Below are 70015 nucleotides of genomic sequence, written 5' to 3'. Positions count from 1 at the left end.
TCCAGAGTAGACGGACACCAGCCCAGCTGGCTCAGTCTGAAGTGTGCACACAAACTGTCCTGCTGACAGGTTGATGGGAGAGAAACCTCCAGCTGGGGACAGTGACAAGTGCCTGTGAGAGAAAACAATTTTCCCCAGCACAGCTGGATTTGGTCGAGGATGTTTCTCTATGAGCAAGTGGGTTTGAATAGCAATTCATCAGATACATGAACCTCTGCAACCTTCTCTGTGGCGGGGGATTGGGAACAGAGGAGGTGCTGATGGGAGGAATTCTAGAAAGAGCTGAGCTCTGTGGAGTAGGAAATTTTCACTCTGTATTTCAGGTTAAGCCAGAGATCCCCAAGCTTTCAGCTCAGAAGCACTGCAGCCCCATGGCGGCACGGACATGCATGCTTCGAGTGCCCTGGGCTCAGGTGTGCAGGTGACACAACCTGCCACACTCACAGCCGTGATGCTCTCCATCCAAGGGGGACACTTGCATTTTGATCTCTGCTGGCCACATTTTCCAAGCACGAGATGGACGAGGGTAGCCACACTCACGGCCCGTTTCCGAGGCGGCAGGAAGCGGAGCACATCAGTGGTCCTGCTTGTGAGGGTAGCCGAAGCCCCTCGGTGTGAGCTGTCCTAGGAGAGGCAGGAGTTTGTGTGCGGTGGGAGCAGGCTGGGAGCACGTACGGAGCCAGGTTTTCACATCAGAGATACCCTGCGTACAAACCAATGCATGGGACAAGGGCTCAGCTTTATGTTTCACACTCTCTGGTGAGTGCCTTTACCCATTTAACTCAATGCCTGCATCTGTAAGAGACCAACTTTACGGCAAAACTGCCCACCAGCGCCCAGCGGAGCTGGGTACCACCCTCAGCGTTTCCAATCTTGCCAACAGGAGAATACGGGAGAGGCCAAAAGGGACTTTAAAGTACTCTCAGGCCTTCATGCACTGAAATGTTTTTCCCCTTTGCAGATCATCTGGAAAAGCTCTGGTGGCAGCAAACCCTCCGGTCTGCACATTCTCCCCATGTGTGTGCTGACCCGATGGATGAGCTGCAATGCCTCAAGCTGACGGCGCTTCCCACCCAAAAGAGGTGGAAAAGAGGCTCCCAAAGAGGCAGAAAGCCTCAACTCCCCACTCTCAGGCGCCACGTGCTCCTCGCCGCGGAGCCGATATCCACGCATCCCATGGGACGTTCTGCATCCGGGCAATGGAGCAGCTGTGGTAGCCGGTGGCCGGTGGCCCCATCACTGGGAATCGCAGCACTGTTGTCTGCCACGTTTCGCACCACTGCAGCAGTGACTCCGAACGCAGGAGGATCCAACCCCGGCGCAATCAGGCTTCCAAAGGCATACGCTATTTTGTTTTGCTAACACTGTTAAAAGACAGGGCAGCTCCAATTTTCCCGGAGCTGTTCAGTTCTAACATGGCACCACGGGGAAGGGCTGTACAGAAAACCACATTTGACAGTGAAAGCATTTTGCTGGAGCGCAGCATGAGAAAAACAAATTACTATGGCATAAACGAGCAAATCCATCATCAGAGGGAAGAGGAGGAGAGAATTGGTTTAAGGATCCACGTACGAGACTGTGACAGTAATCATATAATGGCCCTTTAAATGTCAAGGGGGATGAACATGGTTTAACAGCAACAGAAATGCTGCCAAGCTGGGTGACGTGTAACAAAGCAGACAGATGGCTAGATCTACCTATTATCTGCTCTCTGGAAAAAAAAGGAGGGAGATAATTCAGGTTTATACTTGATCTAGTGTGTAAATCTCAGAGAGGTAATGTTTTATCAAAAAGGAAAAAAAAAAAAGAATTAGTTTGTTTTCAGAGCTGTCCCTGCCATCAGCCAGACGGCACAGGTTCAGCTGTACAAATGAGATACATTACATTTAAAGCTGGCTGCAGCCCTCGCAGTGTTACACCGAGGAAAAATGAAAGCACGGGGGTGTGTGGCAGCCCATCGCTCGGTGCCGGGTGGCTGCGCGGGCCCGTGGCTCTTTTCAGCGGAGACAGAGAGACAAAAGAGGGTGTGTGAGGGGAGAGGGACACGGCAAAAGCGTGCAGCAGGTTTGCAGCATCTGTTGTGAAATGCTTTTGCTTTCAGGCTCTGCACACGCATGCCCCCGTGCCGCCCTGATGCACTGCCCCAGAGGGAAGGGGGTGTCCGTCCGGAGCGGGGTGTCCATCCGGAGCAGGGTGTCCGGCTGCTTCCCGCACCTCCCTGCCAGGCTGCTGTTAAACAAGGTTGGGAAGGTCTCAGAGCCCCTCTAACTCAGCTGGAAAAGCCCATCTCTTCTGTGAGGGTGCCCAGGGTGCCTGTGCAGCCTGGATGGCTCATCCAGACCTGCGAGGAGCCTCGTGTGGCCACTGCATGCGAGGTCCCAGGGTCCAGCCTCCGGCAGACTGGCTGCAGGGCTCTTCCCCCATGCGCTGGGCACCTTCTGGCACCATTAAAGGATTTCACTGCGATCATAATAAAAAAAACCCACTGAGCATCACCACATCCAACATTAAACCAGCAACACATGAAAACCTGGGCTATGTTGGGAGAGGGGAATAGCCCTCGGCTTGTGACCTCTGGTCGAGGGGCAGAAGGAAAAGGGCTTTGTACCGTGAAAAGCACAGAAGCAGGTTTTGCAAAGTGAGCTCCTCAAATCTGTGGGTATTTATGTTTTCATTCATCCCTTCACATCCCAATTCTGTGTGCAAAATGGGGATCATGACCTCCGATTTCATAGGGACTGGAAAGATGTTCCTCGATATTCATAAAACACTCCGCCTGTATATTTACAAGCACCAGAAGAAAAAATGACAAGAAAATGAACAGTTTAGTATTCAGAGCAGGCTCTGAGCAGCGCACAGGCGGCACGGCACGGGCTGTGCACCGACTAATGGGAAACCTGAGTATTGAATTACCGGCTCAGCCGGCGGGCCGATCTGCCCTCGCACGGCGTGGGGACAGACTGGTGGGACAATGACTTGTCACCGCGACATTCAAGCCCCTTGCTTGAATGCTCCGGCATGGAGAGGCCACGCTAAGGTTTTAGAGGCAACCAGCGGCGCGGTGCTTGGCTTTACAAACTCGTCTTCCTGTCCGGGTTTTGCATGTTTTAGATCTGTATGCGTATTTTATAAAAGGTGCGCTAAAATGTTATTGCAGAAATAAAACTAAGCGTTTATTCATGTTTAATGAGCCATCAGGAAAAAACCTACAGCATGTGTGTTGTAGTGTTTTTCTTCTGTTGGGCTATTTACGCCGGAATGTCTTGGAGGGAAATTTGTGATTAAATTACATGAGTGAGATACCTTTATTCATGCTGAAAAGCCTCTCTCGCTTCGCCAGCAGCGGAGCTGTCAGAGCCACTGAAGTGAAGCACAATTCAACCTAAACAGGCAGCCTCGAAAACCACGAACAGAACATTAGATCTAAATACTGATTTACTCTGGATGAAGGCTGGCGCGGTTTCAGCTCCGGCCAAGAGCAGCTCCGAACCCTCCGCCTGCAGAAACTGCCTTTTTGGGGGATATAAAACCAAACCCTGCGCCGCCCCGCAGCGCGGGCTGTTCCCCGAGCTGGACGGGGTCATGTTTGCTGTCTCCCCCGAGAGGCCGCCCCCAGTGCTCGGCTCTCGTCCGGCAGTTTCATGGAGAAGCCCGAGCAGTGCCTGCGAGGCCCGTCCCCCCTCCGCAGACCCGGGGGGCCGGCGGGGCCAGGCCCGGCGCGGCCCGTGCGGCACCGGCGCTGGGGTGGGGGGGGGGAGCCGGGAGCGCGGAGCGCCACCGCGAACGGCAGCGGCCAAGGCCCAGCGCCCCGGGCTGCCACGGCCCTGCCCCCGGGGCACTCGCCACCCGGCTCCCCGGCCCCGCGGCCTGCAACGCCGCCCTCGGGCCTGGCTCGGGCCCCGCCGGTTGCCATAGCGACGCCGGCCGGGCCGCCCCGGGCCGTGGCTGGCCCTTTAAGGCAGCGCTCGGAGGCCCGCGGGAGGCCGGAAGTGCTCCGCGAGGCGCTCTGGCCTTCGCTCCGTTTCGGTGGACTTCCGGCCCCTCTGCTTCCGGCCGCGCGGCGCCTCGTGGGGGGCGGCCGGGCCGGGGGGTGCATCGGGGGCTGCGGGTACCGGGGCGTGTACTGGGGGCTGGGATATGGGGCTGGGGTAATGGGGGGTGTAGTGGGGGCTGGGGGGCAGTGGGGGCTGGGGGCACCGGGCCGTGTATTGGGGGCTGGGATATGGGGCTGGGGTAATGGGGGGTGTAGTGGGGGCTGGGGGGCAGTGGGGGCTGGGGGCACCGGGCCGTGTATTGGGGGCTGGGATATGGGGCTGGGGTATTGGGGGGAGTAGTGGGGGCTGAGGGGCAGCGGGGTGTGGGGGGCGGTGGGGGCTGGGAGGGCGGGCCGTGTATTGGGGGTTGGGATATGGGGCTGAGGTAATGGGGGGTGTAGTGGGGGCTGGGGGGCAGTGGGGTGTGGGGGGCAGTGGGGGCTGGGGGCACCGGGGCGTGTATTGGGGGCTGGGATATGGGGCTGGGGTAATGGGGGGTGTAGTGCGGGCTGAGGGGCAGTGGGGGCTGGGGGGGGCGGGCGGGGCGTGTATTGGGGGCTGGGATATGGGGCTGCGGGGCAGCGGTGTATGGGGGGCAGTGGGGGCTGGGATATGAGGCTGGGGTAATGGGGGGGAGTAGTGGGGGCTGAGGGGCAGCGGGGTGTGGGGGCTGGGGGTCACGGGGCGTGTAGTGGGGACTGGGATATGGGGCTGGGGTAATGGGGGGTGTAGTGGGGGCTGGGATATGGGGCTGGGGTAATGGGGGGTGTAGTGGGGGCTGAGGGGCAGCGGGGTGTGGGGGGGGCTGGGGGTACCGGGGCGTGTATTGGGGGTTGGGATATGGGGCTGGGGTAATGGGGGGTGTAGTAGGGGCTGAGGGGCAGCGGGGTGTGGGGGGCTGGGGGGGCGGGGCATGTATTGGGGGCTGGGATATGGGGCTGGGGTAATGGGGGGTGTAGTGGGGGCTGAGAGGCAGCGGGGTGTGGGGGGCAGTGGGGGCTGGGGGCACTGGGGCGTGTAGTGGGGGCTGGGATATGGGGCTGGTGTAATGGGGGGTGTAGTGGGGGCTGAGGGGTACCGGGAGCTGGGAGTACCGGGACGTGTACTGGGGGCTGGGATATGGGGCTGGGGTAATGGGGGGGAAGTAGTGGGGGCTGAGGGGCAGCGGGGTTTGGGGGGCGGTGGGGGCTGGAGGGGCGGGCCGTGTATTGGGGGCTGGGATATGGGGCTGCGGGGCAGTGGGGTGTGGGGGGCAGTGGGGACTGGGGGTATTGGGGCGTGTATTGGGGGCTGGGATATGGGGCTCAGGTAATGGGGGGTGTAGTAGGGGCTGAGGGGCAGCGGGATATGGGGCGCAGTGGGGCTGGGGGACGGTGTGGGAGGTGGGGGGCAATGCGGGGGCTGGGGGGCAGTGTGGGGGGGCGGCGGGAGGGCTGGGGGGCTGTGCAGGGGCCAAACCCGACCCAGGGTTCCTCCTTGGGGCCCGCACTGGGGGTTTGGGTGCGGGGCGGTGGGGTGGGCAGTGCCGCGGTGGGGGGGGTGCGGGGGGAGCTGAGTTGGGCCCAGGAGGTGGAACGGGCGGCCCGAGGGGGTGTTTCCCTGGGAGCTTTCCCAGCGCTCGGTGCCTGGCAGGGTTTCCTCAGCCCCACAGGAGCCGCGGCCCCGAGTGGTGATGGCGAGTGGTGACGGTGGGGGGTTACGTTGGCCCTCAGCGCTTCCATCTGCGAGGTGAGCGAGAAGCGGGTGAGCCCCGGGGGCACGAGGGGTCTGCGGGCGCTGCAGCGAGCGCAGGGCTGGGGAAGGGCTGCTGGGTGGTTCCAGCCAGCCTCACCCGCGCCCGAGATCAGCTCCCAGGCGGGCTCCCTGCAGGGGTTCGGCCTGTGCAGTACCAGGTGTGAGCATCCATGCAGCGTTTTGATGGTCATGTATGATACTGCATACAACAGGTTCCCCCCCCAAGGCAAGCAAAACCAGCTTTTAGATTAGTTTCTTTAACATACACTGAGTCTTTTTTTTTTTAAAACCATCTAGCAAAATTAAATTGAGACTGCCCTTCCTTTGCAGGCAAGTTTCACAGGTATGGAAAGCAGAACTTAGCTATGTTGCTCATACATTTTTTCACCTGATTTATCACTAGATATTTGAATTCCAGAACTTGGTTCCCCATGTAGTAGGGAATACTGATAAAGGGATTTCTTTACGTGAGAAAATTGTAAGGCTTTGTTGGAAGTTGTGTACTTTGCTCTCTTGTTACACCTGTGATTTTTCTTTCCTGTTGGGTTTTTCTCCTACAGCTGGGGAGTTCAGCTGGGGTCACAGCTCAGGCGAGCACGTGCTCTCGCAAGCGTGGGAAGGGGAGCGGGGAAGGCCTGTGCTGTGAACCTGGCACCAAAGTCATCCTGGCTTCTGACAAAAATTCTTTGCCAAAAAAAAAGTGCTTTTCCTGCTTGTGGTTGGTGTCGGTTGGGTGATCTGGCTCACAGCGAGGTCACCCCAGATGGTTGCTCCTGTACAACTTGAGGAGCTGTCAGACAGTGGGAGGAAGAAGGTGCTCCTTAAACCAGCTTTGCCATCAGACTGTGTTTTGCACGTGACTCCAGCTGATCTGCTGGTGATTGGTGAGCTCTCTCAGTGCAGTTTGGGAGAAAATGGATTAATATTTCATTGCTGCTGAAATGGGAGACCCTCCCTGCCCCCAGTCCCAGCAAAATGCTTCCTTTGCTCACCTTGCCCTGGCACTGGGATTTGTCAGGCCCATCTGTGAGCTGATTTAACCCAATAAAGGAGCAAAAACAAGCTGAGGAGAGAAAGATAAGTAACTTTCTAGCACATTAATGAAGTTACGGGAAAGCTAACAGTATCAAAGGTTGGGAGTGAGAGGAAGGACTGCCTAGTTCAGGGGAGGGCAAACCAACTTTTCTGCCCCCCTTTCCTCCCCACCGCATTGGCTTTGTTCTGCGAGCGGGCTCTGCTGCACTGTAGAGACCGGAGTGTGCCCAGTGGCCATGCAGAAGCTGCTGGATGCTGTATTTCCAATCAAATCTTAAAAACGGGGGCACTGCACACCAGCAGCACCTGAGCTAGAAGGACACGATTGCTGTGTCTGTCTTGGGAGCTCTAATATGCTGTTGCTCTGTCCAGTTTCATGCCGTTTTAACCAGATGCGTGAACTGTCCCTGCTAATTTTAGTGGAGTGTTAATTTGGGAGTCTGATGGTGTAACAAGCTCACTGTTAATTTTTTGTGTTGCACCTGCTTGTCCTTCAGGTGGTGAATTTTTTTCCACTGTACCTCTTACCCAGCTGATTCTGCTAGGGTAACCATGACAGTATGAAGTATATTTTTGAAGAAATGCTGTTCATACTCTGCCTCCTCAGCAGAAATGAAGCAGCGTCTCTGGCTCAGGGTCTTCTGGTGCCAGACCCGAGTGCTCCGTCCCTGTGACACAACACTCTGATCCAGTACAAGCTCACTTTGCCGGCCGCAATATGCCCAGACCAGTCTAGGAGGTTAACGCTGTGCTGGCAGGCTTTCTGCTGGCCACACGCTCTGCTGTCAGTGTGAACCAGCATAAGCTCTGGGCTGTGCGTTACAGCTGTTTCAGTAGAAATGCAGCCACGTTCCCATGCCTGGTGTGATCAGGCGTGTGCTTGGGTTGATCTGGAAGCCTTCTTTTGGCATGACACTGCAGGCTTGAGAGTAGCTTCCCCCCAGCTGGAAAGGAGATGGTGCCAAAAGGGGTGCTTTGCATTGGTGTGCTGTTAGAAGTTTTCATGGTGGAAATGCTATCGGGAAGGATTTTAAGGAGAGCTGGGGGTGGGATGCTGCTTCTCTTAGATGCTTCAGCTGATCCAGAGAAGATGGGTCTGTGTGGGGCAGTGGTCTCTAGCTTTAGCTGGATTTCTGGCTAACAGCCTGAGCAGGTAGTGTCTCCTGCGCTGAGTGAAGCTCCACACTGTGTTCACCAGATGCAAAGTCGCATGCTTTGACTTTGCAACGTTGCACTGACCGGGGCAGAGCTGTCTGACAGTCTTGGGCTGCAGGTAGAAGACGTTTCACTTGTGTGCTGTTGCAGACTGACATCTTTGATCACATCATTCAAACAAGCATTTCCCTTTCCTTGCACTAATGTCACTCTTTCCTGGGTTACAAATTGGTATTTTCGGCCGCATGGGCTGTCAGAATAAAGCATATGGAGCCCTAGATAGGGTGATTGCTATTTAAAACTTGCCAGGTTTCTAATAAAAGGAGCGAAAGTTGGATATAAGAAAAGCATCTTCTAAGCTTGAAGAATCTTAATTTTAAAGAAAAAGTTATTTGTCTGACTGAGGATTTTCCTGTCAACTAACTTCTAAATAATAAAGCATTTTCGTATTTCAATTAACATGTAATGTTACCATTTGCAGGAGGGCCCTGGATCACAAGCTCTTTGTGACAGCCTTGTGGGGTCTGACTACCTGGCGCGCATGCTGAGCAGCTCTGATGCCTCTGTGCCCAGCTTTCTCTGCGGCGTGCTTGCTGCCGCTGAATGTCCTGGTCGTTTCTTTTCAGGTGGCGGGACCAGAAGATTGTTCTGCAGGACGGTGAGAGTGCTGCCCTTGCAATTTGGTTATACCTGTGTGGTTTTTCTAGGTTACAGAAAGTAGTTTTGCCTAACTAGACGGTAAACATGAATAAAATCCGGTTCTCAAAGTTTACTTTCTTCCTTTCTTCATATTTAGTACTTGTTATTGTGCATGAACAAAGTAGAAAGATGTCTAATGTGCTGCAAGTGTGCATACAGGCAAGCAGGCATATAAAACTACTTCTTCACTGACACCTCTGGCTTGTGCCTGGGGCAGTCACACACTGGAGATGTGTGGTGCTTTGGGGATCTGTAGGGGTAATTCGATTATCTTGAGTTTAGCAGTGCTGAAGGATTTGAGAGCATCTCGGGTGCGCCAAGCTCCCGTCTCCGCTAGAGGGTGTGAAGCTCCACAGAATGGCTGAATTTCACTGAAACTGGAAAACCAGGAGACTTCCTTCCTTTAATCGGATGAGCAGGCAGCGAGGCCGTGGTGGGATTGCGTTCCCGTTGAAGATGCCCGTGCTGGCAGCAGCCCAGGTTGCTTGTGCATTATACAACCCTCAGCCGGGCCCGCCGTGCAGTCCATGTGATGACGCTCGGCCCTGGCCAGTGGAATTACTTGTAAGCAATGTGCATGTGTGCCCGGGGAGAGGCAGCTCTGCTGAAGCCTTCACATAGTTGGTGACCACCTCCAGTGCTGGTACCTGGAAGAGGTTGCTTGGAGGGTTAACTTGCACATGCCAAGTTCCCTTTCCTTCCATCTGGGGAGTAAAATGTACCCTTGCTAACAGCAAGTAGTAACTTTTCACTTGCTTTGCAAAGAGCCTGGCTGCTAGAGTTCCTTTCACAGGTAGGGGGAATTTCCACTCGATCTGCAACACTCCAAAGCCAAGCCTGCGTCCAGCGTGCTGTGAAATGCAGTGAACCTAGTGCTGGTTGCTGGGTTAATACAGGCTGTGTCTGTATTCCCTCTGCTTAGTGCTAATAGGAAGTGCTGCAGAAGCTGCTCAGCTAATGGTGGCCACGCTGGCTCCTCGGCTGAGTACAGGTTTTCTTCCTTGCTAAATTTTGCCCCCAAGTTTCACATTGAGAATGAATTCCAGAGCAGTACTGAACCCGGCCCCGCGCCTGAGCAACGCTGGCTTTGCTCTAGCACTCACAGTTCTTGAGAAGGCATATCCAAAGAAGAGATGGGCATCTTTGTGAGTACGTGATTGCCATGGCTTGAGATGCAAGGGAGCCTATGATCCTCTCTGGCTGCTGTTACCGGGTGGGATCTGTGGACATTTTGGAGCTTGATCTTTACATCCGAGAGGGGAGCAGTTCTTGGCTGAAGGATGGTGTCTGCCGGTTACTTCTCCTGCCACAGCTGGTTGGGTGTCGGCGTGGAGGCTGGCTGGAAAGCAATGGGGAGGCAGCTGAAATGGGGTGGTGCTGAGGAGTGTTGAGTGCTGAGGGTGGGGAGGCGAGGTGGTGCCTGTGGGAAGGGCAGTCCTGCAACGGCTTTTCTGCCTTTGCTTTGTTTTCCAGGAAACTTTGCATCTTTTTGACCTTGTGTCTTCTGCAAAAATAATGTCAAGGTTCTCTTTGAAGGTTTTAATTCGGAATGGGTCAGCAAGGAGCTGGTCACCGTTTGCCTTTAAAAAAAATGTGCTTTTCCCCAGCTTCTCCTGGGGGATGCTGTGTCTTGCTACAGTCATGCACATGACTGCCAAGCGTGTTCCCCAGCCCATCGCGGCGCCTCTCCCCCGGGGTCTCCCTGCGAGAACAGTCCAGCAGCTGAAGTCATTAGTCACACTAGAAGCACTGTTACAGTAAGAGCCTTTTGGGGCTGACGGGTACGGGCAGGACGCAGCCTCTGCCAGCTGGGCGTGCTGAGGTCTCTGCTTCACCAACACGCAAAGTGGATTAGAGACTGTAAACACTTCATTTGAGGAAAGCACCACCGGCCTGGGAGAAGCAGGTCAGTTGGATATTCGGGGCTGTGTAACTTGCAAATCATGCTTAAGGATCTTGTTTATCAGCTGAAGTGACTCAAATTGCATTGTAAAAGTGGCTTGTGCCTGTCTGCAGCAGGGTGATGCATCCCCTGTCCCTGCTTGCCCCCTCCGGAGCCTCTCGTGGCCCCTGGAAGATGGGTGTGCCCAGGTTTACTTACCAGTCACCCATTTGGTTTTCCTACAACTTGAAGCTGCTGTGAGCATCTTAAATAGCAACTGAGAATTTATTGCCAAGACCAAGAGTGTAGGCAAACACCTTAGCCAGTCAGTGTTGGTATCACATGGATATGTGTTGAAGCCTGTGCTGTTTTACTAGTTTTGCCCACTAATTGGGCAAAATTAATCCCTATTGTGGTTAGCTCCAGGCTCGCCCAGAAGGGAAATTGTTTTTAACCCTGTGGTCAACAAGGTGCTTGTGCCCCTCTCCCTTGCTGCTTTCTCTTGCCCGTGTGAAGGTGGGCAATGTCAAACAGCTTGTCTTTTCCGAGGATTTCACGTCACGTGTCCCCAGCAGGTTGGTGCTGGGCAATGCGAGGGAGGCTGCGAGCCCTATGTGAGTGGCAAAGGGACCCAGGAGAGGTGCTGGTGGGGATGGTGGTTTGCACCCAAACACAGTCCTCAGGTGGTGTCACCAGGCCCCTGAAGCAGTCCTTTCCCCAGCTCTCCAAGCACATGCCATTTATTTTTCTTCCCCGGCTGTGAAGGAGGTTGTGTGTGAAGTGCTTTGGCCGCCACTGTGGCTCCGTGTTTTTGCAAACACAACCCCACCATGGAAGTATGACTAATTGTTTGGAGGAGCTTCGTCCGCCGTTTGTGCCTTGTGTGCTGTGATAAGGTCAAGCCATGCACTTGTTTGTGCCGTTTGCAAGCCACTCCTTCCTGAGCGGGTAAGAATAGCTCATCTCACAAGTACACGAGTCTCCAGAGCAATGAGTTATCTGCTTGGACGCGCTCCTCGCGCTGACAGCGAGCTGAGAGGAAGCGTGCTTTGTTGGAGCAAGGCCTTTGCTTGCTGGAGGGAACATTGCTCTTTGGCAGGTCACAGTCCTGGTGGCCCTCCAAGCACTGCTTTACCCTGCCCTGGGGCAGCGTGGTGCCTTCCCTCCCCACGTGGCCCCTGGGTCTCTGCAGCTTCTGATCCGTCTCCGGCTCTGTCAGCCTCCTTGAAAACAGCTCCATGGATGGGAGCCACTCTAATGCTTTGCATAGGTGAGTGGGCTGCTCAGCTGCAGCATCCGACCTGTTCTTCCAGCCCCAGGCAGCTCAGCTCCCCTCTGCTCTTCCCTTATGCTCCTGGGTCCCTGTTTCCCAGCGCATGGGATTGCTCCGCTGGGTTTCACCCTGCGCCCTAATGCAGTTCCTCCGGCCGCTCTGGGTACGCAGGGGATGGGAGCTGCTCCAGCAGCCCAGCACTGCAGGGAGCGAGCTGCAGTGCTTACTCTGCCCAGCTCAGGCTGGCTCTTCTTACTCCTCGCAGGGAGCTGATGCAGCTCACAGCAGAAAAGCATTTTATTGTTGCTGGATTAAGGAGCTAGGCTGGCCCACAGAAGGTCCTGGCGGGCGCTGGGTGAGCCGGACCTCTGCCTTTTGGCAGCATCAAGCCCTTACGTCAGCTCTGCAGGTCGGGGAGCTACAGCCTTGCTGGCTTTGCTTGTCCTAGCCTGCTGCCTGTGCGCAGCTTTCTCGATTCCTCCATTTCTGACTGGTGAGGTCATGCTCTGCACCTCCCGTGGCTTTTTGTAAAAAATTCCACCCATTGTGTTTTTGTGGGGGAGATTGGGATCCGTCCTCAGCTCTCCTGCAGTGTAAACCCAGGGCACCTAGCAGAGGCACTGCTTGCAATCTTCTCTCCTGCTTCTAACCACAGAACTGGGTTTTTTAATGACTTCTCAGTAGTTGTTCTTACTGCAAGGGAAAATCCTGCTGGACTCGAGGCCCTGGAGATCTCGCTGCTGAAGGTCAGCCCCAAGCTCTGCCAGCCAGCCAGCAGCATCTGGTCCCTGCGGAAGCTGCCCGGCAGCTCTGCAATGACAGCAGCCAGATCCTCAGCACAGAAATAGGTATATGTGCATGGAATGCAGGATGGCAGAGTCAGGGCACTTGGGTTTCGGGAAGTACTGCCCTTTCCAACATGCGGCTGATTCCTTTTCCCTGGCAGGAAGGTGCCCCAGCCCGTGCCTGTGCAGGGCTGCGATACCATCGCTGTACACGAGGGTCAGCTGTAGCACAGTAGTATCCATGGGGAATCACTTGGCTTTTCAACCCATTTGGATGTCAAACTTCTTTTGGGAGAAGTAAAACTCCAGGTCAGGACTCTTAGACCAGGATGCAAATTTTCTACAATAACTTTTTTCTTCTGTAATGGAAACAAAGGGGAAAAAAAATCCCTCTCAACTGGAGAGCTCTGGTTGCAGGTGCAGTAAAAGCAGTCAGTGCCCTCTCTGTTGTGCTTGCAGACACCGGTGATAACAGATAGTGCCACACACAGCTCTGCCACACTCCAACGTGGCCTGATGAGGAGGTTTGTGCTTGACAAAGTCTGTATAACCTGCTGGCCAGAGCAGCCACGTTTGTCATCTTTTCAGACTCATCAGGATCTGCTAAATGGAAAAAGAGGAAAATCAGTCTTGGAGAAGGTGGCATGGGCTGACAGGCTTCTCTCAGCAGAGCTGGGCGTGGGGCCAACGGCTTTTGCGTGGCTGGAGCTGGCACTGCAGGTCCTCTGTGCTTTCCAATGCCGCTGTTGGAAATGTCTTCAGAACCAGAGGCCCAGCTTGAATTAGAGGGCAAACCATTCCCTCCTCGCTGGCCAGCACAAGGCATGGAGGACAAGTCAGCACCAGCCTCCTCCCCTGATTTTTCCACATCAAGTTAGTCCTCCAGGCTGAATAATTATTCTCTCTTCCAGGCAGGGTTTAAGGGGGTTGTTTTTATTGATGGGATGAGGGTTCTCCTCCTAAATAATGAATCCTGGTCATAGACCCCCAGTCTGGCTGTCTCCTGTGTATCCCCAGGCTGAAGGATGCTGCCTGGGTACAGCAAGGTTGGGACGTCGTGATGCTGTGAGTATTTCTTCTTACAGTCCTTGATCCCAAGTGCAGTGCTCTAGAATTACAGCTGCTTCCTTTTTCTTTAGAGTTTTTGCAAAAAAAAAAAACCAACTCCAAACCCTCTGAATTTGGCCTGGTTTGGGTTTTTTGGTTTTGGAATTTCCTGTGGAATAGAAAACCTGGGACTGGTCAAGAGGTCATAAAAGATGTGTGAAAGTAAAACGTGCGGTGAGGCACCCTGCAGTGTTTTGTGGTCTCACCTGGGTTGTTTGTTTTTAACTGGTCCATGCATGATGTTCTGGATTTAAAATATGTGCCCTGTTCCCTGAGTGAGAGGGCAGCCCCTTGGGATGGAGGGGAAAAAAAGGACCTGCTCCTCCCTGCAGCCAGCTGCAGCGGAGACGGGTGCGGAGTGTGAAACGCTGCGGGCACCTAGGAGTAGAGGATGGATGAAAGCGCCCTTCCCCTGGCCATGGGATGGAATAAAATATCTGATCCCTCTTGCGAGACATCTAACGCTGAGCATTTTTCCTGCTAGGTAGAAAGCAAAAGAACAGGCAGTGCCTTTGGCCACCTGTGGGAGCTTGGCTTACTCCCATTTTACAGATGGGAAAAGCAAGGTCTGTGTGGCCTGGCTGGTGGGTCGCTTTTGTGCAAACACAGAGTAACCAGCTGCTGTTCCTGGTGCTCTCCCCTCCCGGAGCTGCGGGCAGGAGGCCTGAGGCAGAGTGAGAGGAGGTAGCTCCGCGGAGGCAGGGACAGGTCCCAGCTCTGGGGCAGGGAGGCCAGCGGGATCACCAGTGCCCCGAGCCCTCCTGCGAGATCCTCCATCCCAAGGGTGTTGTTGCCAACTCTGCGACCCAGCTGAACAGGCACTGGTTGGGGTTAACTCAAGGGGAAACGCACATGCCCTCGCAGCCTGAGGGCTGAGCAGAGCCAGGGCTGCGGCTGAGCCATCCGGAGGAGGCTGGCGCACAGCGCCGATGGAAGAGGGGGACAGCAAAGTGACGCTTGTGGAGCTGTGCAGGAACGGTATTTTTTCTGCACCACTGGTCCCTCCTTGTCCCTCTCCGTGCATGGCCTTTGCCGTGCCCCGATACTGTCTTGCAGAGCAGAGGCAAAGGACCCCCGGGGCCATGGCGGATGGAGCCACACTGCATGCAGCAGCGGTGCCCAACAGCCACATCCCGGTGTGCCTGTCCCAGCCTGGGCACGTCAAGCCCAGGAGCGACAATGGAAGGTAGGTCAGAGACCCGCTGTGTCCCCCAGTGCCGGATCCTGGTACAAAGCCAGCTGCAGAGCAGCAGCCAGGGTCAAAACCCAGCCAAGCAAATCCTCCATCAGCTGAGCATGAAATGGGTATTTAGGTGCGTGAGCACCAAATCAGTCAAAAAAAACGAGGAAGGAGGCAGAGGTGTTTGCATATGCACCCATGTTTTACCCCGACTGCCAAACCCTCAGCTCTGGGGCGGGCTGGGGGGAAAGCCGGACCCCGTGAAAGGGGAGCAGGCCCCGTGCGGGCAGGGGAGATGCCCTGGCTGCAGCGAACGGAGGCCAGAGGCGGGCAGGCGGCTGCCAAGATAGAGCAAGTTGGTGAGCAATGGGGAAAACTGCTTTGACCTCCAGAGCTCGTCCCAGCAAATGCCTTGCTGTGGAGGTGGCTTCTCCCCTCGCACTAAGCTGTCAGCCCCGGTAGCCACGAGGCCACCTCACTCCTCTGCCCGGTCGGTACTCGAGAGCCGGCCAGGAGCCAGCACCGTGCGGCCACACGCCGGGAGCATGGCCGTGCTCTGAGCCCGCTGCCTACTCTCCCCTTCCCTGCTCCTGGTTTGTGCTTAGGCTGGAAAAGCTTTGAGGTCTGTGCCTGGCAGGCTGGACCCTGAGCTGGGACCCGAATCGGTTAATGCTGTCAGGGTGTTATGCAAAGTGTTGAGCTTTGCATTGTCGGAAGAGGAAACGTCTGTACTTTCACTCTGTTTTGTACAGGCATTGAGAGCATGGTGATTTGGGGCTGTGGCCACTTCTGCTGGGTAAACAGCTGGAGAACTGCCTGGTTTCCACCTTTCCTCTCTCTCCACCACCCACTGAAGAGGCTCCGGCAGCTCTCTTAAAGTGTGACATCTGGGAATACTGCTAGCAACCACCAGGCCAGCCCAGATCCTTCCACTCGGCATTGCCTTTAGCGAAGGCTCACGTCTGCTAAGAGGCTGCTTTCAGCTGCTCCCTTGAGAGCCTTTTTTAGGTCTGGCTGTAGTATTGGTCTTCTTTCAGCAGCAGATAAAGCCCTGCATTTACTGCTGGAGGGAGAGCACAGGCTGCAGGGTCGGGGTGTCTCACTGCCCTGACCCGGGGAAGGGACGAGGCTGGGCTGGGAACAGCCTGAGCATCACTTGGGACCTTAGTTCCCACCCGTGCCGGGATGGCACTGCAGGAGTTGATTTCAATCGCTGTGCTGTGATAATGAAGGGAGGGGGCAATCAAAGAAAGCTTAAAAATACATATTTTTTAATCTGTAGCTAAGAAATCAGCCACGGCTCCAAGCTGGACCTTCCAGCTAGAGGTGAGCAGGCTTAATTTGACAGCTATTTCTTAAATATTTAAAAAGCTGCCTGGAATAAACTGAATGCTTCCGAGTAGTGACCTAAATTCCACTTGCTGTAAATTTCATTAGAAAGTGGATTTGTGTGCCTGCCAGGAGCAGGCCACTTTGCAGCTTCATTGATCTGCCCAAAACATGTGCTGTGCAAGTGCCTTCCTCAGCAGATTTTTAAAGAGCTCACTGCTGCATACTGCTATCCCAAAATGGGGCTTGTTTCCTTGCTTTTCTCCTCTCTTCCTCTCTTTTTTTTTTCTTCCTGGTGCAAATGCATCATTTGTTTACTAATCACGTCGCATCGTTAGCTGCACGGAGTCATCCCACCGGCTGTGTGGGCAAGGATATAGCAGCTGGGAAGGAAAATGTTACTCTCCTTCAGCTCACTTGATGTGCTTTGCTCTCAAATCCCCATCCCACGCTGTGGAGGCCAAGGACTTTTGCAACCCCGAGGGCTGCCTGCAGCTCTCTCCTCTCCAGGGAGGTCACCTGTGGTTCTGACACCCCCTCGAAAAAAGCTTCCTTCCCTTCTGCTGTCCCCAAAGCGCTGTCTGTCCCTGTGCAACCACGACTTTGGATCTTGGGGAGAGGTGTGATGGTAGCACAGATGGCATATACTGAGTCTTACTAGGGAAAAAAGCCTGGGGAGGTGTGGTACTGCCAGACCTGTGGATGTATGAGCAACATGCATCTCCCCAAGCCTGAGCAGGGTCACGCAGTCGATGCTGCCCTCCCTTCCCATGGCAGCGTGGTTGCAGCCCACCTGCCCGGGCTAAAGGTAGTGTGGGAGGGCTCCATGCAGCCACCACGGGGACACAGGGCCTGTGCAAAACTACAGCTGCTCCTGTGTTGTCAGACATGGAGCAATTGCCTGGCTGAGCTGAATTAATGGGCGGTGGGAAAGGGGATGTGTCCCTGTAGCCCTGACGTTGGGTACCCAGCCCTGCCTTCCTCACGGGAACCCTATTCTGGGGCTGGGGCGAACATGACATCCCTGTCCCCCTGCCACTTCTACCTTTGTCTCTGCACGAAGCTGATGGTCTCATGGGGACCTCCACGTAACAGCACAAAACCTGACATGCTTTGGAAGCCTCATGACCTCGCCGTGGCTTGGGGAGGGTTGTGCACCCTGGGCACTGCATGCGGAGCAAGCAGACTACGGCTGAGGCAAAGCAGCAGAAAATAAGGGACTAACCAACAACTCCATCCTACAGGAGTGATGTGCTGGCACCTGGCAGGAGCTCTGACAGCTCTTCCCAGTTCACAGCACGTGGCAGAGCTGGCTTTCCAAGAGGAGCTTTCCTATGAGAGGACGGTCCCAGCGCTGCCAGGCTGGCACAGAACACTGAGAGTCCTGCCAGCAGGCAAGGGCGGGTTTGGATTCAGGAGTGCATGCTCACAATGAAGGTATGTCTAAGGGAATTGGTTGCACCTCAGAGAAGTGGTCTCCAATGGGTGAGATTAGAAAATGTGGGTTTTCATCAGCCACCTCCAGAGACGGAGCCTGTGCAGCTGGGAGCGTGGGAGGGACTGAAAATACCCCAAACCCAACAGGAGGGGTGGCTAGTGTCAAGGGTGGAGGTTGGAGGGAAATATCCCCTCTTCTAACTGTTGTCTGTGTGTCTTGCTTGTGGCTGAATGTTGGGAAGAGACGTCTGGAGGGGCCTCTGGTGCTCCTCTTGTTGTATGGGTGATGAAAATGGGAAGAAATCCCTGTGCCGGAGCCGTGTAACACAGGGCTGTCCTGCCTCCTGCCGAGGACTGCCGCGGAGGGGGCTTTCCTGGGTTGAGTTTTAGCAAGATGTTGGCAAGGCTGATCCAAAGCAGCAGCAGCCCTACCTCTGCCTCTCCCTCCCCTTTGGCTGCCAGCACAGATAATGCCCAGGTGCAGTGCACCTGGCTGTCCTCTCTGCCGGAGAGGTGCTGCTTCATCTCAGCTGCATGACGGTGATTTATTTTCAGAAGTTAAACCTAGGGCTTGAACAAAGAGGCTACAGCCTGGGCCAGCAGTATGGGCTGTCCTGGGGACAGGGCCTTGCTGGCTGTCAGCATCCAGACAAGGGCTAAATGAATTTCCCATAAATCAGAAATGCTCTGCCGGTTTCCCAGCTTTTCAGCCTCTCTGCTGGAGTCACCTGTTATTTATTTGCCTGAGGTCTAGGGAGATGTGCTGTAGGTTTTGCCAAGGCAATGGCCCGGGTCCTGTTCCCTCCTGCTGCCAGCACCCTGAGCTCTTCCTTACTCTGGCCACTGATGCAGAGTTTCTCTGCTGGCCCCAGGTGGCTTCATCTGTCCCCAAGCCTTATCTGTCCCCAGCTGTAGGAAAGGCAGAGAGGAAGGACAATTGGAGGCAGGAGGTCTCCTGGCTCTCTCCTGCTTTGGTTTTGGGCAGCATGGGTGGTTCAGCCCCTTTGAAGGGAGGCAAACAGTGCCTGGGAAGCAGAGGCTCTGCAGGCTCACCCGCCTGTGCCTGGCAGAGAGGCACCGGGGACCGTGCTGGCCTGGCCGTGCCGGGCGCTGGGCTGGCACCGGAGCTTCCCCGCTTCGCTCCCCTGCCTGCCGCGGTGATGCTGCTCAGCAGCCCGGGGTCTGGGCTATGTGGCTGAAGCAAATGCAGCTGCACTGGTTAGTGCCAAGGAAAGAGGTGGTCAGGGTGTCATTGCCGGAGGAATCTGGTTTTGTGTCAGGAGAGTCACCAAAGCAGCAGTTTCTCTCTGCAACCCATGAGGGGGTTAAGTGAAAAATGAAATTTCTATCTCCTTCCTTGTGCTTTCTCATCTCCGCCAGTGGAGCTGAAGATGGGGGAGGATTTTTTTTCTATATTTAGCTTTGGAGAAATTGCTATAACTAATCGGCTTTAGGATACTGGGTTCTCTCTTTTATTTTATCTTTTTCTGTCACTAAGACCTTGTCATGTGGCTGCAGACTGCGGCTTGCTGGCTCTCTCTGTTTGCTGGGCTCAGTTTTTTTTCATGGAGTCAATTAATAACCCGTAAAAATAACACCTCCAGCTGTTCCACTTGCAGCTGCCGGGCTGGAGTCTAATTACCAGGCCTTGGATCCCAAATCCTGCTTTGCATGTAAAAGTGCCAGTGAATAGGAACAGGCAGAGGAGATGGCAATGCAAAAAAGGAATGCGGTTTGGGGTGCTATTTTTAGCCTTTTCAAGCCAAATGTAAAAAGACCCTTAGGCTGCTTGTGTCCTGCTGAATCTGATCATATGCACAATATTGTTCCCATGGCACAGCGCTGCAGCGAGGGTGGGTTGGGGTTTATTTTTGGCAGTTAGCTTGCCTACATTTAAAACCTCCTCCTGGGTTTGAGCAATGTCGTGTTGACATGGCTTACATCCACATACTAATGGTTTTTTTGCAATCACCTGTAGTTTTCTGTGTGCTGCTGAACGTGCCAGTGCTGGATGCGGCCACGGCAGTGATGGGGAGAGAAGGCCCACAGCCACTCACCCAGTACGGAGCTTGCATCTCACAGAGTGGTGGTAAAGGGGTGCCCAGCCCGCCTCAAAAAGTCCTTTCCTACTGATTGAGACAGATAGATACAAAACGAATGTAGCTGGAGCTCTGGAGGATATACAGTGATCTCCCTCCCATGTCATCCTATCTTGCACCCTCTTCTTCTTCCCCAGCTGGATGTCATCTTCGGGTGAACCCACCGGGCAGACTTCTCCTCTGCTGCTGTGGAGCCTGGGGGTCCTGCCTCTGCTCGGCTGGTGCTGCCTCGCCTCCCACCACTGCCATATTCATCAGACCTCTTGCTACCTCCTGGGGGCTCAAGACCCCTCTCCTTTCTTGCTCCCCACGAAAGTGGTGCAGCAACAGCTCAGGAAGGCCCAGGTACACACGGGTTGTTGGGGATGGGGCACAAAGGAAGCACTGGGCTTGTTACCAGTCTCTGTCCAGGGAGTTGTACTGGGACGTACTGGTTCTTTTCATCATTGGGCTCTTGTTTAATTCAGATTCAGGCTGGCTATGACCAAAAGCAAATCAAACAGAACAGCTGTTCATTAGCTAATTTGAAATACTTAGTGGTCACACATAGCTACCAGCTTGAAACCACGAATGCAAACAGGCTTCCTGTGCTGGAGATCATCCCCTTCGTTAGAACAAGTTATTTTGAGACTGCTATTTGGAAGCTGCCCTCAGAAAAAAATCCTACACATCCCACTTGCACAGGGGTTGCAGAGCCACTGCTTGACTCAAAAGGCAACTCCACCGCTTCCTTCTCTGCTCAGGCTCCCCTGCCCCACGCTGACAGCTACAAGAGCCCAGAGGTGTTAAATACATCATCTCTCGTCCCTAGAGAGATGGAGCCAAACTCTCGGTGGGTATCCCTTCAGTGGAGCTCTCCTACCAGTTCACTTATCCAGGGATAGAGGATGCTATCAATCTCTGTTCAATCTTGCCTAGCAAAGAGATTGCAAACGTGGCTTTCCATCACGCGGTACATTAGCCAAATTAATTCCAGGACGGACAGTCAGCCAGCGGTTCTTGAGGCCGAGACAGATTAATGCTGCAGCCATGTCACAATCAGCAGAGCTGCTGCCTGCAGCATGCCAGCTCCCTGGGCGCAGCCAGCCTTCTGCTCAGCGATGCCCTCCGTCTCACACATTTCAGGAGCATTGAACTCGCTGGAATCGGTGACACAGGCAATTCAATTGGAAGGAACATCTGTCTCTAAATTGCGCTCCCCATTCAGGCTGCCGCTGCTGCAAGTGGGTGACATTTTTTATGCGTCTTGCTTGCTTTCTTTCATCTCCCAAACACAGGCACGCCTGTGGAGCACAGGAAGGTTCCTCCCCTATGACAAGGAAAAAGAAATTAGCAAGCAGATCAAGCGTGTATAGCAAATAATAAGATTGCCTTGGATACAGGACCGGAATTCATGCAAAGAATTCTGCTGATCAGAGAAGATAAGCAGCGTTTCTAGCGCCCGCAAATAGTGTCACGAGATTTATGTTTCTCAAATGTTTTCTAAGAGATCCTTGGATGAAGGCTGCCAGCACAGGCCTGATCCACAGACAGCGTGATTTAAAAAAATAAACCCTGAAATAGCTATACTGGTAGTTATTTTGGTGTGCAAGTGCTTCATAATGGTATGCCTCATTTTCCTTCAGGCACGGGAATAAGCTATACAGATACAAGCGCTGTTACGCTGGCAGAGCAGCAGCCACAAAGAAGGCTTGTCCTGACAGGGCTCCAGTGAAAGGGTGCAGTGTTTGCCCACAGGGTGCAATCCCAGTACTGGTGGAGTCAGTGAGTACTCTAAAAGGAGCTGGATTTGTGGAATACTTTTAATAATAAGTGATTTTTCCTTATTAATCCTCTGGTATTTAAAAAAAAAAAAATCATCAACATTCTGCAGGCAAATAGGGACAAAGTCTATACCTGGTGAGCGACCTGACAACTTCATTCAATGCTTGTTTAAGTAGATGAGAGTATTTGTACTGTCAGACTCATTAAAAAGAGGGATAGTAAACAGCCTTCGTTTTTATTTTTATAGGAAATTTACTCATCCTTGCATTTGCTATGCCTCTTGGCTGAGACTGATTTTTTTCTAAGGATTGAAAAGTGTTATTAATGAACTGATCAGATCCAGGCAGTCCTTTAACTCACTTAGAGACGACTGGTAACAGGCTGCTCACGGTCAGGCAGGTACCAGGTGGCTCTCAGGCAGCAGCACACGGGCACAAGGGCTGTTTCCAAAGGCAGCTGGAAAAGTCCGGCATTCCCAACAGCCCAGTAAACCCTTCCTTGCTTGCAACTCCAGATCCCTGTACTGTGAGCATGACATCTTCAGCAACAATAAAATAGCCCAGCAAGTAAGTTATCATCCAAGTGTTTTTCCCTTTATGCTGGAAAAAAGGTTATGGGGGTGAGTTCCCTTTGATTTTTTGCCCCCCCTGTGCCACCTCCTGATGTCTGAGGCATAAAATAATCCTGTGGGAGCCCCAAAGGGTGCCTCCCCCTCCTCACGCTCCCCCAAGAAATCTGTGCTATCAACCTCTCAGGTGTTACAAATATCCAACACGGGTATTGGAACGAGTGTTGGATTTGATGCCTCATCCAGAACATACACTCTGCTAGCTCCTCACGCTTTAATTATTTCTGTACCTGCTCACTTTTGCTTTAGCACTGCACTGCTTACGAGCGGTGACACCGAATTCAATGCAGGAAGCCTCATATGGTTACGGGCCTTGCAATGAGAGGATGTGAATAAGGGCTGGGATACTTTCCACATGCTCATCCTGATTCATGTATTTTATGAATCAGGACTTAGTCCTGTTTGCTAATGTTCATCTACGTAACCTTTGCTGTGTCAATGGTGCCTGTGCTCTGATGTCAGCGGCCGGAGTCCAAGCGCTGGCAGCTGGTGTCTCTGGCTGGCTCCCAGCCTACAATTCAATTTTCCTATCAGTCACTTGAGAAGAAAGGAAAAAACATGTTTCTGACTGTTTGTGGCATCAAAACATAAAGGGCTCCAGTCTACAAGTTACCTTAAGGCTTTTCTACACCATGACACTTGGGAAAGTTCAGATAAATCAAATAATGGTATAAAGTTAATACACCTTCACTTACACTGCACTAAACTACAGTAAACTAAGGCCAGTTTAATCCTGAATAAAAATCTCAGCACAACAGTTTAATGCCTTCTAGGTTTTGTACATTAACATCACCTCTCTGAACACAGGCCGGTCTGGAGGTATTTTACCCTGTTCCCAGTCTTTCCAATGGTGGAAAACTACCGCAGAGCTCAAAGGCAGCAGTGTTTGGGAATCAGGGGATCACCCTGGGAGGTCTGCTTTCTCATACTGACTTACTGCGTGACTTTCCCGATAGCATTTTGTGAGCCTCAATATTTATATCTACATATTGGGGTTATTAGTATCTTCCCTGCCATTACAAAGGGCTTTAAGATCTCCAGAGATAGGTGAAATTTCTCCTCCCGTGCACCATTTCCCCAGTACGGGCTATACAGGGAGCTTACAAAAATATGCACAGCTGTTACGGATGAGCGCATTCAGGTATGTGTCTGGAGGACTGAACTTGGGTGTCAGTTACTTTAGTTTTAAGAGCAAAGGATTGAAGAAATTCACACTGCTTCATATCCAGCACCACCAGATACTGGGTCCCTAGACTGACAAGGGAAAGAAAAAATTGTGACACCTAATTAAGTACCTGTAGCGCATTTAGTGTGTAAACCAGAATTGCATGTCCCCAGGGCACAACTCTGTCCCATTAGCTGTTTGTCAGTCATCATGCTTATTTTAGCTGGAAATGTTATAATTTGGGACCTTTTTCAGGGTTTTAAAGGTTTAGGAAGCAGGCATTTATTTCTACGTAGCCGGTGGTACATAAAAAATTCCACCAACTCAGATGGGACTGATTTATTAGGGAACGGCTCTTGAAAAGCTTCAGTATATCTGAACTCAACACCTCATCCCTCTTTCACATACTTTTAATAAACGCAGAGCTTAGCAGCAAGACCTTGAACGAACGCATGTTGTCCCTTGTTGAGAGCTCCTAACAATCTCCTCTCTTCAGTACAAAAGCTGCGAAGATGAGATCTGCTGGACAGTAAGAATCCAGGACCACTTCACTTTTATTCACTCTCTGGGATACAAACAAAAGAAACCAGAGCAAGTCCCTGCCTGCTGAAGTTCCAGGGGCTTGCACTGAATTACAGCAAGGCCCGGAGGCGTTTTGAATCTTTTCTTGTGTACATCGGCCCTGCACTGCTCCCAAGCAATTGTACTTTAAGCTAGTTATTATTAATAATAAAGGATTGACTACCAATAGTTCTCATTAATTTCCATGGCAATATTGCCTGAAACAAGACAAATGACTGGGCTTTGAGTTGTGTAACCAAAGTTCCTAACGTGAAGGAATGCAATCCAGGGAAAGTGTTCAGATGGTGGGGAGTGACTGACCTTGCATAACCTCCATAAAGCCCAACTTCCCTTCATATCTAGCAAGCTGCATTCCTAATTTTCTGAAAATATAGAATGGTTTGCGCTTTCAGCCTCTGTCCTCTGGGCTCCCGTCTTCAGCATGCCTCACAGCTTTCCTTAAACATTTCACCCACACATTTATTCATTTATATTCCTTCTAACGATGCACTGCTAGACCTTCCATAAGAGAAGCTGTAACAGGAATATAAACAATAATAGAGAAATTTAAAAACATGTTACTTTCCTCTTCTGTGTCCATCTTGTTAAAATTATTGTTTCTGCAGAAAACAGGTGAAACACCTACCACGATTGATTTAGACATTGAATTACGGACTTTCACTTTAACGCTTTCACTTTATCAGTAAACTCTGAACACCTTTAAAAGTCCAAATAAAGCTTTTCTGGTTATATGGCCATTTGGTTAAGTAGAATAGTGGCAGTCAGTAAGAATTAAAACATTTCCCAGACTCTAAAGAGAGAAATGTTACGAACAAAGAGGAATCTGAGTGGGCGTAAATTCCTCGCCCTGCTATGCTGGTAGGATTGTATCTCAGGCTTTCAGAGCAGGAAAAGGATGTTGGAGGCATAATGGCAGGGAATATCAATCAGATAACTGAATCTAATTACAGAGTTACTAGATTAACTAGTTAACTTCAGCTACATGAAGGCAACTGCCCAAGTGCCACAACAGAAACCAGATTTAGAGAAAAAATTTCTCAACACATTAAACAACTTCTTGTAACGACTAGTTTCAGATTAGACAGCAGACTATTCTTGACTACCTTTAAAAGACACATGGTTTGTGTAGGAAAGAACTGTAGCTGAATCACTCAATAGTAACCACAAATTCAGCCTTCTTAGAGAAAGAATTGCACCAAAAGAGCAGGATAATGACCCTAAATTTTGGTAGAAAGATTTATTTTCTGAGGGAGTAAGCCAGTAATCAAACATGATCTGGGTAAAAGAATTGCCTTAATAGAGTCATTGAAGGGAACAGAGGCATGGGCCCTTTATTTTCAAGTCCTTATTGTCACACAGTTTGTGATACACTGGTACGGTACAAAATATAATTGTATTTCTTGGGTTTAGTACATCATAGTTAAACCATGCTAGACATGGACTAAGACAGAACCCTTTCAGACATCCCAAACTTCAAAGCACCCCAGGCTGGGTGACTGCTGGCTAAAGGCAGAGGCAGAAGAGAGGCAGAAAGATGCTCAAGCGGTGACCGAGGCAGGTCCGCGGGCCGAGCCCTGCGCTCCCACAGCGGGTGCAGAGTTCCTGCTGGACGGGGGAGCCGGGCACCTGCAGATCTCCCCGTGGGTGCCGGTGCCCCGGCCTGCATGCCTCCGAGTCTCTGGGGCAGGTTCTGCACGTCCTCAGGTGGTTAGGCTGAACGGGGTGCCTGCTTACTACTAATGAAATGATACACTACTTTGTCTCAGGAGATACCATCTGTATCTAGGCTGCAGTGCTTCACCCTCTCAGGAGAAAAAAACTGCGTTCCAGCCAGGCCTTCGTGGCAGTTTCTCTCCTGTTCTTGCTCCCCCCAGCCTGGCACCATCACCCTGCAGCACCCAGTGATGCCACCACAGCCCCCCCCGCGCTGTGGCCCTTACTCTGGGCCCTCACACCCCTCCATTGGGCTCGGTGTCCAGCCTGGGTACCTCAGACTCAGCATCGCTACCCCACCTCACCCCTCCTGGCACCCACCCAGAGCCCCTGAGGAGCCACAGGCCCAGGCGGAGCTGTGGCCTCGACTCCAAGAAGGATGTATCTGCCAAACCCGCACTGAGGGGAGCGATCAGGGGGTTAGGGCCGAAATGATGCTCAGGGAGGCTGAGGGAAGGGGAGGTGCCGCCGAAGGGTGCCACGTCCCGCCCTGGGCCCCCCGCCGAGGGCTGCCTGCGTGTGCGCGTGAAGCAGCCTCTACCCTCACGCTCCCACGGGCACCCCGCGCCCCACATTGCGCATGCGCCCCCCTTCCCACCGCTCTACGGAGCCGGCCGGCGACAATGCGCAGGCGCAAGGGCAGCGCAGGGAGAAGGCGCCGGCAGCCCTCCCCCGCCTCCCCGCTGGGCGGCCGCGCATGCGCGCCGCGTGGCCGGCGGCCAAGCTCCGCCCCCGCCCTGTCACTAGTAACAACAGGCGGCGGCGGCCGCCCGGCGCCCCTCCCTCGCCGGAACCGGCGGCGGCGCTGCCCCGCGCCGGCATGAGGCCAGAGCGCGGCCGGCCGTCGTGACGGGAGGCGGTAAGAGTCGCCGCGCGGGTGCCTGCCCCCCGCCTCCCTCTCCCCGTTCCCCGCCGCTCGCGGCTCCCTCGCCGCCCCCGGCGCCCCCTCCCCTCAGCCCCACGCCGCCGTTGCTGTCCCCCGCCGCGAGTTTCTCGCCGTCCGCCCCCTGCCCGCTCGCCGCCGGCTCCCCTCAGCCTTAGCGGCGGCGGGCCGGGGCCCGGCGGTGAGCCCTGAGGAGCGGACGGCGCTCCCCCTGTGGTCGCGGTGGTCGTGGTGGTGGGGCGGGGGGGGGTAATGGCCCTCGGCCGGGTGACGGCGGCGCCGCGGCCGCTGGGCTCTCGTCCCCCCCGGGCGGGCGGCCCCGTCCGGGGCTCTCCCGGCGCGGAGCAGCCCGCGGCGCGGCTGTCACAGGTGTCTGCCCGGTGCCGTCCCGCTCCCCGGAGCGTCCCCGCGCTGGCCCGGCCTGGAAGGGGCACGGCGGGGCGAAGGCAGCGCGGTCCCGGCGAGCGGTGGAAAGAAACGCTGAGTTTCTTTGTTGTGTAACTCTTTTTGTCCGAGGATTAGAGAGGGTTTGCGGCTTTTTTTGCTGATTCAGGTGTTTTTTTTCAAATGCAGGGTAGTCATGGGTAAATTCCTCTCTTGAATGGGATGTCGGGTGAACTTTCTTCCGACTCTTGAATTTATTGTTGGCTGCTTCTCCTGCCTGAGAAGCTGCCGTGCTTCGTAGCTGGAGTTGATAACGCTTTCCAGAAGCACTGTAGATAACGTGAGAACACATTAAAAACTAAAAGTAATACCAACTTATTGTAATGAAACCATTTCTTGCCAAAACGAGTCTGGCTAGCAGCCCGTGGTCTCATCTGCAAGTGCTACTGCCAGTATTTTTGCAATAAATGTAATTGCATTCAAGACAGTTCGGGTCGAACGCTTTCCTGAGGAAAGCAGACACAAAGCCACTGGAATAGCTCTATTTTGCTAGTGAATTTTTTCTGGCTGTGTACTAGAACGTTTGTAGTTTCTCTAAGTTTCTCTCCCCAGCTCTCTCTCTAAGTTTCTCTCTCAAAAGTCTTAATTTGATTTGCAAATGATGAAGGAATGCCTTATATCAGTGTGCTGTAGCGATCCATTTTTTTCTTTCTTTCTGAAAACAAGGGGTTTTAACACTTGGTATATTTTTTTAACCTCCTTTTTGGTTTTCGTTTGTTTTTTTTTTTTTAAACCAGTCCCAATTCAGAATGCTCTATCAGCCAGGCAGCCCACTCACTGTGCTGGGGGATTGGGCAATGCTTTTCTGCTTTTAGCTGGTGCGTGTCAATGTTTGGTTCTCAGCAGCAGCACAGGAAGTCTCACCATCCTGATGAAAAGTCATGAAGTGTGTTGAAGTTTTGTTACTAAAACTGGACTGAAAATGTGCTAATTTTGTGTCGCCTTTGGAAGAAATGATAAGTCATTTCTGACAAAAATATTCCTAGCTTTTCAGGGCCCCGTTGCATCGTGCAAAAAACCCAAGTCATCAAGGAATTGTGAAGAGTTTCCTATAGAATTGCTAGCATAGTTTCACGCACAGAATAATTGTAAGAGAAGATTGAAAATGGCTTCCTACATTTGACAGATGGTTTTAAAAATTTCTTTTTCAGGTTTGAGTTGGTCTTACTAACTGCAGCTATGGTGCAGAAGTATCAATCCCCTGTACGGGTGTATAAACACCCTTTTGAGTTAATTATGGCTGTAAGTATTAATTTTTGCTGTAATTTTCTTCCTTGACAGTTCCTTGTATTGTTAAGTATTTACTGGGCTCTGTTTGATACGCACTATAGAACGTACAAATCTGAAATGATATACAAAATAGGAGGGCTCTGTGTTTTGATGGTTTCTTCTCTACCCAGAGTATTTCTTTACATAATGTGTTCTCTTTTTCTCCCAAAGTTTAGATATAGTTCATAGATTTATTTTAAAGTTAGAGCAAAAGTGGGCTTGAAGCCTACTTCCCAGTTGACTACTGGGAGCAATCTATTCTAGCACGGGAGAAAAAGTGTCAAGTCCATTGATTAAAAGATGGTTGTCGTTGCATCTTCATCAGTATAGAGTTTACAGGACTAGAGAGCACAGAGAAAGCCATGAAAGCAAGGATAAACCTGAATGAAAGAGGAGAATGTATTCTGAGCATTGGTAATACTTTGGGGGGGAGGAAAAAAACCCGATTGCTACGGAGGCCAGAGAGATGAACAAAAAGCCTTTTGAGTGCATGGTTGCTAATTTGTTTGCTAATGTTACAAATAGTAACCAAAAAAAAAGAAGAAAATTCTTATTAGGTTCCCTCGTCTTTCTCTCTCTCTCTCCCCCTTTCCCTGCCTTTTCTTTCTTTTTTCAGAAAACAGAAAGGAAGTAGGTATTTGACATTTTTAAGTATATTCAGCCCAAACCACAGCTTTGTGGCTCTCATGAGTTAACAAAGAGCAGTTGAGGAGAGCAGTGCAGTCAGCTTCTACTTAATAAGAACAGTTAAAACTAAATAATAATCTAAATAGTGGTTGTTTTGTTTCACTTGCTGAAAATACTATGTTTAATGGCTTCAGAGGAGAGTTTTAATAGTGTTCATAGTGTAAATATTTAGATAGATCACATGGTTTGGAGTGCAGAGTTCCTTACAGAAGTTATCCTTCGCAGTCTCAGGGCAAAAAAGGATTAGGTCACTCTAGGGGGAATATTTCAATTTCTTTTTATCTTACTCCTGAAACTGCCTCCAGTATTACACATGCAGGTCTTGTTCTTGCAAACACTTCAAGGCAGAGAGTGGTTATTTTCATGACTGGTGAAGGATCTGACTGTGATATGTTGAAGGTCTTTCAGGACTTTACTACACTTCCTGACAGCAAGGCTTCAGATGGTTTCTAATTTAAATTTGATTGTGTGTGTTACGTTGGCCTTCAGTGAAGTATACTGGTCCTCGTTCTTAGATCAGTCAACAAAAATTAGTTTCTTGGACAAAATTCTCTGGCTGTTTGCTGAACTGACAAGTCTTTACCTTGCTGTTGAACTGAAGGCAAAAATTCTTCTTTTAAGTTACGTCTTCAAGGATATTTTGAGTCAAAATGCTGACATCAGGATTTTTCACAATGCTTTATTGGGCGTAATTAGAAACACTTCTGACTATTAATATTAACTTTGAGTTCTCAAACGGTTCCATAGCTTGGGGATAACATTTGAAGAATAATCTTTAACAAATATTAAGTCTTTTCTTACACGAAAGCTTTTTTCTCCGTTGGAAAGAATGAGGCTATACTACATAGGCAACCAGGAGAAAACAATAGCTGGAAAATTAAAACAGTGAACTAAGAGGAGAAAAATGTTTATAAAAAGAAACAGTCAGCTGAACAGGATGCTTTCCGAGACTAGAAGTTTAGATTAACGATAATATGTATGATTTATTTTGTCTGTGTCAGGGCAGCGAGTTATCACTTGAACTTGTTCAGAATGTGATGACTGGATGAACATCCTTCCCTGCCATGTCGCTTCTGTTATGTTATTGTTTTTTAAAATGTGTAAAATTCCTGGTGGTGACCTATCAAAACTGTTTATGCATTTTCTGAAATATGTAGAGGAGTCCCTCCATGTGCCAAATTCTTTAAAGAATATAAACAGTATATGGTAGTTTGATGCTTTTTGTTACTGTTTTCCCTTGGTTGAATAGTGATAGTGTAAGTTGATGAAGTATTTCTGGAGAGGAATATTCCTGTCTAATTCTGTGCTCACTAAAGTGGAAGTACTATGTTGCATATTCTCAACAAAAAAAGTGCTATAATGTTATTTTAACTGTATCATCAGCTCTTCTGAAATGAGGAACACATCCTGGTATATAACAAGCTTGAATTTAAGGCACCCAGCCAACAACTTTAACAATATGTTTTTTAAGTTTGATTTTTTTTTTCTCTGTTCCTCTCTTTCATATGCACCCAATGTCTGAGAGAATGTGTCCTCAAATAGAGACTTAAACCCACACACCAGAGATGCTCAGCTGTCAGTAAAAAGCCTCTTGAAGAAACCTTTGGTCAGTGTGGCAGCAGTGTTCTTTATGCTGAGCTGTCTAACAAAAATTGCTGTTTCTAGCTTGGGTCTTGTTGCGTGGGATCTCATCTTTGTCTTAAGGTGCTAAGTACTTTTAAAATAGTCCTCCATTCCTTGAGGGTTTCATGGAACTGAAGAGGTAATTCATTCTATAGAGCAGTAATGAAGATCACCAGTGTCAATGAAGCCCATGTGGACTGAAAAGATTTCCTGGATGATATGTGTTCCAACTACAAATTGGAACTCATTAAGTCAAACTAATATTTAGCTTTCAGATAAAGAAATCAGCATAAAATTCTTCTTTGTCTACAAGCAACCAAGTGAATGCCACTTGCAGAATGGGCCATTTACATTACAAACTTCCTATTTGCCCACTTTTCCTTTCTTGGGTTTCAAAGAGGTACTTGAGGGAGAATAAAGTACAATCAGCATTCTATTCATGCTACTCTAGTGTGTTTTGAGAGAACTTTGTTCTCTCTGAAGGGCGAGTGCAGCTATATTCAGACAAAAAATGGATTTAATTCCACTTTGATCTAAACCAAGATTGACAAGACGAGTGTTTTGCAGAGTTATGATATAAAGACTTCTAAAATAGATGCAGTGAAAATTCTTTTTCTTACTAAGTTGAATTTCTGTTGAAAATAAGTTTCTTTTATGCGCCTCCACTGAAATCCAAAAATCATCTATTGAACCCTGATGTATCTCTGTGACAGTATACTTCAAGGCACACCACCTTACCTCTCAAGTCTGCAAGAGAACTGGTGAAGTACTCTTGTAGGTAGCAAGTTGGGAGATCCATTGCTGAATGCTTCTTGCCTTCCTTCATCATTAAGGGCAAGCTATGTGAAATCTAATAGAAGCTACTTCCCTTGAAGATTGCCTTTTACTGGCGAATTGTGTCGTTCCAGATAATGTCCAAGTTGCTTTGAAAATAATAACTGGATGCAAATCTTCTAATGAAACCATCTTCTGAACTTGAAAAGATCCAAGAATCATAGGCTGGAAATTATCACATTTTAGTCCAACACGCCTAACACAGGCAACGTGATTTCACCAAATGGTTACCAATGCTGACATGATGACTTCTGGCTGCTCTGTGGCATATCTGTCATAATCAACTTCTTGAAAACTCTCCCTCTCTCTATGTGTATATATATTTAAAAAAAACAACACAGCTGTTCATCACACTGGATAGACTCTTGCCTCCTTTTCCTCCTGTTTATGTTGAAGTTTACATAATGCTGGAAGCAGCTAAAATGTGGAAAAATGACTGTTTACTTAAACTCACTTGCCAAGTTACCAAGGTTACATATATTGGAGAAAAAACTGAGAAGCTGCTTTTATAAAACTTTTAAAGATTATAGATTCAGTTTTTGATATTAGCTTTAAAGAGGTTTACATTTAAAGTAATATAGGGACTTCGCTGAATAAGTAGTTCTGAATGTTAAAAGGCAGTTAACTTGAATCTTGAAGCTTTCTTAACACACATGGGGCTAAAATTAACTTTGGAGATTCACAGCTCATTTTCAGCCTTACATACATTAGATAATTCCCCTTGAGTTTAATTTCCAAAGCAAATTTAAATAATGAATAATCAGCTACTATGGCATTCCAAGGGTGAAATTTATGCCAATGGAAAATAAGTAAGATTTTTGAAAGAACCACATTGAATTGAACCATTGACCAGGGGGGTGTTTTTATTAGTTTCTGGAAGCTCTGTGGAAAATATATTGCTCTTCAGCCCATTTAGAAAATGTCCTATTTACAGCCACAAATTACTTAGTTTCAGACATAAATATGAATAGTAACGTGACTGAACACAGCAAGTGTGCTGTAAACCTGTCCTGTTATGTTTAGTCAAATTTACGTAGATTTTAAGAACTTGTGGCTTTGTGAAAACTAAGATTTTCAAATCTGCCTGTGACAGGAGACAGACTTTCAAAGGTATTTTGCAGTCTTTTGCATAGCTAAAATAGTGTTTCCACTTTGTTAAAGTTCCTGGCATTTGTCGGCTTCCACTGGTGCCAAACAATGAAGAGAAGTCTGTAGGTAAACTAGTCATCAATGTCAGGAGCTTACAGTTGTGGAAATAATGCATTTGACTTTAATTGCTATTTTGATTTTAAAATAAATCTTGCACTGCCTTGAGGCTGGAAACTACTTCCTTCCAAACTGCGTATTCTCATGAAAATCCTTTAAAAAAAAATTGGTCTCATGTTTTTCCTTTGTTCTGTAGAATATCTAAAGTATCTAAAGCATGAATCTTTCTTAATAAGTATAATGTGTAGTGCCCTTTTGATTGTATTGTCATTTTAATAGTTCAAATTTGCTGCTTTTGGACAGTAGGCTGACTGGCTTTCTTTGGTTTTATAGATCTGAAAAAAACTGTTTAAGGTAAATCTCCGTGATTTAAAGTATCCCTAAATTACAGGAAAGTAATAAGATTGTAGATGGCATAAATACGCTTCAATGCTAGAGTAGATTAGAAAAAAAATTATCTCTTTTTTTCAGATTGACAAATCAAAGTATAATCCCTTGATCTAGATTGAAATGAGTTTCCTGATCAGGCACTACATCATCTTTTCATTTTAAAGGTTATTACTTCAAAATGTCATTTAAAAAAAAAACCAACTATGTATCAAGTTTAGTGCCATACCTGCTCATAAATCCCTACAATTGTTATTCCTTCTAGTCTCATTTTCTTTTTCTTGGAAAAAATGCATTCCACACATGTGAAGAGGGGCTGAAAGGCTGGTGAGAAAAAGGAAGCTGTTCTCCAAGTGCTTTTGAAAGGACAAAGTAACCTTTAAATGTATAGAGAAGTAATTTATTCCCCCAAAGCGGTGCACCTTGTTGAGGATTTCTCTTGGATACTTAAAGCCTGGGGAAGGGAGCAAACTGAGTGTCCGCTCCTGAAACTGCTCAGTGGTTTTCCCTTCGGTTGTATGACTCCCAGATTCTCATCTACTTTGATTCCTGTCTTTGTTGAAAATTCAGGTTTATTTACCATTGGAAATGCATTGGTAAAACTGTGGTGGAGCAGTGCCTTGTATGGATTTTCTTATTTTTGACTAAGTGTCTGCAGTTAAAGTGCTGTTTTATGTCGTCGTTGATGGTCTCTTGCATTAGCACACGTACGAACAGATGAATTTTTCACCATTTGTTTGGAATGAGCCGTGGTTAACAAATGTAAGAGTTAAGTTGAGCACTAGGGAAAAATATTGACTTAGCAGCCTGCTTACTGTGCAATTTCCGTGTTGTTTCATGGCCTGCTTAGATATTTCCATGGCTAGCTGTTTCCTGTTTTTTGTGGGCAAACACATGACCTGACTGTAGCTGGCAGCTGCAGTTCTCTTGTTCACCAAATGCTTTTAGTCAGTTTTTTTAACAAGTCTTTTACAGTTTAAAAGCTAAACCACCACTACTGTCAAACTCTGACAGGTGTCAATAGAAGAAAAATATGTATCAAAACAGTTCTTGTTGCTTTGTTCTGAAAGCACTCCAAGCTTTTCACCCTTTGCAGGTGTTTTAGCTCTGAGACTGGTGCGAAGTGCTGCTCTAGGATCTGTTGATCAGCCAAGTGATGTTGCCTTTGAGTTAAAAAAAAATCTTCAAGTTAAACACGTGGGAACCTGGCAGTAGGAAGTGGTTAACACATTCTGCAGAGTCCTAGACACCTGTGATACTACAGTTAGGATCTGGAAAAGGTATAACTTCATGCTCGTGATGTAACGTGTGGTTAGCCATTAAGAAGTACGTGTAAAAGCCTTCAAAACCTCATGGGAAAGAGATACGGTGTATTTTTTTTTACTTTTAAAAAACATGTCCAATGAGGACCCAGAGGCTGCTTAGGTATCAGAGTCGTCAGCTGCAGACGTAGAATGAGGCGTTTCCGTATGGTATGGCCAGTTACATGCCCCTCTAGCGTGAGCAATCTGGGCTTCCTGTTCCTGCGGAGCTCTTACTGCTGTCTTACAGCAGAATATTTCGGCTGCTGTGCTTTAGGAAACAAGCACACCATGAAGGAGGGAGTAGAAGGAGAGCCTGAGGGATTGGAAGCAACCCCTGAGGACTCTCCGTAAAGCACATTCAATCAGCATCCAGATTTTGGAACGCAGAATTGAGGGGTATTCATTGTTATTTTTGTAACCAAGATTGGTTTGCTTTGCACTTAGTTTCAATTCAATGTTTCTGGAAGGAGGGTGGCAATGTGATATTAAAACTGTTGCGTTCTGAATATAGAGTGAACCTTCTGAGAATTGCAAGGAAATCTGTTAATTAGCTCAAGTTAAAATTAATTACAGGTTAGTCTTAAATGGTCTATTTTCTCTTCTCCCAAGTGAATTTGTCTTCAAATTTTTCATGTAGTTGAAAATTACTGTGTATATATTCTAAAAGAAGCACTAGGATGTTAAGCTGAATTATTAACTCCTTCTATCTCCTTTTTATCATACAGTTAAGACAGGTCAGGTTAGCAGCTCAGCTAAAATCCTAAGTAGGGCCTGTTACAGGTAATTTTAATAATTCTGCTTTCTCACAGTCAATTTTCATGTAGTTTGTTTCAGTTGTAATCAGTCAGTGATGTCTGAGGTGAGATTCATGCCAAGAACTGACGCAGGTGGAAGGTAACGGTGGCAGCCTGGCTGGAAGGCCTGTGTTGGAAGGGCTGTCGGGCATCATCTGGGCTCCACTGCAGCGTGGGGCAGCGTTGCCAAAAGAGTACAACCAAGCAATGCACCATCAAAATTTGAGATCAGGTCCCAAGGTCCTGGCTTTTCTCTGCATTGCTTTTGCTCAAGTAATACTGATTTCCATCCAGTCCACAGAGGTGTTCAGCTTGGAGTTCATGGGCTCTCGCTTCTAAGGGTCAGAGAAACACAACCGAATATGTGGTTTCCCATTACAGCTAAGTTGGTGTTCCAGCTTGCTCTTGTTGCTTTCTTGCAAAGACACGTTCATCAGCAAGCCAATTTAGGGAGGTAGGCTGGTCAAAAGCTGTCTTGGAGAAAAGGAGAATAAATACGTGCCAGCCTGATTTCCTCACCAGGCTTGCTGAAGGCTGATGAGCACCCCTGTGGGGGCAGGTGCTTGTCCCCTCCTGTACTGTTAGTGAGCTGGTGGCAGCTGGCCACAGGAAAGAAGGAACAAGTTGGCAGGGCATTTCTCAGGACATGTTGCACTGTGGGAGCCCTGGATTCCATGGGGAAATAATTAGGGATCTGCAGTTTGAAAAATGCCGAAGCCCATAACAGCAGATGAAGGGGCCGTTAGAAACTTGATTCAGCATCTTCAGGCCTGGTATTATTTAGCAGTGCAAAGTATTTGCGAATTGTGCTTAATGTCTTGGAGTTGTGGATTCTGGGAGTTGCTCTGGCATGAAGGGGAATCTGTCCTTACCTTAGAAAAACGGAAATTAAAAAAGAGCATTTTGTATGATCTAGTGGGGTAGCATGAGAGCTGACTGGTTGGCTTTCTTGCTTGTATTCATGTACGAAGCTTCAGATTTGAACGTTTTCTGTCTTGGATTCCTCTTGGGTTTTACTTTATGATAATAAGGTTTGGGGACTATATATCAGTAAATTTGAAAATAAAAATATCACAGGACTCTTGGAACCTAACAGCTTTAACTCTGGTGACAGCAGAGTGATCGTGGGAGCGAGCAAAGAGAAGCTACCCTTTTGTATTACAAATGAATTTTTATTTAAACTGTTTTAATTCTTAGTTATATATGTTTGGGTTCTCTTAAATTAGCATTTGAAGACTTTGTCGTGGTCAGATTTATGAAGTTAAATATCTAAATCTGTAGAGTTTTGGATTACTTGTTGGATAATTACAATTATTTTCATTCTGATATTACTTATATTCTCAAAACTTGAGTATAGGTGTTTTTTGGACTACATGCAGATCAGTCTGTGTAACAGTTGAAAACTACGTTGCAAACCTCTCAACGTTTCAGCCTCTCTGTGACTGGTGACTTTCTGCCTTGCCTACTGCTGCTGTAATATTGTATCATATTGCTTTGATGATAATAGATCTCATTTTGTGAAAATGAATATTTCTCTGGTGGTGGTCAGGATGGCGATGTGTCATTTATATTTGTTTATGGCACAACAGAAGGGGAACAGTTAGTTTCCTGATGAGAGCACTTCCTTTCTCGAGTGCATTGTGTCTCTTCATTTAGTGTAAAATGTGAATGCCGTAGACATTAAGTCCAGTTCAGGAACATCAGTCAGTGAAATCCTTTCCAGAGGACACTTTTCTGGCTATTTTATTCAGTGTGTAAATTATACTACTTAATTTGCAGAACTCTCTCTTTGCTGTGCAATTCATTGGCCTGTGGATAAATTCTTCATTACTGAATTCATGGCTCTATGAAATTACTTATTTCTATTGAAGTGTTTCATGGTCTGCATGGTGCAGCCACTGATCTTGTAATGAACAGGATTTAAAGCAATTTACCTTGAACTTGTTTGTTCTGTGTTGACTAAACTGATTCTTGCTTTTGTTTGTCTGCCTTTCTTTGCTATGTTCTATAATCTATGATTTTAATTGCTTTTTCGAAAAGAATCAAAGTAGTCTTGACTGTTCTTTTTTAATTGGCTTATCTTTGGAAGGTAGGTGGTATCTTTCTTTGTATTTTATTGGGGAGCAGATGCAGGGGTGTGGAAGTTGTACCACCTTAACATGCCAATGATGCCTCATCTAGCAGTGGTATTACCTGGTTATTGATATCTTAACGATATGGGGGAAAAAGGATTGTATTCTGTCTCTTAATGAGAACCCGGTACTGAATTGCACCATAAGGCCTATCTGGCTAGTGTGCTATGTATTTGGCAGTGGCCAAGGGTAGTATCTGCCTCTAGGGAAGAGGATAAGAATAAGATAAACATATGGTAACACTGTCTTGGGATGCTATTCCATCCTACAGCGGTGTCCCTTCACAGCCCTTCTGGTCCAGAATATGCCTGTTATCTATAATAGCACTGCATGTGGTTTCTTTCCTGTGCCTGCCCAATTCCTTTCTGGAGCCAAGTGAACTCTCCATCATGACACCCTCCAGCAGGAGTTTGTGCTTCATGACACGCTCTGTCAAGAGATGTATCCTTTATCTAAAGCCTGTCTCCAGCTTGCTCAGCTTCACACCACCTGCTCCTTGTGTTGGAAGAGGCAGTAAAACCTACTCACATTCTTCATGTTGCTTGCCCTGTTAGATTTGTAAGGCATCTCTTCCCTCAGTTACTGAATTATTCTTTTTCATGGTGATAAGTCTTAGTCTGTTTAATAGTTTATGATACCGTATCAGGAACCACTGTTGTTCTGTACTGTTGATCTTCCACAGTCAATGTCTAACCTTTTTGAGGCATCTCCTGATATCAGACATGTATGAAAGGTTAAGGTATTTTTTAAATGTTATATTTAACTTCCTAGCTTAAGAGGCACATTGTCTGCAGGCTTCAGACCCTATCATGCTGCATTTTGATGACATTCCATTGACATTAGTGAATGGTCAAGATTTAATTGATATACTTAATTTTAATTGGTTTGCTTAATAGAATACAGCTGCTCTTTACCTGGAAGCTGGTATTTTGCTGGTTCACAAGCCAAACCGAGACCTTTATAGTTGAGCCATGCTACTTACCTTGAATTCTGCCCTTTTGGCAAAGCTTTCTTTACTGATTATACTCTTGGTAGAGTGAAATCATTCTTGCAGTGCTTAGAGGCCAATTGCCTCTGGGCCAAATTAAAACCTGGTGGGTGCAGTCTGAGACAATGAAGTCAAACCTGTTTCACTGAACCTTCCTGCGGTGGGGGGGTTGATCTGGATGGCGATCAGGAGACTTTGTTCTTTGTGGTAGTACGAGTCTTTAACCTTTCAGACAATGGTTTAATGAGGAATTCTGAGACTGTACTGTAGCAATGCTGTAGTCATCCTTTCCTCCCCCACTCGTAAATTAGATTTTGTCTACACAGTAATAATTTTATTTAAAATACCCTAACATATTCCAGATGTTAAACATGTTTTAACAGACCTGCTTATTGAAAGTGTCTGTAATTCTAAGACCAAAAAAGTGACGAATACCAATTGCAGGACTCATAAAAGTGAGACTTAAGCATGGAGCGATAGAGCAGTAAGGAGTATTTGACTGTTCCAAAAATAGATCCTCAGTGGACACAGTAGGACTGCAGCTGAATTTTAAAGTAAAACTGACCGCAAAGAAACCAGACACGCAATTTTGTTAACTGGAGAGGAATGGAGAAGCTAAGTACCAAATTCTGCTTTCAGTGTGACAGTATCCTGTGCATTTGTGAGATGCCTGTTAGCAATGCAGAACATAGTTGTCATTGTTCAGCTGCTGTAAGTCAAGTAATGGTTATTTACAAGCAATGGTGAGACAAGCTTAATGGTTTACAGTCATTTTGATATGTGTATCTTAAAAATTTCAAAGAAGGATATGTTCCTGTGTTGTGTAAAGGTTTCTATATTGCCATTGTTGCAGAGAAATAGGAAGTGCTTGAGAATAGCTCACATTCCCGAGTAATCACATGGTGGTCTCCAAGCATTTAAGCTTTCACTGGCCTGTTGCCAGCCATTATTGTGATGCTTTTCTGGAGGTCAGCCTCTTCTCCATAGTACTTTAACCTTGAGCCAAAACAGTCATGTCCTGTGCAATTGGGGTCGGAAGCCAAGTTTCCTATCCCAGAAACTACTGAAGTTGACTCTAACTGCAGGGCAAATTCTGTCAAAGTGTTGTGCTCAGAGATACTGTGCCTTCTGGGCCAGAACTGATTTCCATCTGTCTTGCTTGGAACACGGGCAGAGCGAACACTCATTTTCTTTGTAGAATAGTTTTGCTCATACATTTAATATAAACCAGTTAAAGTGAAATTGCAAGTCAGTCTGATACTGCTATTGCCCCCAATAAGTCAGCTAAGGTCTGTGTATACTGAATAGCAACTTATAGCAGCATGACTATAGAGTCTGTCCTTGATGTTCCACCTTCAACCTAAACCAGAGCACTGTCACTTGTGTTTTTTCTAACCAGCAATTTGATATTGGTCTTCCAGTCACAAGCCAGCCTAACCTAAGTGATCGGGCTTTCCCAGCTTACTCCAAAGGAAAGGAAGATTAAAATTTTTATTTACATTCAGCATGTTTGGGTTTTCTGTCCTTAATATTTTTTCTTGAGGAATGAGTGGTACTTGCCCAACTTCTCTATTTTAGCTTCTTGTTTTAGAGGTTCATTTCTCAAGATTGTGCAGAGGCTGCAACTGAAGTTAGCTTCGTGCATTCTTTAGTGGAGTGGCACTATGCCTTGGGCTCCTTTGGGCTCTCTGGACTTCTTGAAGGGAGGAAAAGAATTAATGATCCTCTTGTGAGTGTCTGGGAGGCAAGCAGGTGTAACTCTTAAACTGTTACACTGGCTATCTGCTTTCTCCTCAAATCCCACCCTGGTGATTCATTTGTCTTCTGAAGATGGACACTCAGGCTCCCATATGAGAATCAAGTATTACACAGTTCCAGCTGTGCAAATTTATTTAAGCAAACCACAGATGACTTGTATCTGTTTTAAAGAAACCACTCTTCCAATTAAAGTACTGTTGAGGCATGCCTGTGGTTATTAAAGATCATCTTTTACAGATAAAAGGTGGAATGTTACCCCTTGTCTTCAGGTCAGATTCTTTATCCCCAAACTGTTTTGCCTGCTGAATCAGTACACCTTTACCACCAAAAGCTTGAATAAAGTTGCATTAAATCATTAATGAGTTTACTTTTTATCTGGAAGAAGGTTGTGTCTCTGCATGTAGCAAAATACTTCTTAGGTGGTTAAAAGCCAGTCCCCTTCCAGTTTCATTACATGCAGCTGTATGCAACAGTCAGGCCACTATAATTTTTGCTAGTAAAGCTTCTGTATGTGACCACTTCTCTGAAGTGAAAATGCCCAGCTATTGAATAGTATCCATGCAGGGAGGGTATGCTGAGGGAGATAAAGTAGTGATCTGTGTAGAAAGAGCCTACGTGGGTGGCTTGACTGGTCACATCCCTCATGAGAATAGAGGTTTCTGTGTCTGGCTATTTATTCCGGTGTAGGAAAGCAGAAGCTCTTTGCTCGGTCTGGTAAGTTGGTCACCACAGTTCCTTAACTGAAGTGGAATTTTACTGGTAATTCACTGTTATCTGGAAGATTGCTTCATAGCTTGTTTTGAATCTCCTGCTTTATTTATAAGGTCTAAATTATTTTAATGAAATACTAAAATATTAAGTAACTTAAAAACACTGGACACCAAAGCTGAGCTTCACTAGCTCTGTAGCCTACACATTTATGCTCCAATACAGGGGAGTTTGTTTTAGACCTTCCTGTCCCCCAGTAACTTCTTGCTCCTGCTTTTTGCCTTTTCTTCTATCCCCTACCTAGCTCTTGATTTTGGGTATTCTTAAGCAAATGTGTTATGCTTTTCTTAGTGTAACTCAAATTTGTCAAGAATGCTTTATGAATATAATCAAGTTTTTCCTTGGATAAGCTTAGAGTTTTACTGACACTTAGTTGTGGGTGCTGTCTAAATGGAGCATCCTTTCAATAAGCTGCCTGTGAAATCCTTTTGATTTCTGGTTTGTATGCTGGTAGAAAAATGAGCACTTCCTTGGTTCACATGTACTTCACAGAGAATGTAAACTAAAACTCTGAAATGTGTGTAAACTTTTTAAATTACTACAAGGAAAAGGGATTTTTTTCTGAAATTGTTACTGTCGTCTTGAGGTTGGATTTGATGTCTTCTATAACTTCTAATAGCAGTAGAAGATAATTAGTTCTAAATCCTGTTAATGAAAGTGACACTAATGCATAATCCTATCTAGTCAATGCATTCATAGCATGAATTTCTCCAAAATATTCTCTGTAACAGCTACCTAGAGGTGTACTTGTTGCAAACAGTATCCTGTGATTGACAGCTAAGATAATTTCCCAAAGTGCATGTGATTTGGGGGTAATATTTTGTGCAGTAAGGGTGTTTTGATTTCCATAGGACTCTTGATGCTGTCCCTGCGTGGTGGCCTCAAAGGAAAGAAGTTAAAGCACAAGCAAGACAAACCTATTTTTAAGATAGGTACCAAAGTTTCAGAAGATGGTGCAGATGCTGTGATGAGATTGCTTGAAGATCTATTCAGTTTCAGGGGCTGCTTTTACAAATTACCTGGATGACATGATGAACGGCATGCTTGCTAAGTTTTCAGGCGGCTCTGTAGCATATTTGAGTGCATTACACCTCAGAGGGAGTCGAAGCTAGTTTACAAGAACTAGCCTGCAGGACAGTTATTAGGGCTGTTTAAAATGCCAAGCTATGCATTTGGTCTATATTTGGAATGTACTTAAAGCCAATAGTGATCAACACTGTAACCATGGAAATGCTGTCTGAACTAAAGAGATGAACAGAAATGCCAGTATTTGTGTGTTAGTGCTATTATGTTCACTTGAAAGTGCTTTGTAGCAGCGTTAACACATGAAAGGTCCTGTTGTCAGAAATCCAGGGTGGTGTGTGATGTGTTGTATAAGCAGCACTCTAACTGCAAGCTATTGAGAATAGTTTCATTTATAATACCATTTTAGTAGTGTTTCATTATTTTTGTGGTTGGCAGTGTGTATAAACTATTGTTATGCCTGAAATTTAACATGAAGCTCTTCCTTTTACACTGCAGAAGACTTCAAAGAGATTAAATAAGTGTGAAGTAGCCTGGACTGTGTCTACAGAGCTGCGTGATACTTCCTGTTATGCGTAATACAGCTTTGTTCCTTGTCAAAAGCCACAGGGTCTCTATTCTGAAAGGTTGTTTTGCTTCCCCTCTGTACATCCCGTACATGTTTGGGGTGACTGGGGGTAAGTGTTGTTTGGAGTGATGGTGATCCAGAAGCAAACAAAAAATTGTCTCTCAATTTTTACGGTCTTGGCTAGAGTAACTTATTTGAGCTAAAGCACATGAATAGCTTCTGTGCTGTTTCCTGACTCCATAGAGATTTTCAATTTATTGAATCAAAGCTCTTCATGCAACATTATGAAGTAGCTATTGAATTTGAGTTTAGTCTGTATACTGGGTTATTTTGTAATGGTTGTGGGCAATGTCCTCATTGCTTTTAGACGCTTTCCGTTTCAGGAATTTGCAGAATGGATGTGAAGGTCAGAAGCTTTCTTGCTGTGTTTCCAGGATTTGAGCAGCAAATTGCTGTGCCTGCTTTGCACGTGGCAGGCCTGTTGACCTATTTGGTAGAACAATACGTATTGTTTATTCTGGGGTGACATCCACAAGATTACTTTAACAGATTTTCATTAGCTCTGTTCATACCATCTAGGAGTAGGGTATATTTGAAATGTGCAAGAAATGTAACTGGATACCTACTTAACTTTAAAGTACTATGGGCTTCTAATGCAGCTAAATGTAAAAATGGACAGAACAGTCCTGCTCTCTTCTTCACACAAAGTACTGAAACCTAATGCTATATATAGTTAAGCTAAGGGGTGAATTTAAATGTGTTGGAATAAAGCTCTCTTCTCATCCTCTCTTTCTCTGTGGACATTTGCAAGGTGTAAGCGGGTTGTTCATAGCAGTGTAGGGTCTGAAATCCTTTTCAATGAAACCTGATTAAATCAAGAGGACCCCTTAAACAAGTATGAGCATCAAAAGAAGACAAGGGGGAGTAGGGATTATGTTCTTCTGCACACCTAATAAAAACTGTTCTTCCACAGAGAGAACTCTTCAGTGACAGAGGAGCTGTCAGTGGCAAGAATTTAATGGCTTTGGCGAGTGCCAAGGAGAAAAAATGTTTTCCTGACCACCTCTGCTTATAGTTGGTTTCTATTCCCTCAGCTCCTCGTTTCCTGGAGGATTTCTCAGGAATTTCATTTCCATTCCACAAAAGGAGAGGGGAGCTGAGAAAGCTCAATTTACTGGCTTGACTGGCTTCAAATGCCTTTCTGGAGACAAGGGTACTGTAAACAGCAAGTCATCTTAGCACTTCAGATTCTAACAAGATCAAGTGAAGCCCTTGTGTTGTTAATGAAATGGTTTCTGTAGTGATCTTCAGTGTTTGTAGGGATGTATGGGCTGCTTAGAGCACAGGTTGTTTAACACCTGTGTGTGTTTGAAGCATGGGGAATACTTAGAGACCTGTGCAGAATCCAGTAATGTCTACATGGTCATGACTGATACAGTGTGTTAGTCTCTCTTGAATCAGTTGGGCCCTTGATCTTCTGAATATGAGACGTAGACCTGGGCTATAAATTTGAGCACCACTTCAGTACAATATCATAAATACAGCATTCTAAGAATCTGAATATCATGCTGCAATAAGTTCTTGAGTCACTGACATTTCTTCTTCCCAGATACTCTACCTGAAAGCTCTGTTCACTGCATGAGAGAACATTTGAGGTTGTTTTTCAAGCTTGCTTCTCTCACTGTTGGAGAAATTAATTAGCTTTCAATTAGAATTCATGAACAGAATCTGTGCAGAGTAGGTTCTTGTTAGTACTTGTCTTGTATTTTGTATAATGGTGTGTATTTGTGTGGTCTATATTTAAAAAACCATTAAAAAATTAAAAACTTCAAAAACAAAAAAGTGATTGTAGTTTTAAGGATTTGATGCATAATTACATAAAACTTTAACAGCCCCCTTCATGAAAATTTTAGACTAAGTCCATCATTTTGAAACTTTAAAGTTGGGGTGTATTTCCGCAAATTAGAAGCAGTTGAGCCATTTGGGGCAATTACTTGGGAATGCTTTGCTTTGGGAGACTGTATGTGAACAGTGCAGGCACTGCTTGTTCCCAGTGCTGTAAGCTTACACTCTAAATACACTAATGATAATTTAATCAGAAAGTCCTAGGTCTATAACACTTTGTATGCTTGGGTAGTAAACAAGAACTTTTTAGCCTCTAAAATGAAGCAGAATGCTTGTCTTACTGATATTGACTTGTCCTATTGATTTTTCTGTGTAACTTATATAGAAGGGTTATTTATTTTATCTTGGATAGGCATCATTAATACTTAAGGGGCCAAATTACGTCTTGTACCAGGGAATGGAGAGTGGAGACAATATATCCTGTTCCTGAGTGACTCGTGCCACAACACGGTAAAATGCTTTTGGCCTGTAATAGAGGGACGATAGAGGGACAAAGTAAAATAAGATCAGGATGCAGGTGCCAGTGTGGTAAAGTGTGATGGGGAGAAAGGAGAGTTGTTGCACAATTTTTTGCCTGTAGTTTAGGGTAAGGGGCTACTCGCATTTGCCAGGTGAAGTTCAGTCAGTTCTCATTTTAAGAGATTCACAGGAATACATCCCACCACACGATGCAGCTGTCCCCTCAGAGCCATCTGCATGGCTGTCAGATTGAATGTTCTGCCAGTTCTTCTCGGCTATTCACACCCTTCTCAAGTACAGCTCACTTTGTAAAGGCTGGATTTTCCTCTCTTCAGTGAAATTCTGCTTTTCAGAGAGTGGAAGAGTTTTTTCCCCTTCCAAAATTAATATATTAAAATGAAGTTATATTCAACTGTGGGGCATTGGGATTTGGTTTCTTTTTTAACAAAACAAGATGGAACACACAGCCTTCCTTCTTAATGGACGCTTGCTGCTTGCTTAATTTGTCTTGATTCTTAAAATCTTAGATGTAGCTCTCATTCAGGTGAAGGATTATCATTTTTAATTCAGACAACGGGCTTCCACACAAGGTATTTCCTGATGTACTTTCTCATTGCTTAAATCCAGTTCAGTGATAAGGCGTTATGCAAACATTTTGTTTGTTCATCTTGCTTTGCTAGCCAGCAGGTTAACCATTGGTGAATCTTGCTGGAAAAGCTTTGGAGGAGTGTATTGTGTTCTGGTTCTAATTTGATTAATTTTTTAAAACACTTCTTTAGTAGAAATTGCAATGGAAGGCTTACACTCTCATTTTTTTCTCTTTTAAAATAAAGTCAGCGTTCTCTCCTCTGTTAACAAAAGTAGTAGGGAAAGTCTCTTGCATTTAATAGCCACTTTTACAAACACCAATTGTGCAGTGGGTTACCATCCCAGTACTTTGAAAATCTGACTAGCCATATACCGATGGCATAAACTGGGCCAAGATTTCCAGACAAGTGAAAAATAAGGTTGGTTAAACTACCTCATACTTGTCAAGGACTAGAAATGTGCATTTTTGTGTTTCAGGTGATACACAGCCATTCATTCATAGGTCTGAACCTGCCTCTTTTGTGCTGGGTGGGTTGTCTGTAGTCCCCATAATCCTTGTTTGTAGTCTTGTGTAACTAAAGCCGCCTTGGTCTTTTCCACAGAGAGAGTGAGTTCTTAGCCCTGAGTCACTGCCAAGCAGCCTTTGTTTCCCAGCAATAAGAAAATAACTTCTCTTTGTAAATGAGAACATTTAACAAAGTGAAAACACAGTGGAGAAAAAAAACCACTTAAGGCTACTTTGAAAAAGGGCTGCTGTGGAGAGCCATTCTGGTGGGGGAAGTTAATTGCAAAAAAGCAAAGTTTAACTGTGCTGCTTGCATGGTGGCAGGGTTTGGTTTGTAGCAGAGAAGGTATCCTTTTAGAGGACTGTTCGTCCTTCCAGAACTGGCTTCACAGAAGTGTTCCTTTCCAAAAAGCTGACTACCTGTTATATTAAAGATGTTTTTTCTTTCGCAAGCTGCAGTGCAGTTCACCTTCCCCCTTCCTGGTGCCTGGGGATGCTACCTTACCAAAAAACTCTTTCTAGAGCTTTTTGAGGTATATCCGCTCTAACCATCTGCTTTCTTCCACACACACGCCCCCGAGCTGATTACTAACACGGGAACTAACATCCATGAGATACACTGGCACCGAGATACATACTTCTTTGTAGAAGTATAATGATTTTTAAGCATATGTATGTATTATAAAGAGAACAGTAAAAAGCCATGAACAGCAGTATATGGGGGATTAGAAGGTATTTGCTGATTTGTGAGAGTTAATCCAGAATTGTTTCTTTCCAAATGCAGCTGCCAAGAATTTGAAACCTCTTGGTTGGCCTCCTGTGAGTCAATGTTTTTCCTATTGATCTACAGCATAGGGCGAAGAAGGGGATATAATGATACACAGGAATGATCAAGCTGCTGGAATGCAGCCTGTCAGGTTAGGGCAGCATCCTGCTTGAGTGACCCTTCTTGTTTCTTGTGTATTTAGGAAAAACTCGAAGTGGATAGGAAAGCCTGGTGAATGTTGGTATGCACTTGCAGATTAGTATCCAAACATGGTCAGGTATTGCAGGCAGAAACTGAAGTTTGTATGTGGCACGCAGCAAATGCAGTGGACGAGATTCGATTGCCAGGATGAATCTCTTCATGTGTTCTCTTGAGGTGCCCTTGGAGAATGTTAATGCTACTCTTAGAAGGTTACTGTTCTAGCAATTTTGAACAGAAAACATCTAAAAAAATAAAACATCTTCATAGCTTGTTTCATGCAATTAAGCTATTAAGAAAGCACTCGATATGCTTCACTTTCTGAATGGTGACTAAAATTCCTACTTATTTCACCAGGTTAGAAGTTCTATTTGGAGGATTCAGCTACTATAAGAATAACAGCACAGTGTAAGATTGCTTGCAAGTTTTGTCAGATCTTTTTTTCTTCTTGTAAGCATAGAAATCAGTTTTGAGTCATCTAATGGAAATACTGAACAATCCCTATCCTTTAAGATGGGAGACTGGGAATATATTAATCTGGCCAGAGAAGCTGGGTGGCTTATTTGCATAAATGACTGACTTTCTCCACTGAGGACTGAGACCATGCTTATTATCGAGGTATTTTATTAGCTTTAGATAAAGTTTGAGAAGGAAAAAGCCAGAACAGGGTCTTTGGTCCTCCTGAAAATTGGGTTGGGGTCATACCTAAATGCTGTTCTAAAGGTGGTATTTTGAAAGGATCCTGTTACTGCTGATACTAGAATCCCAAAATCTAAGAGCAGCAGCAGCAAGTATAATGCCCTTGGGTATGTACAATGACTGCAATGGGTTTAAAATAGTCTCACTTTTGAATTGCTTTCATGTCTTTAAATACAGCTGAAATACTAGCAAAGATAAAAGTAAAGTAAATCCTGTTATTTTGACTTTACTCTGAACATGAGATGCTAAGGGAAGCAGTTGGAAAAGAAGCTATTTTGGTTGAAATTATGTGTGTCAGTGTTCTTACTGTTAACATGCATTAAGAAAGTTAAGGGTTTATATAATGAGCCCATTAAATTTGAAGTTCAAGCTGCTTCACCATACTGTGTTTTTCTTGATGCATGATGCCAGCTCCTAATATATCGGAGTACACAAATGTTCCAGCGGCTGGTGGGAAATTGTAAAAGTACATTATTAGGGAACAACAGAATTGCAGGCTTAAAATCATTTATTTGAAAGGTCTGTACATAGCTGGCTGTCTTAGCCAAAGAGGTGCTGTGAGTTTCCATGTCAAGCCCAGCACCAATTGTAGAGGTTTGGAGGATGAGCACGCCTGTGCTTTTTACTTGTGTTACATACCAGAATCTCCACACACTATATTTTTTAAATGTGATGGAAGAAAATGGTAAAATTAAGTAATGTCCTTGCAGCATCCTTCTTAAATGGATTTAGTCCTACAGCAACAGCATTTCACTCTTGCATTGAGTCCATCAGGATTATTGCAGCTGGTTTGCTTTTGAGGAACTAATTGTCTTTTGTGATTGTATCTATATAGTACAACTGAACTCCTGAGAAAGGTGTGTAATAGCTAATGATTTTATTTGTAAGGAGAGACCCATCATACAGGAAAGATGTGTAGCATTTTATAATATACTCTGCTTTATCAGACTGCTAAAGGAATATTGGATAATGCGGTTCAGTTATTTCCTGACTGCAAAGCTGGACTTGAGACAAAATTTCTGGTTCAAAACACCCCAATAATGTAGAAAAATCCATTACATTTTACTATTAGAAAAGAAAAAGCAGCACTTGATCTTTCTTTAGTCTTCTTATGATCTTTTAATAGCTCCAGTCTTGGCGATGCTTGTGCTGCCTTGACTCGTGTCTCTTACTGTGTTGTACCACAAATTACAGGTTTTCTTCCTGTGCTGTGTTGGTCCATGGTGAAGCGAGATCCTTCAGTGTCCTGGAGTCTTTAGTAGCTTTTTCCTGCCTACTCTGCAGCATGAAAGAGAACTGTTTGCCACATGTGGAAGAGGCAGCTATACTTAAATCAGGTTGAATATTTTGGTATAGCTATGGTTTGCTATAATCACTTTTTCTTCAAACAGGGCTGTGCTGAGAAATGATGCATTACAAGAACATATTGGCAGTGGTACATAAAGAAATAAAAACAGCTGAATTTAAGAGCCCAATAAAACTGACTGCGAACAGTTTTCAGTACTCTGTGTGCATGTTCTTTAGGGAAGAAAGAATCCTGTATTGCTGTTAATCTCTTTGAAACCTTCAAGTGCTTTGTTGCTGTAAGCATTGAGCTTGCCAACTTTTGGCAGATAACTGTTTTGTTCTCTTCCAAATTGAACATATTCAATTCATTCTTCCCATTCAGAACAACAAATTCTTCTTGGGCGTTTTTTTGCTCACAGTTCAATAAACGCTTCTGAGCAGGTAATGTTGTAATTTGCAAGTGTTCACAGGGCAAATGGGAAGCATTTTGAGGACTAAGATGAGAAATGCATCAATATGTGCAATGAAGGAGACTTGAAAAGGCTTGGCATAGAGGAGGCTACTCAGATGGAGGAAATTAATTGTGATCCAAAAGTAAAAATACTTTTAAAATAGTGAGAAAAATGTTAGATATCTACTTCCCCTTCTCTCCCGTCTATAAAATAATTGTCGTAACATAAGGTCCTCAAATAAAATAAAATAATATTAAATGAAGCAATCTGAAAACCAGAAGTACTTCTCAATTCTGCTTCTTCTGGAAGTCTTTTCTTTTTCTGACTTGGGACAACATTTAGCTACAGTCAATATAGTTAAAATAGGGTTTAATTTAGAAAGAATGCTGAGACTTATTCAGTGAGAGGGCTGAGATATCCTTGAACGACTAAAATGTACAGCCTTCTGTCCAGAACAACAAGAGCCTCATAAAAGAAATAAGAAACTTCTTATACCGTACTAATAGGACCCATCCTTCCTTTCTCTTGGAGCTGTGAAAGGGTTTTTCCCACTGCTTGCCATTGTGTTACAACACTAATGCTCTGTCACTTCTATTGTGCACACATCTCTGAGTCCAAAATTATTTCTATTCTTAATTTAAACAAAACCAGCTGTGTACAGATGAAAAGTTTGAAAAAAGGAGCGTGTGTACTCACTCACTAGTTGTATTTCTAGTAGGTTACAGAGGAGCTTTATGAACTCAGGACAAGCATGCTGCAAAAATAGTTTAAAAATATGCACGAAGGGAAAAAAGCTGACGCTGTTTTCGTGCATTGCACCACTGTCACCATAGTAACACTGCGTTCAAACTAAGTGTTTTTATTCTTATAAAGGGAGAATTAAGAGACCTTTTCTCTTCCAGTGCCACCAGTGCATACTTTCTGCAGCTGCTGCTTATTTTCTTCCACACCCTCTCCCTGTTGGTGCTGTTCCTGTGCTGCAACACAGCTATATTGAGAGCAGTTAAAACTATTTAAAAGGACAGAGTGGATATTTTAGCTCTTTTAAAGAATTGTTTCATATTCTGCTCTCAGATTTACTTTATCTATGCTCCTGGAGTTTTCTTCTGCATTGGGACACCTTGCAAATCCTACCTTTTCACCAAAGCCAACGAGGTTCTGCTAATCGCAAAAATGAAAGAATTCAGAATTTGGAAAGAAGGCTCAAGAATTAGTTACTTTACTGCTACCCCATGAGGAAAAAAGTCAAAGAGAAATGGGGGTACACTAGTGGCTGAAAGAAAAGGGGGAAAAAAAGTAACAGTTGTGTTGTGTTCTCCAGCCATGGTGGTTCTAAAACTAAAATTCAACAAGTTTACTAATGGGGATAACTCCCATCTTCCTCTTACCTGTTTTACTGATCCCAGATTCTTAACCATCCTTTCCAAGTGTGTCTGATTTAACACATCTTCCCTCTGTGTGTCAAGTATTTAAGAGATGAACTTTTTACATGACTATATTCTTTAAGCAGAATCAAAGCTATTGCTAGCTCTGCATTATTGCAAAAGGTTTAAATTTTCAAAAGTAGGAAATAGTCTCATTGTATTGGAAAGACTTACTGTATGTTGTTGGACAGAATTGTAAGCTGATAAACTGTGCATTGGAATCATGATGAATACTGTGTGCATAGGAAGCTCGAGAGCTCTATTAGCTTAAGAAACAGGCTTTGAAATGTTTTTATTAGACCTTTGGGAGCTGTACGGAAAACCCTCTAGACAGCTTGGTGAAACACCGATAATTGGCATGTGGGTTTTTTAAATTCAGCACATAATTGTTTTGTCTTGTGGTATTTTAGAACTAGAGGGTCTTATTTTCCTGTTACTGCTGACAAGAGGATTGTCATTGTGCATAATGAACAACTTCCTTTTTGGAGGGAGGGGAGAAATGGGGTATTTCGTGTGTTGTTTTAAAAATTGTTTTACCTGGAAAGGGATATATTAGGAATGTATTAATAAATGGATTGTTTGGAATGCACTGTGACTTTTTCAGGTATAATGTGGACTCCAGGCATGCTCAATCCCTTCTACAAAAGGTATGAAGGGCATTGTGCCTCCAAATGCTGGTGATGTCAACAAAGGAACCCTATGAAACACTCTCAGGAGTTAATTACTATGATAGTTTGTTTTCTTCTCTTTCCATCTTTATAGGCATATGAAAGAAGGTTTCCTACATGTCCTCTGATCCCTATGTTTGTAGCCAGTGACACTGTAAACGAATACAAGAGTGAGGATGAAGCTATCCATGTGATTGAACGGCGCTGTAAGCTGGACATAGATGCACCACGGCTATTGAAAAAGGTGATTAGGTTTGAAGTGCCTGTTTTATGCTTTTGGATATCCTTTCATATGAATATTGTATTTTAATGGAATCTGTCATCTTCCTCAGATTGCAGGAGTGGATTATGTCTACTTTGTCCAGAAGAATTCTTTGAACAGACGAGAAAGGACTTTGCATATAGAAGCCTACAATGAAACCTTCTCTAATAGAGTCATTATTAACGAACACTGCTGTTACACAGTGAGTAACAGGCTCTTGGTGGTGCTACAGATGGAGTTAAGTCAGTGTTTAGATTTCAGGACTCGTAAACAGAAGTTGGGTTGTTCTTGGCTTTTGCCTCACAAGAAAAAATAACCAGTGCCACCATGAGTGATAATTGTTGTTAGTGTTAAATGTAACACGCTTGCTTGAAGAACTGAAATGAATTTGGCACTCTTGCTTGAGTATCTTCTCAGGGAGCAGAACACAACATAATTTGCGGTGTTTGACAGCTCTGTTTAGGCAAATCTGTGGTCTGTAATAGCAGTGTGGGGCTTGGTGAGGCTGATGATACCCGACAGAACTGTTAAAGGGAAGTTCAGTGTAGCTGATTTGCCTTCTGCTCAGCTCAGACAAGTGTTCATTGAGTCAGCTATGTTTTAACCTAATTCTTTCCATTGTTCTTGGTCTTCAGTGCAGACGTTTTCTGGTACAAAGGAGTCTGGTGGCATGCTTACTGCTGTGCTCTGGTCGTGTTTTTTTCTGAATGGCTTAGCCAGTACTCATAGGCTTATACAGCACACATGTATAGCAGTAAAACTTCAAATCGATAATAAAGGTCAAATCAAAGCTAGCAAATGTAACTGATTTATTTGTATTGTAGCATTCTTTTTATGTGCAGGTGATAACATTTTCTTTTGCGTACAGAACCATGGTTAAAAGGTCACTGCATGTCAAACCCACTTTTGTCACTATTATCTGATTTTTTTATTATTTCTGTAATTATTTCCAAGGCACGTTTAAAAATACTTTTCCACCTGCAATTTTTTCTGTGAAAGTTCTGTTTAAACAGGGGAAATGCTATACAGGAAAGTGCATGTGGTAAATATGTACAAAACACAACACTTCTCCTTGTCCTTGCTCTACTTGATCAAGAAATCTGTAGATAAATACAAAACCAGAATTTTAATTCAAGAATAAATTGGTTTTAAAAGTTCATTCTTATTAAAGTTATTTTATAATTGGATTTATGAAAGGACAGGAAGATTCTTAAATGCGATTATGATGATTTGTACTTATTTAGGCTGTACAAGCTATTCTTGTACCCCCCCCATTCCCTAATGCAGAAGCAGCAAATTAAGGGAAATGTGGTGGTTTTCTTTCTGTAGTTGTCTGATTATAAAGTGTTGATACTGTTCCCAGTCAATTTTAGCATGTTGTGAGGGCAAGGGGAACCTTAAGGCATGGGGACAATTGCATGCTTAGAAATCCAGCCTTCTGTGATGCTTGTATAACTACGAATTCAGGGCTCAGCCTGGAAGTCCCTTTAGACAAGTCTTTTTTAGCTGAAGAGAGTTTAGAAAACAGCTTTCCTTCAGAGTAGTAACATCTCTGTTTCAGGATCATCTCTCAGTGAACTAAGACATAAGCTAAGAAGAAAGCTGGGACAGCTCTAAGATAGAGTATTCAGCTGTCAACCGAATGAGAAGTTTACACTTCTTTCTGTAGCATTATTGTAGGAGAACAAAGTGAAATAGTTTTCAGTCTACAGAATACTAAGGTACTTCATAGGTCAACAAGGGAACGATCTCTTGCAGCATGTCTGTTGCAAACATGTCTAGACTGCAGTGCTTGGAAATGCTTACACTGTACTTGCTGCTGTCTGTAAGCTGGCGGGCCTTGGTCTATCAGTCTAACCTGCAGCATCATGTTCACTGTGGAGTATTTTACCCTGTTCCACAGATACACTACAGTCACAGCCCATATCTAGAATGAGATAGTGTTAATTGTATAAATGTGCTAGTCCTTTGGCTCTTGGCTGGTGCACTGGTCCTTACTCTTTCCTTTCTTGTTACAAAAAAAATGCGCTGTGCTAGCCCATGGGACTGTAGGAGAGCTTCTCATCTCTTTGTTCTTTGGTGTTACCTTTTCTGAACCGTGTTTTGCAAATGAAGCAAAAGACTGCAAATTCCACTTGAATGTTTTTGACAATGTGAACCTGTAAAACAAGAAACAGCCATTTCAAATATTGTGAGGGAAAAAATACTAAATGGGTAGCTAAACTGTATGACCTCCTTTTAACTAACAGGTTCATCCTGACAATGAAGACTGGACCTGTTTTGAACAGTCAGCAAGTCTGGATATAAAATCTTTTTTTGGTTTTGAAAGCACAGTGGAAAAGATTGCCATGAAGCAGTACACCAGCAATATTAAAAAGGTGAGCTTGCAGTCATGAAGGAGGTGCCTGGCTTTAAGTTACCAGAAGACAGTGTAGCTGCTGCTGAGTAAGGGGCTGCTCTGCTCAAAAAGCTGGGCTGTTTACTCTTTAGCCGAGGGCAGCATGTGTGTGTATGTGCAGGCCTGTATTTTCAAGTGGAATCTTTAGAGAGGTCTGGCTGCTTAATGGGTTTCCAGCCCAATCCTTTCTGTGCCTAAATGGGTGGGTTTAGTAGCTGAAGTAAATTTTCCTTTTTGAAGGGAAAAGAGATAATAGAATACTACCTGAAGCAGCTGGAGGAAGAAGGAATAACTTTTGTTCCTCGTTGGACTCCGCCTGTTGCATGTAAATTGGAGAGCAGCACATCTCACACAAGACGACCGGTTTCACCCGCCATTAATATACCAGACTCTGCCACAAAGGAGGGCTTGAACAATAAGGAGATCCTCAACACCTCAAGCAGCCCCTCGGAGCCCACAGCAGGAACGCCTGACGGTATGGTGGTCTGACTTGTTCTAGTGGGATTCTTTGTACCATGGAGGCTCTCAGCACTGTGCTGCTTCTCACGGGCAGCTGAAAATCTTCACATTGGCTCTTTGTTTGGTAACATACAATGTTAAAGTGCAGGCTTGCAAAGCAGTAACATGTGGGATAGCTTGGATAACTGTTAAGAGCTGGTCTTTTTTAGTAAATGAAGACCAGATATGAGTGGGAAAACTCTTCACTTTGCTGTTTGTTAGGTTGCAAATGGATTGCCTACTTCTTGCACTGAAATTCAGGGATGGGTATAACTATAGGAATCGTGGGGAGGAAAGTGCTGAAGGTTCCCTGGACCCAGTCTTCTGTTGTATCTTCCTTCCCCTGTTAATAAGGGAATTTGGGAAAATTCTTGCACTGGGAGATTTAGATCAAAGCTTCTCTAAGTGTTTCCAGAAGCAGCAAGCTCTATGGTGCTGTGGGTTGACAAATCTGAATATACTGGCAAAACGCTTTTATAAATATCTGGTTTTACTCCTTTCTTAGTTGCAGAAGGAGAATTAATCTTGGTTTACCATTAAGATGACTGTGTATGTTGCCTTGCTCATCTTTTAATTCAAAGAAACTTTATTCAATTCTGACTGCACAGAACATAGGGCAGCTGCTTCTCTGCTTCAGTGTGTAAGATCATTTGCTACTTTGACTAGGTCAGTTCAGGACCACTCTAATCACATGTATGTCTCCTTTTAGACAAGCTAGACGCAGACTACATCAAGCGGTATCTGGGTGACTTGACACCAATGCAGGAAAGCTGCCTCATTCGACTGAGACAGTGGCTCCAGGAGACGCACAAGGGCAAAGTAGGTTACTGTTGGTCTCTTGTGGATCTGCCTCAGAATGTGTGATATGCAAGGTGGACCTGATGAAACATCATGCCACACCTCCTGTGGCTAACTGTTCCTGTTACGTGGCCCTCCATGATCAAAACACAGTACATAAGTCTATACAGTGGCAATAGAAGTTCATTGTGACTGTCCAGCTGACGTTGCCAGCTGAGGTGCTTAAACGATGAGTGTGACTGCCTCTCAGAATGTCGATAAACCAGCACAGGGGAATAACATCAGTTTTATAAGTTTGCCTGGTTCTACAATAACCTTATTTTTACATTTGTTTGTTTTGGCCAAATATCATATTCTCACATCTACGTCCCTAAGTGCAGTACTGAAGGGGAAGCAATGTGGCCAGTTAAATCACTGATAGCAAGGCTGGGGGTTTTCCAGTGCCTTGTGATTTGCATGTATGTCTCAGCTTCCTTTTACTTAACAATGAAATACCGTCTGTGTTTTGTCCCTAGATTCATTTAAATGGGCCTGACTTAGTATGGTCATACAGGTGTAGATGATTACATTAGAGTTCATGAAATTTTTATATCCCTCATATGAAGGTAGCTGCAATACCTGACAGGGCTTGTGTTTTTGTAGCGAACAAAGACTGATTTGCTTGAGTAACTTCCAGTGTAACATGCCATCCTCTTGCAGGGCTGCATGTTTTTCAGCTTCTGTTGTTTGTTCTTTTTGTTCTTGTTTCAAACCTAATTTTGTATTCAAGGTTGTGGGGTTTTTTAATAGATCCCAAAGGATGAGCACATTTTAAGATTCCTGCGTGCCCGGGACTTCAACATTGATAAAGCAAGAGAGATCCTTTGTCAGTCGCTGACATGGCGTAAGCAGCACCAGGTAGACTATATTCTAGACACCTGGAACCCTCCTCAAGTTCTCCAAGATTACTATGCAGGAGGCTGGCATCACCATGACAAAGGTATACTCTATAGGGTGGATATTGAACAGCTTTTTTATGTTTTGAATTAAAGGTGATAGTTGTCCTGCTGTTAGCTAGAGGTGACTGGAAAGATGATTAGAACTTCTGAGTTATGTACTAAATGCATTTAAATTGATGTTGTCAGCTCCTTACTTAGTGGAGGCAGATTCCTAGGTCCTAATCTTTCTAATACTGACATATTTAACTCTCCAAAGAGCTCTGCTTTGCCAGTAGCTTAAAAAAAGTTATTAATTGCACTTCTGTAGTGCTCTGAGGTGCTTAGAAGGGTCATGCAGTTATGCAAATGCTGAGTGTTCTCTTTCAGTGATTAAAAGATGTTTGTAAATAAGTGTATCTTTCTAATCAACTTATTTCTGATGTTGGATAAGTCTGCTGATGGCATAAATGAATACTTATTTGGCATTACAATCAGCTTAATGATGAGAAGTGGGATGTTGCAAAAACATCGAATAGAGGAGGGTTCTTTAAGAAGGGAAGAAGCTTTGGCTGGATTCCCTTTGTATGGTAAGCCACGGCCAGATCTTTAAAACACAGACAGCTATGCCTGACATGCTCCCCTATCCCTCCACTTGCTTTATCATGCACTGATCTTGTTGCTAATACATACACAGAAATGAAATGTTTTGGAATTTGTTGCCTGAGGCAAGCTGGACTCTTTAGATAAGGAAATGATCTCTTACTGTGAGCTATCTGCATTCTGATTTAGTCTTTTCCCCACCAGGCACCATTGTTTCTGCTAGCTCTTCCTGTTACAAGAAGCATATGAAGCAGGACAGGAAGCTGTCAGCAGTAGTGGCCAGGAGACAGGGAAGGCACAGCAGAAGTTTAATCACTGTAAAGCTGAAGAGCTTGTATGGCTCTCCCCTGCTGCTTTGGGTTTGACAGACCTCAAACTGAGAAAATGAAAAATGAGAATATGCTTGTAAAGATTGTAGGGAAAAAAAACTGTGAATAACTTCTCCCTTTCTGTCAGCTCCTTGTCCTTACTTTGCAAAGACTTCCTCTGTCAGTAGTGCATAGCTGGGTCCTGCCAGTGAGTAGAAAGGTACAGAATGCATCAAAGGGTTGTTTAATGTTTTTTTGAGAAGTTCTTCAGTCTTGTGGTGAACTTCATGCCCTCCTCCCTTCCTTTCCAGTTCCTTTGGTCTCTTTTGCAGCATGCCCACAAGTAAAGCGTGAGTTTGTCAATAATGGAAACAGAGAATTTCAAGACTGAGCAATTCTCCATAATTTAAAATTTTAGTGGTAGGTTCTTTTTTTAAACCCTCTTTTCTGGTATTGCTCTGTTCCTCCTACAGATGCTAAATGTGCCAAACATAAGCTAGCTGAATTCTGTATAGCTTTTAGTGCTAAAGCAAAGGCAGCAGTGATTAAGAATGAGCTATTAGTGCAAAAGAATAAAAGTTATTATTGTAGCTTGCAATTAGCACAGTTTTCTGTACATCTGAGTGGCTTTTATTTTGACAGGAACGCTTCAGTCAAATGGTGTCTTAAATCACAAAGCTCTAATGGAATATAAAATATACAGTGATAATACAGCACTGTCAGTTGAGACTTTCCTTCATGTGTCATTTGGGTGGACCGCAGTTAGCAAACTATTGGTGTGGGTTTGGATGCGTGTGCATCTGTGAGGGAGGGAGGCCTGCTATGAAGCTTAATTGCACTTTTTGTTTAGTGTTTCAAAAGCTAAACAATATGTTCCAAGATAAGTGTGTGCTGATGTTAAACCAACGTTTTCTTTTAGACCACCTGATAAAATACAAAAGACTGAACTTTCATGGGGGTAGTGTCTTTGCCAAATAAATAACTTGCCTTGACTCCGCAGTTTTGGTTGTTTTTTTAAATAGCATATCCTGAGAGTTTCTTTCCCTGTGTCCCAAAGGACTTAATGATAATTTGATATCTCTCTTTGCACTTCTTGGAGGGAAGTGAAGCTAAACAGACAACAGGACTTCGGGGAGATTTTTATGTAGAAAGCTCTTTTTTTAATTTTTTTTTTTATTTTGTGTCCTAGCATATTCAGTTTTATAAGTTGGGGATTATTTAGTTTGTGTACTAGAATAGATGGAGCAAAGCTTAAAAAATGCATCACAGCTGCGGGAGGAGGATGGAAGCTCTTTTGGACAACTAGCTCCTATTATGAAGAGCCAGAAACGCAAGCTTTGATTCTCCAATTCAGCCGATGCAGTTGTTAAGCTTAATGCCTCTGTATCCTGGACAGTATCAGGATGCCCCAGTTTACAGCCAGATGACCGTGAAAAAGGCAAGGCTTTGAATGCACAGGGTCCATCTGAAACTGATCTCCGGAACAGAGTCTGTTCTCACCAGGCTTAACCTGCATAAGTAAGGCTGTGTGCCAGTTCCGCATAGTATGTAGTGACATAGCTGAAAGGTGTGACTTCAGCAAATACTGCAGAAAGCAAGGCTCTGGGTTAACGCTTTGTTTCATTAATTCCTAGAACTCAGAGTAGCTACTTTACCAAAAAAAGGTTGCTGTAAGCTATCCAGAGCAGTATTGTGTCATGTATGATAGAAGGCTTACAGTCTTCATTGCAACTCTTCAGTTACGCTAATGGACTAAAGCTTTTCCTGCATCTTAGCTGTCCTGGAAGCTAATTCTAGTCTTGTGTCTTCAACTGTGTATACCAAGGTCTTGTGTGTACCGAGGTACTTGTTGAAGTCCTTTGGACTTCCCTTGCAGATAGGGGAGCTATTTTTGCATCAAGATGTCTCTGTTAAACTTTTACAGTTCATTTACAGGCAATCTTTTGGTGTAGCTGGACAGGGTAAAGTTTACATTGCCATCTGCTCCAGGTTCTCCCTCTTCCAGCTCTACAACAAAGTTTGAACTGATTATGGCTTGTTTCCATGCGGATTTTTAGCATAAAACTAGCTCACTCAAATTGTCTATTGCTGTAAAAATAAGGGTTATGTTGATATATTTGTTCATGTTATTCAGATGGTCGGCCGCTGTATGTGCTAAGATTGGGACAGATGGATACCAAAGGCTTAGTGCGAGCTCTTGGGGAAGAGGCCTTGCTTCGATACGTAAGTATTTTTGGAGCCAGCAAGTTGCTAACAATGTGATATTTTCATTTAGAAATGTCCTCCTCTGCCAGAACATTCATCACTCTGGATATTTTGATGTACTCTCTGGCCGTCTGTTTTTGGTTTGAATACATCTGAAAGCTCCTGGTAGCCGATCTTCTGCATTCTTTCCAACTGCAAACTGATGGTGGAAAGGCGTAGTTCTTGCCAGCTCCTATAGTTATTGGTTAGCATTTTCACAGATTCTTCTGCAGTTTGTGCAGTGCTTCAAGGCTCTGCATTTGTACAGAAGAGAAAATGCCATGCTGAGATTTTTCAAGCCTGTATTCCAAGGATAAGAATAAATTATTTTTAAAGAAAAAGTACTTGTCTGTAATTTTGCCTTCTCTAAAGGCATCACTCAGACTGTGTTATTGTGGATCTGCTTAGTTTCCAAGCAGAAAGCTGGCAGCTTTCCAGATTTGCAATAATTTTTTTGGACTCCTAGTAATGACAGTCATGGCCATAGTAACCATAGAAGCAGGGGCTGGATTTTACTTTTGCTCTTCCAGTGGCAATTCCAGGCACATACTAAATTTTGGGGTTTTGCCCTAGTTCTGTTTCAAGGTTACTTTCTATGACCTAAAAAGGGACTTTAATTTCTGAGTAAATAGGAAATCGATGCTTAAAGGGGCAGAAGTGTAGGGGGACTTCTTGTCTGTATCACTTCTGGGTCTCGGTTTTCCAGAGGATCTTGTTTACATTTCACTGCTTTTATGAAAAGGCATGTTTATTTTTCAACAAGATCAGCCAATGGGGTAAACATTAGTGATTTCTATTCATGCTTTGGAAAAAAGTATATGCTGGTTTGAGCTTGTAATTTTAATTAGTCTTCAGATCGGAACCTTTTTTGTTTATCCCATCTACTGAGTTTTAGACTGTCTTTTAATGTGTTTTCTTGTACAGGTTCTTTCAATAAATGAAGAAGGACTGAGGCGATGTGAGGAGAATACAAAAGTATTTGGCAGACCAATAAGGTAAAATACAAGAAGTGAATCTGCTCTTTGGGAATTACCTGGTTTCACGGTGTGCGTGGGGTAACATCAGGCAATGTGATGCTGCTGAGCACAGTTTATTAAGTGGAACAAGCAAAGGGTAGGCTGTGTGTCTCGCATGCAGATACAAGCACAGTTAGAGGTAACTGAAACCCACCGCAGTTACTGCTAGAGTGAATCTGCATGGTTGAGCCTGAGGGAAACACAACACCTGCTCCAGTGGTCATGGTGTCATGCTCTTAATGGTTCTACATGAAGGGTGCTCTGCTTCTACTCTCTCCTACTGTTGGATGTCTACAAAGCAACACAGCCTGACTCCCATTTCTGTTTCTGGGGGATTTTATAGACAGACGTTGGTACAGGCTGCCAAAAAATCAGGCCATGATAATGTCATGGATAACCTTTCCAGTAGTTTCAGGTATTGTTTTCATGTCACTTGTTCATCCATAGTCCATACCACAGCTCATTACACTCAGTTCTTGTTTGCGTTCTCCATTTATTACATGCAGTTACTCAACTCTTGATCCAAGTTAAGGTCCTATGAGGCTCCTATGAAACCTGGGGTCTGGTTTTCCAAGTACTGGCATGACTTCATGTGAAGTTCAGTCAAAAATGGCTTGCTGTCCCATCTCTAAGTCATTGTGGGGGTCACTTATGAAAGTGTTAACTGCAAAATGGATTTAAGGGTTTGGAATGAATGCAGGACTGGCTTTGAAAAGAAACAGTGTTTCTTGGACTCTTTCCAATTTCTCCTTCCCTTAATCTGTAAAGGTTCAGGGATGCATGGTTAGTCTGCTTATCTCTTCCCTGTTAAAGAACTTGCTGTCCTTGCTCTCAGTGGGAGGTCAAATCCAAGAGATGGATTTCATGTGTGGAACTATGAAATTGTGCTGCCTACTGGATCTTCATTTGTAGCAGTAATCCTAAAGGACTACATATCAAACATTTAAAGTGAAACAAAGAAGTGTTTGCTGTTTCACAGAAGCCTTATGCATAATTTCATGGATGGTAGCTGGTGCAGTACAGCTGTAAATCTTGAATTCATGCCCAGGATGAGACCTGAACTTGGAAAGTAACTGAAGCATATGCAGAAGCTTAGTATTTAGACTTAGGAACATTTCTCTTCCTATAGAAAAAGCTTCCCTCCCTGAGATCTGACAACAGAATTAGCTTTGATGTGTAATGTCACTGTTACTGTACTGTGTTAGTAGGAAATCTGCACCATTAATGTTACATTGCTTCATAGCAGCAGTGTGGCCACTTAATTGATTTCCCAGTAGAGGCAATAGTTTAACATTTGGGCTGGCTGTTGACAGGATCTTTTTTGGCTTCGTATTAATCTTCACCTGGAGTTGAAATGTCTGTGGGGAGATATGAACGATGTGCAAAGTGATCTTTGCACATACATACTCTGTAACTGCGCTTGGCACACTCTTAAGACATTTCTGGTCTAAGGATCTTAAATTCCAGCATCTACAGGTATCGCAAAGCAAGGAGGTAAAATAGAAGAAACCAAAACATGCAGTGGGGTCCATGCATTTCAGTACATTGGACACTTGCATAAGAAAGGAGAATTTTGATGCCATTAAGATTTTTCTTTTTGTCTTTCTCAAATTCAGCTCTTGGACCTGTCTAGTAGATCTAGAAGGCTTGAACATGCGGCATTTATGGAGACCTGGTGTCAAAGCATTGCTAAGAATCATTGAGGTGGTTGAAGCTAATTACCCTGAGACTTTGGGTCGTCTTCTAATCCTAAGAGCACCTCGAGTATTCCCAGTTCTTTGGACACTGGTATGTTTGTAATGCAAGGCATTCCTCAGCTCTCTCAGTACACTGCTACACACTTGTAGTTTGTAAAAGCACTTTAGAAATCAGGCTTTATAAGTGGGAAATGTTACCATTTGGAAATGTCTCTTTTATGGGATTTCTGGAATGGATTAAAAAACACTACCTAAGAACTTGCTTACATAGTTGGTTAATTTAGCTTCTTTATAGTGTGAACTTTGCGTAACAGGGATGGTAACACTAATGCGATCAAACCAATTCTTTCAAAATTGACTCAAGAAAAATGTGGGAGCCTAATCTATTCTGTTTTTCTTTGTAGGTTAGTCCATTCATTGATGACAACACTAGAAAGAAATTCCTTATTTATGCTGGAAATGACTACCAGGGTCCAGGGGGACTGCTGGATTACATCGATAAAGAAATTATCCCTGATTTTCTTGGTGGAGAGTGCATGGTATGAATACAAACTAGTGCATATAGCAACTTATTTGTGGGGTTTTTATTCCCCTGCTCCTCTAAACAAAGAGGCCTAGAAGCACAGAATGATTCCTAATGTAGTTTGGAGGGGAGGGGGCTATGATGTAGGATTCCAGGCTTAGCGTTTTCTTCAAGATCCACTCTAAAAAGAGAAGTACAATACTTTTTTAACAATGAATATCAAATAACTTATCAAAGTACCCAGGCACAGTTAAAAGCCATAGTCTCTGTTACCTGTCAGGTTCAAGCAGATGTGGTAGCACAGCACTGAGCAAGAGCTGTCACCATCAGCTCATCAGAAGAGTCAGTGTCAAGAACTAACTGCTACCACAGGGAGCCCAAGGACATACGGAGCACATCCGCTAGCAGGGCTTAACAAACAGCCAGGTCTCCTAGAGCAGTATGTGCGTTGACTACAACAAACCAAACAAATTGTTCTACTGCAGGATACTGTAATTTCTCAGTCACTTGTAGTGTGCCTTAATAGCTGATTTCTGCCTACACTCTGGGTGTCAATAGACACTGTCGTTTTAACATCTGAATGATACTGTAAGGTTTGTTTTCTCTGTAATGTTTTTGACAACACAGACTCACTGGTGTGACTGAGGTGTAGGAGTGCAACTTGGGCGTTTTCTGGAGCCTTCATCACAGTAACACTTAGATGATTTTTTTTTTCCTGAACTCAGCCATGTTAAAATAGAGTTTCAGGCTTGCTTTTTAAGCCCCTGTACACTTTCTAGATTAATTTCTGTACCATTCTTGAAAATTCATCTAGGTCTGTTCAAATACAGTCTCAAATATAATGAAATACTGTTAGACATGTTGAAGTAGAGCATGTGTTTGTCTCCAGTGGGCTGCTTTTTGCTGCAGCAGTAGCTTTCAGTGGAGAGAGTTTGTGCTGTGTAATTTGGAGCTTGAGAAGCTGGCAAAATCTACTGCTTAAGTAAGCAAAAGTGAATTACCAGGCAGCAAATTGCTACAATACTTTCTGCCAGTCACAAGCAGGGTCTCTTTCTCCTTTACTTCTGGATATTTGAACAAAAATGACTTCTCAAAGGTCCTTTCAATTCTCTGTTGTAATTCAGTTATCAAAAACTTCTACTGTCCCAAACACTCCTATGGAACCTGTTTCTGATCAGATAACTGTCTAACTTCATTACTAGAGACTTCTTAAAAAAGATGATTGCTTAGGGAAGTTGTGTAATTGCTTCCAGTACTGAACTGTCAAGACAGTTGTTGTAACTTGAAAACTGTTGCCTTCCTGACTGCAATATCCTTTTACCTGTTTGGAAACTTACTGTATCTCCCCACCGTCCTTCATCCTTAAATTTAGCTACCCCAGTTCTTTCAGGTCTCTGTAGGCTATATTTTTTTAGACTGAGTTGCTATTGCCACTTTCCTCAGGATTCTTAAGTGGCTCACATCTTTCTGCAGTATGAGTGGTAACTATAGCATTTGCGCAGTCATTTTCTGTGGTGGTGGCTGTTGTGTATATGCAAGATCTGTTCCTCTGGTGTCAAGTTCTGCAAACTCACCTAAACCAGATCATTGTAAAATAAATTTATGTATGATGTACAAGCTATAAAATTACTTTCCAACTCTGTTCTTACCTCATTCTTCAGAGGACTTGCTGAATGTGAGGTTTTGTTTCTGAAGCTAGCAGGCAGAGAGTTGTGACAGGGTGTGGATGTGCAGAGGGGATACTTTTTAATGGCTGTTTGTGCTTTTAGTGTGAAGTGCCAGAGGGTGGGCTGGTTCCCAAGTCCCTCTACAGGACAGCTGAAGAGTTGGAAAATGAAGACATAAAGCTTTGGACTGAAACAATCTACCAGTCTGCAAGTGTCTTCAAAGGAGCTCCGCATGAGGTATGGTTGCAGCCTACCCTTCTTTTCTTTAATCTCAACCCTCTGCTCTGGTCTCTGTCTCTTGAACTGAAAATGGTTTAGAACTTGATTGTTTAGTTGCCATGCTTCCACCTTCTCCGATAGTTCTGGTGCATAATGATGCTTTAGAAGTTGAAGTTTGTGACCATTCCTGGTATCATCTTGTTGTCATTTAGAGAATATCACTGTTTTTCATTCTATTCAAAGCAGTGTCCTTCTAAGCAAAGACAAACGATACTCTCAGAAGCTACTTGAGAGCTTTTGAAAGTCATGTGGTAAAACAAGGACACTCCATCAGGAGAGAATTTGTATCTACACTGCCTTTTTAAAAGTCTAAATTAAGCCCAGCAACAAAACCTGTGGGTTTTGTTGTCTTTTCCGGTAAGAGTTTCTGTCTTTACTGAGCAACTTGCTGTTGTCTAATATGACTTTTCTGTCTCAGGTTCTCATTCAGATTGTGGATGCCTCATCTGTGATCACATGGGATTTTGATGTGTGCAAGGGCGACATTGTTTTTAACATCTTTCATTCCAAAAGAGCCCCACAGCCTCCTAAAAAGGACTCTCTGGGAGCTCACAGTATTACATCTCCTGGTGGGAACAACGTCCAGCTGATAGACAAAGTTTGGCAATTGGGGCGTGATTACAGTATGGTGGAGTCTCCTCTTATCTGCAAAGAAGGGGAGAGTGTGCAGGTAAGACTGCCGAGTCCTTGTGCGGGAGCAGGTGGAAGCTAGCTCCAAAACTAGGTGTTCTAATTCACATTCATTACTGATGACGTTTCAGCTTATGTTCCTAGCTGCGTGCTGCAGGGAACGGAGATGGTATTTACATGGGAGCTGCTGTGAGGGGAGGTTGCTTCAGGCTAACAGTGATTTGAGATTGATCAGGAAGGAATACAGGGAAGCCACCTAGAATGTAGTGCACATCCAGAAGGTAGCAAGACATGCTTTGTGCTGTAATTTTGACCATTATTTTCTGAAACAAACAGTCTGTGTTTGAAGAATATCATGGTGTCTTACCTCAGTAATGGGAAAAGTCTGGAAATTAAGACTGAGCTTCTGTGTGTTTGTCCCTCTAAGAGGCACCTTAAGGAGCTCTCTGTGGCCAAGGTTGCTGAAGTTTTTTATGGCATTTGCAAGCTATCCTTTAATTACCAAGTTTGCTATTGCATGCAGCATGTTTACAATCACGCTCTGCCACTGCTGTTCCTTTTGACTTAAAGGAAGAGTCGAACAGCCTTTGGAAAAGGAGCTCCTTAAATGATCTAATTGGAGGTCTTAAACTGGAGATATGGGCAGTGACCTCTTGAACTGCACTTCCTCTTTCTGTGAGGCAAGAGCCTTGACTGCTCTTTTCAGTCTCAAAAGGACAGCCATTAATGAAAATAAATGGAAAAAATGGATGTTGTTTAAAACAAGAACTTTGTCCTTTCAGTGTATTTAAATCCTAACCCCGTGACACTGTCAAAAACCATGAGGAACCGCTGGTGTTCTATCAAAACTTTTAGAAGCAAGCTGTGTGGGGAGAGTTGACCAGCACTGCCACTTGACTGAGGAGCTGAAATATTGGCATTGGGGAAAAAATTCTGGGCACGTAGGCAGTATTTCTAAGCTAGGAAAAGAAATTTCAAGCCTACAAATCTTTGTGTTAACAAAGTTAATTTTCAATTTTTGCTGCGGTTGCTTCCAGGGATCGCATGTGACCAGGTGGCCTGGCTTCTATATTCTCCAGTGGAAATTTCATAGCATGCCTGCCTGTGCTACAACCAACCTGCCTCGTGTGGATGATGTATTAGCATCTCTACAGGTCTCCTCTCACAAATGTAAAGTGATGTACTATACAGAAGTAATAGGATCTGAAGATTTCAGGTATGTCTGGCCAAGGTTCTTGAAGGTCAGCCAATGTCAAACCTTTCTGATACTTAGATGATCAAGCTAGTGTCAAGTTCACTTAAAGACAAGTAAATTGTGAGGACTTGTGTTTTCTTAGGCCTCAAAAAAAAAAATTCAACCACTCCTGGCACTGGGGTCAACTCATGTATAAAAGGGGTTAATTAGTTATCTCATTGTAATCATCATTGGTCACTTTGTTCTGCTTCGAATGTGTGTGAGTTGTTGGGCTTGGCAGTTGTCGTGTAGAAATGGGTGCAACTCAAAATAGAATTGAGTCCGTTCAGTTGCCTGCCAGTTGATGTACTTGACTGAAACTAGTTCTCAGTCGTCTTTGAACAGCATCTGGATTTTGCAAGGTGTTCAGTGTCCCCATTATCTTATGTGGTGAGGCAGAAAAGCTTTTGAGTATCTGCACCAAAAGCATTACTTGCTTTTTGTTCAGTGTGCAAACAAGTACAACATAAATACATAGCAGAAATCAAAATCTTTGTACGTTCTGAAGCTTAAAACTACTTTGGTTTTTATTGCAGGGGATCTATGACCAGCCTTGAATCAAGCCACAGTGGATTCTCCCAGCTCAGTGCTGCCACCACCTCTTCTAGCCAGTCCCATTCCAGCTCCATGATTTCCAGGTAGTGCCACAACAGATGAAAAGCAAATGGATGAGATGGCTGGACCCTCGCCTGTGGCAGCTGACTGCAATACAGCATATTCAACTGGCAATTGCGCAAAAAAACCCCACCCCACAAAAGCCTTTTATAGATAGTAAAGTAGCTGTTTGAATTTTAAACTTAGCATTTTTGGTCCTTGTTAGATCCAACAGCTTGTCTCTTAACTTTAACCCTTTTTCCTAACTCAGCCATAAATATTTTTGCAAGTGTGCTTGCACAAATCCTAACTCTGAACACAAGGGCTCTCACTGAAAGGAAAAATAACCAGTGCATCAGTGAAGAATAATTTTTTTAACTGTGTAAATGTTAAAAAGCAAAAAAGAGAAAAACCCTACCAAAAATGCTCTGTAGTGCATTAGAGATCAACTGCAAGTCTCCTGTCAGGACATTCCTTGCCATGTTAAGAAATCCCCTGTGATCTTCCAGTGCTGCAAACTGTTCTCCCATTGCCACTAAGTGATGTCCGAGACAAAAGAAAAGCAGTTGCTGGATACTTGACTTTGTGAGTCCATTTTTTTCAAAGCATGCCCACAGAGCTGTGGCCACGCTGTAAACACTAATACCTTTTGTATGAGCACATTTTTGGGGAATTTGAGCTCTCGGTCTTGATGGGTTAAAGCAATTCATTCTTTCCTTGGATTTGCGCTTGAAGCACTGCGGAGAGAGAGGCAGAGAGCAGATTCTCCCTCACTGTGTCACGCTGGGCTGATCCAGAAATGCTCTGAGGATTTGTTCCCAGCTCTGTGCTGGAGCCTCACTCCACTTCCGTAGTACACTCCACAAGAATTGATTTTACTGAGACTATGATCTTATCAGGAATTTATGCAGAGCTTAAGCTTGCTTCTTAAATCAGTCTAAAGGAGGTATGGCTTACATTCTTCCTGTGCACTTTTCAATCCCTCTTGCCTCCTGTCTTTCCCTGTGTGTATCGGAGTGCTTTAGTTCTGAGCAGCGGAAGCTTTAATGTAGGCAGGGAGCACGGGGATCTTCACTCTAAGTGGTACAGTAGAAGACGCTCTAAGCAGTGCCTGCTCGACTGTTTCCACTATTGCTACTGCCAGTGCTGAATTGCCATTTTGGATTTTGTCCCTATTCTACCCAGGCCCAAGCAATCCTGCTTGAACTCTTTTTGTTAAAGTCTGTTCAGGTATTCTTCCACTTCGAGACCTCTCTCCCACACACAGCAAAAGGCACAAAAGACTGAAGTGCTGGGCAAAGGGCTGTCAGCAGACAACTTACAGACCATACCTGGCAGCGGAGCAGAGAAAATTTTGGTCTGAAATGCAGAAGGATTTGCATAGTTAGACCCTGCTTGGTCTTCCCTCACCCTCTTAGAGCTAAACTATCCATCCAGGCAAAAGGAGCTACTGTGCTGGCCGCAGTTCCTGCTGGAAAGCTGGATAGGCTCTATTTTAAGTCTTGGGGAAGCAGCACTGCTGTGGTCAAGGATCTTGTGGAGGTATTGCACTGTCAAAGCAGAATTCACTTAAGATACTGGATGCCCTGCCTGAGGAAAGCTGGTTCTGAACTCAGTATAAATCTTTTTTATGACTGCAAAGCTTCTGAGAGGCAGGTTACTAACCTCTAACTAAGAGCACCTCTTCTGCGGACCAGTTCTGGCTGTGGAATGTGGCACAGAGCTGACAAAGAAGTATTTTAGTAACAGATTTAGAGGTGCTGAGAGGCCAGTCTCCTGAAACCGAACCAAGCTGGTCTCTTTTGTCTTTTTTTTGACTTAGAAATTGAAGATGGAGGTTAGACTGTTACTTAGGCTGCTGAAGTGCGCTGTTGTGCAAGACAGGCCACCGCTTTGGTGTCAAGCAGGTCCCCACTCAGCGTCTGCACAGCAGACAGCCATGTGCTGTGGCTCTCGAGCTGCTCGTGCGAGCTGTCTTGCCTAGGAGGAGCCCAGCTTGCTGAAGAGGTGGTTTGATTCTTGACACGCGGGAACCAGTATTCCCAGGTGCAGGGGAGCTAGTGCAGCAGGAGGCACCGTGAGCTTAACCTAATGACACTCATGGCTCTTTGCAAATGCCGCTTTCCATTTACCAGGCTGTAAGGGTTGAAGATGGTCCCCTTTCTTTCTCTCTCTCTCTCAGATGGCGATTTTGCTGACAACTGTAAAGAAAATGCTTCATTCAACACTCCACATCTGTCCAGAGGTGTCTGGCTTTGTAGACCTTTTTGAGTTGCAGTCACTTTCCAAGTCTGAAGATTTATATTTTGTTTTTCACTTGAGCTGGCTCAAAAGTGGCACTTTGGGTTTTTCCTGCTGTTAATACATCTCTTAGAGCTCAAAGCACATGACAGCACAAACAGCTGGGGAGAGAAAATTCCAGAAAAACAATAGTTAATCCTCCTCTAAGCAAAGTGCTGTGGCAATATGACTTGATCACTGCAGTCTGACTAATTAATTTCCCATACCCTGGTCTTTCTTTGTGTGATACTATTGCTCTTCTTCCTTCTCTCAGCCAATGAATCTCCTGTTGGCTTTTCTCCTGTTATCAGTGTCCTTCCGCACTTTCCTGTCTGTACTCACAAACTGCATATCAAATTCTGTAAATGTTTTGTATACATAATACCTCATTCTTGGTAATAAAATACAGATAGTCTTTAAAAGATTTTTTTATTGTTATCAATAAATGTGAACTGTTTGGAAAAAGAGGGTCAGTCTCTTTATTTCTTCATCTGATGCAAAGCTTCCAGGTTGTTTTATGTGCCGAATTCAAGTCTGCCAGAGCTGCGCTGGGGCAATGCTGTTATGGGGGATGTGGGAGATGCTTCAGCTCTGCCACTGTGGAGAAGTTTCAGCAAAGCAGTCTGTCTTGGAGTAGAAACCTGAGCAGGTACGTGGTATGAGGAACTCTGGTTTTTAGAAGGAAAATGGCCTCTGCTGGGCACTTTTCTGTTGCATAGCTAAATCCTCTCTTCCCCACAGTACACGTACACAGGTTTTTTTACTAGTCTGTGAATACACAAAAGGAACAAAATACTGTGCTGAAGTCTTCAGGTAGCCCTAAAAAGAAAATTATCGCTTTTATGGGTTA

The 70015-nt window shown here is 45.1% G+C and overlaps 1 protein-coding gene and 1 non-coding gene across 3 annotated transcripts; both read left to right on the top strand.

Annotated features, from left to right (window-relative positions):
- Positions 1-5822: 5822 nt before the first annotated feature.
- Positions 5823-5979, top strand: LOC132319014 (small Cajal body-specific RNA 16). Its single transcript, XR_009484430.1, has one exon. It is a non-coding gene; the product is annotated as a small Cajal body-specific RNA 16 (non-coding RNA).
- A 22106-nt stretch (positions 5980-28085) lies between these two features.
- SEC14L1 (SEC14 like lipid binding 1) lies at positions 28086-69607 on the top strand. 2 transcript variants are annotated; one of them, XM_059828116.1, is made up of 16 exons: positions 28086-28170; positions 51315-51464; positions 51553-51684; positions 53732-53860; positions 54121-54355; positions 55088-55197; positions 55966-56155; positions 59136-59224; positions 60170-60240; positions 61878-62049; positions 62363-62497; positions 64251-64385; positions 64846-65097; positions 66095-66273; positions 66828-66929; positions 69068-69607. In XM_059828116.1, the coding sequence occupies exons 1-16, from the start codon at positions 28108-28110 to the stop codon at positions 69081-69083; spliced, it is 2160 nt and encodes a 719-aa protein (XP_059684099.1). In that variant the 5' UTR covers positions 28086-28107; the 3' UTR covers positions 69084-69607. The 2 variants fall into 2 exon arrangements, with proteins under 2 accessions (XP_059684099.1, XP_009809267.1); XM_009810965.2 differs by adding an exon at positions 54535-54537 and having other exon boundaries at positions 66828-69607.
- The last annotated feature ends 408 nt before the right edge of the window (positions 69608-70015 follow it).

The sequence above is a fragment of the Gavia stellata genome, chromosome 22 (genome assembly GCF_030936135.1).
Source record: "Gavia stellata isolate bGavSte3 chromosome 22, bGavSte3.hap2, whole genome shotgun sequence".
Taxonomy (NCBI): domain Eukaryota; kingdom Metazoa; phylum Chordata; class Aves; order Gaviiformes; family Gaviidae; genus Gavia; species Gavia stellata.
This window is presented reverse-complemented; position numbering and strand designations above follow the sequence as displayed.

Excerpts from the sequence above, each read along its gene's own strand:
- SEC14L1 (XM_059828116.1), top strand. The coding sequence starts at position 28,108 with ATGGTGCAGAAGTATCAATCCCCTGTACGGGTGTATAAACACCCTTTT. Across the intron at positions 51,685-53,731 it reads ACGAACACTGCTGTTACACA|GTTCATCCTGACAATGAAGA; the intron begins GTGAGTAACAGG and ends TTTAACTAACAG. Across the intron at positions 64,386-64,845 it reads TCAAAGGAGCTCCGCATGAG|GTTCTCATTCAGATTGTGGA; the intron begins GTATGGTTGCAG and ends TTTCTGTCTCAG.